The following is a 72089-nucleotide window of genomic DNA, read 5'->3' as shown; positions in this document are numbered from 1 at the left end:
TTCGCGATAATAAATTGGGATTTACTATAGTCAGTAGCTTAATATTGCACCAAACACGAAATACACTTTATGAATAAATAATGCAAGAAGATGTAAAAATTGCAATCCTGGGTAACGGGAGGCGCGGGAAACCTTTAGTGGTCTGAGTATGTCAAGCCGGGTGTTTTTTAATAATTTTCTAATGATTTGTCTCGGACACTGGTTCTCAACCAGTGGGCCATGGCCCACTGCTGGGCCACAAAAGATTTTGAGGTGGGCCACAGAAGTATTGAAAATTGCTTGTTTTATTTATGTCAAAATAGTCAATTTTGATTGTAGCAGCAATCAATGACAATGCTGTTTCTGCTACTGAGTGCTACGTAATTTCCATTCTAATTATAAACGTTGAAGCCTGAAGGGTCCATTTTTGCAGAAAGATCTTGATTTTTTTGTAGTTTTCCCCTTGCAATAAAAAGTTAATGGGGCACGAGAATTTTTGGGCAACAAAAGTGGGCCACGAAAGAAAAAAGGTTGAGAACCACTGGTCTAGGACGTGGGTGAGCAAAAAGCGCCCCGCGGGCCTCAACAGCTATTGGTATCCAGAAGACAAGGATACCGAATTTCTCGGAGTGACTGAGTGTTATTTAAATTCCACATTTCAACTCTGTTCTTCTAGTCTGACCCATGCGTGTAGCTAGGAAATTTTTAAGGGAAGGGACTGAAATTTGTAATTGCCATTGTCTTGAGAATCAAAAAATCATTTCAAAGTACGAATAATCGTATGTATAATACTTTTTTTTTTTTGCGTTTGAAAGGTGGGGGGGGGGGGGGGATTTGGCCCACAATCCCTTCTGGGTGCGCCCCTTGATACTCACACTCGCAAAAATGCCGGGAGTAAAGATTTTGGATGACTTCAGAATTAATTGTTGTTGGAGGCGTCGGTGACAATGATTCGAACGTAAAAGCATCTGGTGGTGCCTTCGCTCTCTGGCGAATTTCAAAACTTCACCAGAGACATTGATATCGAATTTTTTCCTTTTTGGGCTTTGAGGTCTGCATTCGTCAAGATCTTTGTAGTCAAGATTTTGCTATTCGAGAGTTGAAGCCCGAGTCGAATTTTCAGTACTCCGGATTTGGAGTCATTGTTTATAATCCGGAGTGATATGAAACTTTTTTCAGACTCCAAGCTTTTGTCGAGGTTAGCAAAATCAATGCCTCATATAGTGCACACTAGATGATGCTAGCGAGCTGTCAAAATTTTATTTACGCGAGGTATTGTAACTGCAACGTCCTAATCGACAGCGGAACCTGTCGGAGTGTTTCTCCTACCCTTTGCTTTGCGGATAGTTACCGTAGTAAACGGAGTCGCGCTAAAATTTTGAAAAATATCTAACGAACTCCGAGGTAATTTAGATAAACCCTGAGTAATCGGGCGTACTCATTATTATTTTAATCATTTTTCCGGCGCCTGGAGTTTGCTTGTCCATGTTTGCTTTTTGTGAACTTGAAAATTAGCAATACCGTTAATAATACCGATGCGCTAGAATATTCTGGCACGGTCCCATGGCATTTGAACCCATGACAATTGCACATATGGAATTTTTTTTGTTTTACGGATATTTTAACCCATACTAATCCTAACCCATGGGGTTTAGCACCCGCATATAGATTGAACCCGCGAATATACACATGGGTTAAATGTACGGTCACCTTCTGGTACAAAAGAACGAATCTTGGCTCGGTATTGATGGGTATCAGAACTGGTTCAAAATCTTTCAAATTTGATTGAGCCCTTCCGTGACCCATCGGGCTTCGAGGTGCCCAGTTTGTAGAGTCCCGCACTATGCCATTCTCCTAACTTAACCTAACGAGAGAAATTAGTAGGCATGCGACGATTTTAATGATTTTCCCGGCGCCTTGAGTTTGCTAACTTATGTTTGCTTCTGTGATCTTTGACTTGGGATATTTTAACAACAAATTCCAGTGGCTTTTACTGACTAGGTAAATATTTGCTTTGGCATTAGAACGGAAATAATTCCGGCGCCGGAATATGGCGATTTAATAATTTGTGTTTAATGTTAGTGTGTAGTTGTCGTTTTCCTATAGCCTTGTTTGGAATAATGTGGTATTTTCATAATATATGGCATGCTTAAGCCATGTATAAAGTAATGGCGTATTTTCATGATATTACATCCGCTAGCCTATTGGTCTAGGTCAGCGTTTCCCAAACTTTTTCGGCGAAGGAACACTTTTTATCTCGCCTCGCGGAACACTAAAAAATGAAAGGGTAAAATTGATAAAGAAAAACGGTGTAATGAAGCGGTTCCCAGTGGGTTCATCGTGGCGAGTTGCCAAATGCGTCGCAAAAACTAACAGAATTGTGTTAAACATACCTAAAATATGATTGAATATTTTACATATTTCATTTCCTATAAATGTTTTATTGCTTTTTAATTTGAATGCTGTTTATATGAATAAACAAATTCATGTTACCTTTCTATATCGTTTACTTTCCATTACGTAGTGTTTGCCTCTAATGTTACGTCTAATGGAGATAGAAGTACTTGCTGCAACTTCGCGAGCTGCAGTTTATTTATCTGCTGAATCGAGTTTAGCGAACATGAGTAATTTTTTCAGCATTTCAAAGTAAAACCAGGCATAGATGGCGGAAGAAGATTTTACCATTTGCCTTAGGTATGCCGAAGTATGCGAACCAAGATGGCGGACATCGGAATGTATTATGTGTACTAGGTTAGGGTTAGGCCATAATTTTAGGTATAAATACTACGGGAGGCTCTTGGCTAGTCTTCGAACTGATAATAGGACTAAAATAAGGAAAATTGGAAAAAAATTATCGCCTAACCCTAACCTGTTACCCATGTTACGTTCCGATGTCCGCCATCTTGGTTCGCATACTTCGGGAGCACCTGCCTTAGATCTACTTGTTTGCCTATAACAAAACCAAAAGTGGGCCGACGGTTAACGAAAATGCCACTACCCTACCTTAGTTAGCCCGCTTCAGGCCGACTGTGACGCGATATTGAACGGTCAGTTGGGCGACAAGTGCACGATTCCTAGATCGCCATGGCGACCCATTTAGACGTATTTTTGATTAATTTTCAACGGAACACTCGTAAGACACTCGCGGAACACAGTTTGGGAAACGCAGGTCTAGGCCAGCGGTTCCCAAACTTTTTGTTTGTGCGGCGCCAAAATATTTACTCTTACACTTACTCGAAACAAAATTGCTTCCTTTAGTTGAAACTGAATTTTGTGATCGTTAATGTGTACTTTGTGCCGTTCAAAGTTTGTAAACATGTGGAATATGAAGCAAAAAATAAAGACAAAGGGTCGACTCTTTTTTCTCATCTCTGCCTGATTTTCTTTTGAAATATTAAAAAATCACACATGTTTGCTCAACTCGGTTCATCAGATAAAGAAGCTGCAACTCGCGAAATTGCAGCAAGTAGTGTTACGTAACAATAGAGGCAGATGCTACGCAACAGAAAGTAAACGACATATAAAGCTGAAATGAATTTATTGTTTCATATACACGGCATTTAAAATAAAATAAAAATAATTACAATATGTAAAATATTCAATCATATATTAGCTACGTTCAATACAATTCTGTTAATTTTCCCGACGTACCCTTTGGGAACCGCTGGACTAGGTCATGCAACTCGAGTTCTTAAATAGATATTCATTTATGATCCATACCAGCCCATGTCGGGTATATTATTACAATGGTTTCCAACCTTTTCCGTTAAATTTCTACTGCATTATGCAAAAAAACGGTACACCGGTAGTATGCCAACCAAAATGGCGGACACCGGAACGTAGTATGTGTACCAGGTTAGAGTTTGGCCATAATTTCAAGTATAAATACTACGAAAGTCACTTGGCTAGTCCACGACTTCGTAATAGAACTAAAAAAGGTAAATTAGAATAAAATTATGGTCAAACCCTAACCTGGTACACATACTACGTTCCGGTGTCCGCCATCTTAGTTCGCATACTACAGGAGTCCCAAAAAAAACTAATTTATTTTTTTAAATTTTCAATGGTGTCTTAGGCATTCTTACGCGCAAGTCACTCTCCAGCTTTCGTACAGTTCAAGTAGTTTATAAGGTGCTCCCGAAGTATTCGTACCAAGATGGCGCACAACCTGAACATACTATGTGTACCAGGACAGGGATGTTCAGGTTGTGCGTCATCTTGGTACGAATACTTCCAGAGCGCCGTTTATAATGCTGGATGTTTAGTATTATAGTGATGATAAATAACTAAAGAATATTATTAATACTACAGCATATACCGTGTTTCCCCGAAGATAAGTGTCTTATTTCAATTTTCTCTTGAAAAATAACACTAGGGCTTATTTTAGGGTGGTGTTTTTTATTTTAATTTATCAAAAACAAAATGACAGTAGAAAATTACGAGATTTTCGAAAATACAAAATATAAAAACCGATATCCATTTACTTGCTATCCATAAATAACACGTTTTAATTTAAAATAACTGCTAAACATAGATGATTAATTAATCAAAATGAATAGGAACGATTTCTTGCTATCGACTGATTCAAAAAAATTGCGATATTGATTAAGTCTTATTTTAAGGTGAGGGCTTATATTAGAATTATTTTTAAAATTCAGTCTAGGTCTTATTTTGGGGGAAACGCGGGATAACGCTAAATTCCTCATTTGTGAGAAATCCCATCCCGGCTAGGAAATATGTAGTTCGTTTCATACACTTCAGCTTAATGTGATGAAAATCATGACGGACAAGCGTTTGGTTAAACCACAGCTCTGCTATGTAACTATCTGTATGGGATTCGAACTCATGCACCCACGCATAGTAACTAGGACAGGGTTGGACAATTAATTCACTGAATAGGCCAGTTACAGGTAATAGACTTGGTTACTGGGCCGGAGGCTTAAAACTCAATATGGAAACTATGAATAAAAAACAGTTTATTTATAAAGCTAGTCTAACAGCTGGCTAACGTTCATATAATAATAATAATAATAATAATAAGCGCAATGTAACAATCGGGGTCATTATGACGTTATTTTCATTGATATTTTCAACAGAAATTTATATCTATGAAAACTATAGTCGTAATTTCATCAGGCACATGTGAGTCGAATGAAACACTCCGGCGGGTCGGATCGGGCCCGCGGGCCGTGATTTGCCCACCTCCGACTAGCGCGAGCTCATTCTTATTAACAGCTTGTTCATTGCTTAGTTCGGAGCAAAAATACGAATATTTTACCAAGTCGCACTAAATGTTCTTTTCAAGAAACGCTTTAAAGCAAACACACATTACTAATCGGAACTATTAAAGATATTTACACTTTTTTGTTCAATCCTGCCACGTACTTACTAAGGCAAACACCTATAACTTATATGCAAACTTTCGAAAACCATGGAATTCGAAATAACACGGCGCCAGACAGACTGTCTGGACGTTAAAGCAAACATTCCATCTCAATTTTTCATTTTTAAATCTTCGGTGGTAGTAACATCGTGAGGAGAAAGCTATTCCGCGATCGCGGAACGGCCACACAGTGCGCAGTTTAACTTTGAGGACGCCATCACACAAAACTACTTAGAAGAGAAAACGGATTCCGTGCAGTCAACATAATTTTTAAAATAAATAAAAGTAATGGCCTTCCAGCGAAAAATACAATCTCCAACTTCTGAATATCAAAGCAATTGATCCAGTAGTTGAAGAGATAATCAATTTTTTCCACAACATCAAGAAAAAGAATACTAGCAATAATTTAACAACAAAACGATCCTTAGGTCCACGTCATGTCTAAAAACTAATGAACTGTACGCCATACGTGCGTCTGGCTAAGATACAAATGCAAAAACGTTAAAAAACCTTGCAAAAATGTGTAAAAATCGTCAAACACCACCAAAAACGTGGAAAAACACTGAAAAATCGTAACAAAAACGTGCAAAAACCGTGAAAAGATTTATATATGTCAGTTGATGGCGTTTGTCAAAAAACTTGTAATTACTTTTAAATGCCAGTTAATACTTTGCTTTTTTAACAATATTTTTGAATATATGAAAGAGTAAATTGCTCGCCTGATGATGGTTTGCAAATATTTGAATATGACTACCACATTATATTCTTTGAACTTTTGGCGGGAAAAGCTCTTTAAAATGACTTTATATTATCGCAAAATAATGGTTTATTTGTCATGAGTCGCGACGTTTTATTGTTAGGGATTTACAATTATTTGCGAACAATCATTTACTTTGTGAAAACATAATTGATTGTTTCCATTTGACAATGGTGAGATTGTATCGATATGTGTTTTTGCTTGAATACCGAATTTACAATGAATCCCACTTCATTCATTTGCTTACCCTAACCTTTCGCCTAAAGTTTTATATCTATCCTAACCCAGAACATACACACCACGTTCCGTCAACTAGAGCAGTTGAGGTACTAATAAGAGGATTGTAACAAGGATGTCCAAGGCCTAATATTCCACTATTCCGAACATATTCTAAATATAATTTTCTCATATAAAAATCTAATATATTAAAAAATATGTCTACAGAGTGTATTGACTTGGAATACTTTAGGTCAGGGGTGTGCCCGCGGGCCACAACTCGGTCTACCAAGTCATTCAGTGTGGCCCTCGTCAACACTCAGGTTTTTTCTCCATTCAGTAAAAAATTCTATCCGACAGTTTATGCCTAAAAAGGCGCTCGCATGGGTAAAAATACATAATGTTTTTTTGCTCTTGTCGCTGCCTTTCGTCGTGTCCGGTGTTTTTATATCTGTAAGGCTAAGCGATAGCCGCATTCTTTTCAGCGGCGCTCTGGCTATTGCTAATGTCCCAGCTAGGTGTCTGAAGTTGGTGATATGGCCGATAAAAAATGTCACACACCCTTTCTTGAAGTCAATCGTGATTAACTGGTGCGAAATGCTCATAAATGCTATGAAATAACCATAATTCTATCTAGTTTAAGTCGTTATTGGAATATCAGTTGGTATCTTTCTCGTAGGTGATTTTACATCATTTCAGAGTGTGTGAGCGTGATCTTGCGTTTATCCAACATGGGGGAAAGTTCAGCCATTTCAATAGTACACTGGTATGGAACTAGGGTTACCAAGTAAATATATATCTTAGACTTAAAAGACAAAATTCCTGACAAAATTATAATATGCCACGTTGACCAATTTTGCAACCAAAACACTTAAAACAGGGTCGTCCAACTCGTGGCCCGCGGAAGCATTTTGAGTGGCCCGCGCTGTATTTTTCAGAATTGAGTAAAAAAATTGGAGAGAACTATTTTTCGAGTGATGTAGTATATAAAGATGTGATACAAACGAGTTTGCAAAACTAGCCTGTCAAGACAGACCATAACTCGTCGTGTTGAAGAGCTTGGGAAACTTTATAGCGGAAACTTGTCTCTGGCGAAACTTTCGGAAATAACTACTGATGGCGCCCCATCAATGGTTGGAAAAAAAACAGTTTTATTGGTATAATATTTGTGAAAGTTTGGTGTGCGGGTATTGTTTGTTTTTTTAATAACCTGTTGTCAGTGTAGCAAAACTAGAACATAATGCCATGTTAGGTGGCCCGCGCAATTATTAGTAAGCTACATGTGGCCCTTCGGCCAAGAGGGTTGGACGACCCTGACTTAGATTATAGTATTAATTCGCAATAAATCCAAAAACACGAGCTGACGCCGCTTTTTTGTGAGAATAGAATGAATACAGAACAAAACGAAAGGAGCAAACTTGTTGCATGTTACTAAACTAAGTGGTTCTGTGAACAATACGTTTATGAAAATTGCTCGCACAAAGTAACGGAGTAAAGCGACCGACAATACCGATTACAAAATGCTGACAATTTAGATCATATGTGACATCACAATCATCTGAATGCGACACAATCCGTGTTGCACAACAAAGCCTTTATATACGACATATCTCTGAAAAAATCGATTTTGCGGAATCGCAATATATGAAAACATATGTATTTGCAGCAGGGATGCACTGTATTCAAAAATCCCTGACATTTAAGCACTTTTTAATATATCTCCGTGACACAAATTTGACCACTAAAATTCAGGACATATCCGGGAAAAACCTGACGAATGGTCACCCTATATATAACCTCAAACTCATATGATTCTACCGCAAACTTGTCAAGTGTGTGACCTTTGACTCTTAAGGGATCACGTGAACACAAAAGGCAACATAATACCAGGAAACTGTAACCGCCAATGGGTATGTTCCTTCATCCAAAGCCCTTTGTGACTTCCATTTATTTTTAAAACTGTAAATTGCGAACTTTTTAAATTATTCAATGTTAGGTGCCAACATTTCAAGTATGGCTGAAGGAACCGAAACTCGCGACAGGTTGGGGAATCGCAGGCCCGTAATCTGTCTGATAGAGTGGTATTATTCAATGGAAGGAAATGTCACCGCTTGCCTTGGACAATGCAAAGCAATCGGACCTCCTGAAGTATGCGCACCAAGATGGCGCACAACCTGAACTCAGGTTGTGTACCAGGTTAGCGTTCAGGATGTGCGACATCTTGGTGCGCATACTTCAGGAGCACCAAACAATTTCCCTATAAGTTTGCTGAGAAGTTCATTATCCGACAAGTCCTAGGTCACGTGGTATTGAGCAACAACAACAGATGATGAATGCGGCGGCGTATCGGGGGTGTGGCAGCCATGACTCGTGCCAGGGGCGCGAAAACGGCGAAAAGTTTTAATCGCAATATGTTTCAATAGAATAATTTCAAATTTGAGACAACTGAAACTCGCATTTTTACTTAAATAATATCGTACAGGTATAGCATTTCGATAACAGTCATTATAAATCGTAAACCAACTATCACGGGGTGCATTTTTTAACTTTGCCATGGGCGCCATGTAACGTAGATACGCCACTGGATGAATGTCTCCTTTTGCGTTTCATTGTGCACCTGTGCTCTTCAAGATTTTTGGCGGGGAATCGAGGATCTTTTATAGAAAGCCCTCGCCATAAAAAAAACCTCGCCAGCGCTCAAAATGAAAAAAAATTGTAATTATACAGTTAGTGTTATGAATGCAGATTGAGGTGGAAAGTTAAATTTGTCAATTATTCCTAACCATAACCCCAAACCAACTAAATAATTTTCTAAGTTTTAGTTATTTCAAAACGATGAGGGGGGGGGGGGGGGTAACGATGGGGTGTTTTGCTCAAATCCCACATTTTTGCATTAGTGGTGAGGCTTTGTACAAAAGATCCGGATTCGAAACATTGCTTTGAGTAAACTTGTATAAAAACAGTCTACGAATGAATGGTGGCAACCAGGTAGGTTTAGATCTCAGAAAACAATGAAAAATCATGTTCTCAAAGTCTTGTATTGGGTGGATATATTACATGCAATACTAAATTCCCGACTGCAACACCACCAGCAAATAGGTCGGACAATGCGACTGTGTAGCCGCGATTGGCATCTTAAATATTCTGTAGGCGCATGACTCGTAATGCTACTTTGATTGTGATTTCATAATGGGTTAGCAGGGGTGTGCAACCTTTATCACGGACGGTCCAGATATCAATACCTGGGTAAAACTGCTGGCCGCACCTTCATTTAACATACCGTAGGCTTTCTAATAGTTGCAGGCACAAAATAGTGTCTTTTTTATTTATTTTATGGCATTATTAGGAGTCATTGCATAAATGATGAGTTTTAAAACGCATAAATTTCTAAAAACTGTTATTCAAATTTTTTGTCACGCCAAATTTAAACGAATTCAGTGAGAAAAAGTTTTTCCGACTACTTTTATCCAAATTTGCTTGGAAGTGCTAGCAATTCACTAACCATTTTCCAAGGTTCGTCTGATTTTATGACGCCCAATTTAGAAAAAAATTGTGCGTGTGAAGTTGTTGAGCCAAAAAGTGCCATATTTGAAGCCATGACTTTTTTCAAATGTGGAAAGTTATCTTGGCTGAGATGTTTTCGGTAAAAATCGCCAGGATTCATTTCCAAATAATTTGCTGTCAAATCTTATTCTAGACTAGATTTAGACAAAGTCAACTGATAGGCTGGAACCAAAACTCATTCATCTTCTGTATCTCTTACTATTAATTTTTTTAAACTGCTTTCCAATTGCCTAAACTCCTATTGCCCGTAATTACTAATTTATTAGCGTCTGCTCCGCACTTTCTTAAATTGCTCGCTACTCAGCAAGTATCAGCATTGTGAATCACGTTGTTCGCTTCGCGGACAATGTAACGTCATAGGTTTTATAATAAATTAGACTCGGATATAAGCTTTGCAACGCAAATGGGTTGGAATTGCTCAAAGGTAGCAGATAAAAACTAAATTAAAAACTCCTTCCGCGGGCAGTACAATTTTCTCTTGCGGAATGTATTTGGCCCGCGGGCCGCACTTTCCACACCCCTGATGATTTGATTTCCTATTAAAAACCTTAATTTTCAGTGAATCTTCCATACAAATACCCCGTCGCTAAATGCAAAATGTGAGATTTGTGAAGAAAAAAAAACGTCACGTTCTAAAATAACAAATTAGTAATTATCCAGTTGGTTTGGTTAGGGTTCAGAATGATTTGAATTTACATCGCAATCTGCAAACCTAACCCTAACTGGGTAATTACTAATTTTCTTATTTTTCATTTATTTTCTTTGGCGGGGCTTTGTACAAAAGATCTTTTCAGATAACCTTATTCATACTGTGACTGGGCCCCACGCAATTTGTCTCGTATAGGCCAGCCCTGACAGCAAAAGTACCTACAGACTTCCCATTCTCGGTGAAATAGTGTCTTGTCGATTGGACCTTCACGTTCCCTTGGAAAGTTTCGGTTCCCGGATTCGATAAATTTTGAATAATTTTACTGACAAGTGGAAATTGACGCCCTCAGTCGTTGGGATTTTACAATATGATTTGCCTAAATATTCCTATAGCCTAATTTTGTTTAGGAATAGGTCCTTGCAAGCGAGAAGTGGATTGTTGTGAACTGCTGTCTACTAAGGTGTGTTATACATTTGCGCTAGTGTGTGGCAGGTCTCTTGAATTGCATAGTAATCACATGCAATATGCAAAAATAGAGCTGTAATTCGTACAGGGTGAATTCAGTGTTTTACTATTCTATTTCGGTTACTTTTATACTTTCACACGTTCGTCTCCATTCATAAATTAAACTGCTCATTCACAAAATCAGCGCGAAAGTTTCTGAATGGTCATGAGTTAGCGAATGGCCTAAATTTAGAAATAGGAAGCAATCCTGCATGTTTCCGACGCCATTGGGGTCATACTGCTCATGGTTAATACTATTCGAGTTAAATTTCATCCGGTATGTGTAAAAGCCATTCAATTTAAATGTTTCATATGTGGAATGGTTGACAATTTTGACTGGAAAAGCTTAATTTAGTACTAGCCTAGCGAAAATCGTCATTACCAGACCTATTTTGATGTCACTTTTATCATTATGACACCACAACGTTAAACTGCGAGAAACGAAAATAAAGGTTTATGTTGCCATATTTATTTACTTTTTCAAATCAAAAGTTCGATGAAATTACCCCTAATTTTGATTTCCATAATACTATTTTACAGAAATAAAAAAATATTAAAGCTGTATGATACAATTTTATAATTAAATAACTATAAACAAACTATTTAAAAACGAAATTTTAATTTATATTTCATAGCATTTAGAAATGTGGCAAGTGTAATTTCAATAAAAAGCTGTTGCTCCCAAGACAGACAGTCGTCAATTTATTGCGTTATTCAAATTATTTTGAGCTTGACCTAGTATTGATCTTTCCAGTACAAGTTGATAGGAACTACCAATTTCAGTTTTGAGTCATACTTCTATTTGTGGATTGGTATGAGGTAGGTACCGACAAAATTTATTAATTTTATTGAACTTTGGACGGCGGATTCAGTCTGCTTTGGTGCTATTCAAAGTTGGTGTCATTGCGCTAATAATGAGATCTGTTTTCTATAATTCTGTTAGTTAATTGTCTCCCCTTTTAACCAAGAATAAACAGGTCAGGATAATGAGGTCTCGAGTGAGGGAATGATCAAACCCCAATAAGCTCATGTCAATACTGTTTTTTTTTTCACTCTATCGGTTCTCCCGTTAGGTTTCTTTCTACTGTAGTAAAAGCAGGGTGGACCAACTCTAGGGGACAAAATGGTAAGCAAGGTATTAATTTGCTACTATATTGTTATTGCTCCACTGCCATTTTTCTGATCATTTAGGTCATATTCACGAAAGCACTGGCGAGAAATGTTCAAACCATACTTTCCAATGCAGCGGTGGTCAATCACTTTTCTGAGTGTGCCAGTTACAGATGATAGACTTGGTATTTTGGCCGCAAAATGAACCAATCGGGGTCGTTTTGACACGATTGGACAAATGCTAACCGCTCATTTTGCCTCAAGGTACGGTACCAAGAGAGTAAATCATGCGTCTTTTCTGTAGCTAAAACAATAGGTATTTGCTGCAGATTGTACAGTAAATAACATTGAAAAATTAGCAACAATATCGTCGACCCGACCGTATTTCCTAGGGTGTGAAAGCCAGATGTTCTGATGCCCTCTGGTTGCGGTTGAGGAGTGGGATAAGTTATATCATTGCCTCATCTTCGAACTCATACCATCCTGAGTTAAGATGAACGTAGTTTAATAGAGCGGGAAATTATTGATGAGACGATAACAGGGTTGTACCGGCACTTGGGTACCAAAGAAATACATTTGGAGTATAAGTAGTACTGTCTTACCGAAATTGTATGGACTTGAAGGCTATGGTTAGTTATCAATGTACCTGTATGAAAAGTTGATTTCAGTACCTACATAAGAAAGTAAACAAGGAGAAAGGGTGCAGTTCAGTACACAATATACCAGTACAGAGCTACTCAACTGGCGGACCGCGGTCGGAATTCGGACCTTTCGACCATTTAATTTGGACCGCGTCTGCTTGGTTATTTTGGCAGCATAAGCATCGTTTTAGTTTTAGATTATTTTGATACAATTTATATACACAGCTATACAGTTTGTCGTACTGGTACCGATGTGCGACATTTGTGTCCATATTTGCGAGCCATTCATTGCTCTTGTATTTGATTTATTATTGCATTTGAAGTTTCGTTTATTTGATGAAATAAATTTTCTGTAATGTCCGGACCCCAGTAATTTTGAAGTTTCGTAAACGGACCTTTGGTGAGAATAGTTGAGTAGCCCTGCCCTAGTGCACGACATAAGTTTAGCTAGTTTTTCCCTGAAGAAGGGCCTGCAGGGATTTAAATGGCGAAACGCGGTATCTTGCCCGGTTTCCAGTCCAGATCTTGTATAGGAACAGTTTACCATTCAATTTTTTCATACGTGTCGGTATGGACCTCCATAAGTATGCGCACCAAGATGGCGCACAACCTGAACATAGTATGTGTGTACCGGTTAGGATTCAGGTTGTGCGACATCTTGGTGCGCATACTTCTGGAGCACCTAAATATATGAATTCAGGATTAGCTAATTTTGTGCTGTACTGTTTGTAAACGCAATACCGGTGCGCAAAACCAACTATATCACCGATATGATGTATGATTGATCTCAAGGTAGGGCAAAGACGACAAGACTGCTTGCATTATCATTAGTTGCCTTGCGCAAAACGAACAATACAGGGTGGCCCAAAAGTAGGTATACAGTTATTTTATTTACTTTTTTTTACCCTCCAAGCAGCTAGAAAACTAATGTAAAATTCACACTAGATTTATTATCTAAAAAAATAAGCAATTTTTGTGGTACTTAACAAGTAACATAAAGTGAACTGCAAGCATATAAAATAGTTTAATAACTGTATACCTAATTTTGGGCCACCCTGTATGGTTCTCTCGGAGTTTAGGCGAAGAAGTAAGACTGCCTGTACTATCTTGCTGTTGTGCAGCCAATAATAGCCGGTACCAGTATGAGGTAGAAGCAATTGCATGAATTTTATTTTGATATCATTGTAGCATTTGAAATGTTAGGTAAATACTTTCAACAGTTCACTCGTGGTGATTAGAACAGTCAGGCTGAGTCGGAGTTCGGCACGTTTTCGCTGGAGTCTTATTTTTGAACTATCGACAATTTTAGTTTTTCCCTAGTGCAGTGGCTCTCAAACAGTGTAGAGCAGTGATTCTCAAACTAGGGTTTGAGAGCCGCATGCGGCTCTCAACAACCTTTCCTGCGGCTCCCGTTAATGTTTTAAAAATTAATTATTTTCAAAGAAATTTTTTCATTGAAAACTAATCATTGACTCGAAATTAAAATGCTGAAGTCTATTAGTTAGTCGAATGGATTCCCCCGTGTTTATTTGCGTAGCGTTGACTAACCTATAAGATGCAATAGTGACGCGACAGTGAGCGTTTTCGCGGCCAATCGGACACTTTTCACTTGGAAAGATTTTAGACATGGCGGTTATCATTGGCTTGCTTTCGTGGATTTTCAGTTTTTGTCGCATTTTCAGATCTTATGTATAAATCAAATAACTCGATGATTATTTTAATTTCTATAGCATTTTAATTTTGTTCCAGTAATCGAAAATAGTCCCGAAAAATCTGGCGATCATCTCAAGCAGCTACTGCAGCTTGCATCCTCAACGATTACGACCCGCTTTGACAAACTTATTAGAAATCAAAGCCTGTTAGGGTAGGGTGGGCAAAATTGAATCTTTTCTCGAATCGGATAATTTGAATGTTTTTTTTTATACATAACAGGGATCCAGAACGTCGGAGGTCGATACTCCATTTGGAAATCAATAGAAACATTAGAAAGTCGGCAATAAAGCGTTTTTTAATGGTTAATTTTATCATAATTTCTGATTATCTTTGTCACCGCGATCGTTTTGGCGGCGATATCCTGAAGTTGGTATTCTATATTTCCGCCCTTTCTCGTTTTTGCAAGAATAAGCGGTCGCCGAATATCGAAATTTCATATTTCTAGTATACCCTTGCGTTCACATCAGCGACAGCTGTTGAATACATTTAAGGACTGAATTTAACAATTGTAATCATTTTCGATGATAATAGACGCAACAATTCGTGAACGAGTCAGTGTGCATTGTTACAACGAAATTCACGATTGATTTTATGTTCTACTCTTGGCTCAACGGCCATGCGGGGTCGAGTAAAATGTTTACATATTCGAAACATTACTTGGCAAAGGATGGAAGGGATCACTAAAGAGCTAATACAAAGTGCTTTAAAGGGAGTAGGACATGACATTTCTCATCTGGTTACAACTTAATGAGTGTTTTCCATACAAGTAACTTATACCAGTTTTTGGGAAAACTTTTGGTCATTTTTAAATTCATGCTATTTACATAACTAGAGTGTTTTAACGACCTAAAATCGCCTTTTTCACAATGAAACGCCGAGAAGTCATTTTAACATTTAATTTTAAGCAACTTTATGTTCGGTAATGCAAGAAATGGCTAATGACATGTCACCAAGCATGCCGAGTTTAAATCTGGGAAATTTATTTTAAATACCTAATCTGGTTTGACGTTTCTAAATTTACGGAACGGTCGGTACGTTTTTTTTTTGCAAAATGATGAATTGAAAGGATACGTTAAGTGCAAAAATAAGCATATAACACCATAACGCAAAGACAACTTTTCAAATTTTCCTTTTTTTTCTGATAGCGAGCGCCGTTGGGAAATCTCGCACAATTCACGATTGAGTTGGAGACGCTCGAGTTCGGTGTCCAAACAGAGCGGCGCAGGTCAGCCCTAGTTGTTACGTGTGTTGTTGTTACGATGACTTAGTATTTTAATTACGCGGTAAAGGTTTTTTGCTATTTTACCTTGCGTTGTTTGTGTGCGGCTCTTCATACCTTTGAGGTTTGAAATGCGGCTCTGGGACTAAAAAAGTTTGAGAACCACTAGTGTAGAGTGTAGACACTATTTTGAGGGGGCGTGAAACCAATAAAATTTTTTTTTTTTTCGATTCATTGTTGCCCGCCTTATTTTGGATATTTACTATTCTTTATCGTTTAGTTAGAGTTAGACTCTAAAGTTTAGAGTCCAAACAACAGATTTTTGTTTGTTTTTGAAACTTTGCATTTGTTTCATTATTTACGCTCTATTCACGTATTTTCAACGTGTTTTTCGAACAAAACATACTTTCGCCTTACTATCTGTTATTTGTAGCTTATTGTTAACAAGTTATTTTGGATTTGGGGCGCGAGACAAATTCTAAAAAGTGGGTGCGGGTAAAAAGTTTGAGAACCACTGCGCCAGTAAAAAGCATTATTCATGACACCCTTTTGAAATGTAATAAAAATCTAATTCACACGTAGCAATTTTTCGTAACTCGAACCATTTTTTAGACCCGTAAGACTCCTAACAGCCCACGTTTTCGGACTCCGGTTACTTCTCGCTACGCCCCTGCCAACACCTAACGATAATAAAAAGAAATCGAATTTTTTTAAAGAAGTAAGCATTTGGTTTACCAACCATTCGTAGCAGTCAACTAACGAAGACTTGCATACACCAAATATTTGGTTTTCTAAATTTGCTTCTCTGGGAGTTTAAGTTGGATGTGGGGTTGAAGTTAAAGTTTTCTTCAACCCTGAGTCAATGTCGATTGTAAATTTCCTCGACTCCATCGACTCTGGTTTTCAGTGGACTTATGTAATTTCGTGCCCGCTAGATGTCGACAAAGAAGCATAAATTCAATTTTTTAAAACGAGAGAAATCATTGGGAAACACCGTCCGTCTCGTCTGGAACATATGAAAAAGAGAGTAAAAGTGTCGATTTGACCGAGCGGCAGGAACACATCTATATCATGAAGTTAGAAACTATAGTAAAAGCCCGAAAACATACTATTTCCAAGCGTTTTTTAGTCATATAATATAAAAACTACTGCTATGTCTCGAAATCAGCTGATACGCATTGTTTTTAGCTTTACAGAGTGTCGAAAAACTTTTACGAAAGCCTGCGGCAACAGAAAACGTTCGATTAAATTTCTCGAAAGAGGTTGCGCAATTTTGTAATCGCTTGCTGACGAGGTAGTAGCAGAACAGTGCAAACAGCTGCCGATAAGTTCTCTCTCGCATCGCTGTTTTACTAGTTGTAACTTATAGTTGGTAAAGCGCTGTGTTGCGCAACTACGATTTATGTAGCAATCTGATGTTCGCAAGTTATGCAATATCTGGAATCTGGAAATAGCGCTGCAGAGGTTTAAAGTTTTATCGGGAGTATGCAAACATCAGTATCTGTGTAAAAGTTTTTTTTATATTTCATGTGGGGGAGATGAAAGCCGATAAGACGGAATTTTAATACGACTTAATCTTTTAGCAAACGTATAAAAATTGAAGCTTATAGTGAGAAAACTATGAAAAATTGTGGAAATGTATTTTTCTGTATTTAATTATTGTCTATCCATCTAAATATGATATCCAAAATTAGCATTGAATGAAGGCAGATACTAACGTAAATACCTTTGCCCATAACGGACTTTTATTCTTTCAGATATTCTTTCCAATGCAATCCTTAAGCAATATGTTTACTGTTTGAATATGATTAGCCCGGCAACTTTAAAACTTCCATGCTCGCGATGTGTTACGTTTAGTTTTCAGTTGCAGTGAATAATTTATCTCTTACATATCAATGATCGTCAACTATATGGAGACTCGTTCGTAGCGAATACACACTATACAATGTCAATTCGCAATGCCCAATGTTTTGTGAATATCAATTTTCATGCTATAAGTCATTTACATCATTTTTTTCTAAATATAATAAATATTTATTGCATTTTTAATTTAGTAGACACTCACAGCACAACTCCGAACCTTTTAGATTTTGATTTATTTCTTGAATATATTTTGAGGAACATTAAAAATAATGATTACCTTTTTTAGTGTAAATTTGTATTTTAAAGACGTCGGCCTGCATAGCAATACTGTTTGTCTTAAATATTTACTTATATAGTATGACGTCATCGAGTATATGACGTCATATCGGCAACAAATATGATATAAACTTGAATTTTATTATTATCAGGTTAGGTATTAGGTGAGACCGGTGAAATTATTTCTCGTAGCGGTCTTAATAAACCTCCATTTCCCGCAAAGTTACTTCAATTTGTCTACGTCAAAAATTTGGAATTTACTTCGTAACGAACCTTCAACGATTCGAATTTGACCGAATTTATCACGATATGATTTTAACTCGTAAGACCGGAGTCGAAATGTTGGTAAGTCTAATATTATCTTAAAATTGTTGTTTTTCGGTTGCATATTACTATTACTCGATTTTGTTTTTAGTTGATTGCGGCCTTTCAGCATATAAATAAAGGTTTTAAATTGGGTTGCGCGATTTTTAGATAACATAACGACGGTCTCTCCCCAAAATTCAGAAAATTGGTTAAATTTCTGAAGGGAAATAGCCGTATCGCAGTGGATAAACTTCCCGTTTTGCACGATTTACGGGTGCTACAGTACTGTACTACATTCCTAGCGAGATTCTCGACTATTTTTTAGCTATGACACTCGTTGTTTTGCCATAAAGAGCAATATGTGATTTAAAGACTGCCAAAGATTCCAAGAATTCGAATTTTGGATTCGATTAGAACAAGCACCAAATCACCTTGGACGATCATAAGTTCATATCATAATCATAAGTTCACATAAACGGGGCGTTGGATAAAAGATCCTAAGGCTGGCAACCATATGCTATTCATTCCCCTGATAAAATTTGCCTCTATAGATAAACATTCAATATCTATATTTGAGCGTTTCGAAGAGTAATGCCGGAAAGGTCGCGCTGGTCTGGGGGATTTAAACGCTTCGATATCCCCCGATTTCCGTTTTTATAGGATTATGTCAGTTAAATTTGATAGGTGTGAAAAACCTTGACGAAAAATACTCTAAATTTATTTTTAATCCTCTATGCGGGCGGTTTCGGTGTGATTTTGTTGGGTTATAAATTGGGTCGTATTCGAAATGAGTTTTGTGTTACAGTAAGTATGATTACAATGATTAAAACGGCTCGACAGTTCATAGCGAGAGGTTACTGATGCCAGATTTATTTATAGTGATGTATCCACCATATGAGAATATCGCGAACTATTTAGTTTAAACAACCTTTCAAATGTCTAAACAAGCGAACATTGTCGTCTATTTATTTGATGAAGTTTGGTTTCGTAGTTTCGTACAGTCCATAGCGTTACGTATCGCATATAGTATCAGTGATGTCGCCAGACGGCGACTAGACGAATGGACTGCGATCCGCTCCTCCGTTCTGCGTTTGCTTCAGACCACTCTACCACAGTGCTTTTTTCTGCATTTTCCGCCATAGAGAGACTCTAGTAACTGGAAAAAGGCTCATCTAGTTTTTATATTCAGTAAATATATCGAGCTCAGAGGCGCCAGTTAATTTTTTCTCACTGATAATAAAATATAAGCACTATGCGTATTTGAAGACCTGATTTAAACTAGTTAGCATTGCCGAGTCTTGTTTCTCTCCCCGCTACTCTACGAATAGCTTTTATGCCGAACTTATTTGTAACATAGTGTATTGAGACGCTAAAGATCGAGATACGTACGGTGTTCTGGGTTAAGATGGTTATAAAACTATATGGATTGGGATGAGTGATATAGTCGGTTTTAGTGTAGATATATAACCTTAGGCAAGTAAGCATATGAAGTGAGATTTGTGATATGTTCTGGGTTAGGATAGATATAAAACTTTGGCTAATTGTTAAAGTGAAATACACTAATCCTCTTGTATGCTGCAGACCCGAGTAGCTATTTTGTTAAATTGGCGTACGAGCACGGAATCTGCACATAGTGTAATTGTTAAATCACAATCTTATTTCAGCGTTTGTTTGTTATGTCAAAATGCTCGGAGAATCAGCTGGGAATCTCGCGGTGCCGTAACGAGACCGAATTAGTGTTTATGCAGGGATGGCGCTGGGGCCTGTGTTTTCGGATAATATATCTATATATAAGCGGTATAGGGCAGAAGCATACGCAAAGTCGCCAGATTGAGCATTGTATGAATTGACGTTTCAGCTTACCGGCGACGGTACTGCAGTTTACCGGTAATTGTAACGGTGCCATATCCTTTGTACGTACTTACTGCACACAGGATCGATATTTTTGCCAATTTTCACGGTATCGTATTTGTGTTTGAACTTTGCTAAATCAGAAATATGAGGCCGGGAAATTTTTTCTCAACGCGGCCAAAAAAGGTCTTGATTCAGGCCAAAGGTTTTTGTTAGCTCCGATCATTTTGCATAAGATTCGGGGATTTGTGGCCGGTCACAGGAATGTAGTGTAATAATCAAGATTTTTTTACAAATGCTAAACTGTCTTATAGTGAAGTATAGCATTATGACAGTGTGTGTGTGATTGTTGGACTGTGCAGCTTCTGATATGCATTAACAATGAATACAATAAACTTCATTTGGAAATATCGAAATCCGTAGACTTCAGCATATGAGTTATCTTGAAAACTTTTTTGCAATCACGCTGGACAATTAATTAAAATCAGGCTGCTTCAAATTTCACAAAAATTAGAGGAAAAACGGTTATATAATTCTGTTAGTAATGATAACTTTTAGCTAATCCTCAAGCTTTGTGTTATCGTACCCATGTACAGTGACCTCAACGAACTCGATTTGTAATCTATTTCGAATCCCAATATTCTAGCTTAACCTAATACCAAGAAAATCATTACAGTAGTTGAGTATGTGCAATTCAACCTATGTGTTATACAACTTTTACACAATTTGACTGGATGCAGGCTACTTTAATAGGGTGTCCATGAAGCCTTAAGACGTTTAAAATTGCAAACGGAATTTATCGATACCATATATTGTTTTGGCCCTCACAGACTTATTAAATGAAGTAAAAATACTTAAAAAATTACTGATTAAAAAAATGGTTAAGATTATTGAGAACTCCTTCTTTCATAACAAAATTGAAATTGTAAACGGACTTTATGAACACCCTGTAGATTAGACAAGTTATTTTATTTCAAATTTCACCGTGGTACAATTAATTACAATACACAAGACAAACAGGGCATGAAATTCAAAAAAGTTGCCAGAACTTTAAATGAGGTTTAAAACATGAGCCATAAATGGACTACATGGACACTTTTACTTCCAACATTTTTAATTCGATGAAAACTGGTTTACTGGATTGTGAGAAACTATAACTCATGTTAGTAATACGTCTATATTCTCCCCCGGGGATTCTCTTTCCCATTGGCCGCCTGGGAGCATCTCTGAGCCCGGTACAAGTTCTGTTGAAATGTTTGGCAAATTGCCTGCAGGAATAAGGATGAATGTCCGATGTCGCTTTGCGAGGTTAAGCCAACGTATCAGATAACGTAACGGTTATAGCTTTGCTAGGTCTCTGTGCAAGCAAATTCGCTACGAATAAGGCTCTGACCAAGGGGCTTATGGAATGTAAAGACACATTCTCGAATTGTAATGACAGCTCAAGAAATGTGTGTACTAAAATGAAGGTAACTAATTTTGTTCGCCTACTTTACATCAAGTCACTTGGCTAACACCGACAGTCCCCGAACTCGTAATAGAACTAAAATAAGGAAAATCGGAATAAAATTATGGCCCAACCCTAACCTGGTACACACAATACGGGAGTACCTAATAATGGATACATTTCATCTGAAAAGTGATTTTCTAATATTTTGTTGCTATCAGATAACGTAACTGTTATGCTGCTTCGCTATAAATAAGTCTGTGTAAAAGCAGTTTATAAAATTTAAAATGCGCCTTTTGGGATTTTAACAACTAATCTATCGTCGATTTTCGAATATAACGAAATTTGTTTTAACCGATTTCGGGGTATTATTCGAGAAAAACTCATGGGTTCGTTTCGATGAATCTTTTTTTGATGGAGGGAGGAAATCTTATAAAACGGCGTAATTATAGCATAGTGTATTCATATTTATCCCGGGGAAAAAATACCGATACCGATCCGGGGAGAGAAATTCCAATAAGGACGGTGTATAATCATTGAGGGCATATCTTCCAATTACCATTCGAGCACTGTAAATGAAACTCGAACTTCGACTTTAAAAGACCCGATCGTAGCGTTTATCGGTAGCCTAATTTAGAGATCTCAATGACCGCATTCGAAACCTCAAATCACCGAGTTGTAAACAAATCATTACACCCCCGTTTCGTGTGTTGTCATCTAATTTCTCCTCGACCTAATTTCATGTCATAATTGGTTGGTGTAGTTTTCCTTGAATCTCTTTCCGAAAAAATCGTGAGTTATGCAAAATTCAGAACATCGAAGCTGTTCTCCTGATCGTGTTAAATAGGGATTTAAGTGTCGCATCATCGGTACAGCAGTTCTTGATTTTTCAGCGGACGCCTTTGCTTCTCTCAGACATGAATTTAGTTTATTGGAGACCTTGCGTTGAGCAAAATCTTTGCAAAAATTCAGGTATATTTGTTTGCTGGTTTTCCTGAAGTTGAATAAATTAACCATTGGTAGAAAACTTGTGTGCCATAGATGAGTAACTCTTCCTTATTTGAGCATATATTAATTAGCTTGATATTTTCTGGCTTTTGTCTTGGAGATTTATGAATCATCGTCTTGTTAGCATTATTGTTTCTTAGTCATACATAGTTACAGGAAATTAGAAAACTTTTTATTGCTTTGATGGGAAATCCTTAGGGATGCATATATCCGTGTAAGACAGAATGGCCAAGCCTTTTTAGGCGAAGTCAGGGTTCGAATCCTGATTGTGTCACAAATCTATCCTTAGGGACATACATCAGAAAAAATTGGATTCTATTCTCTCGGCATACATTATCCGAGTATTTTGGATTCAGAAAGACTGTAGACAAGTATCGACCTATATGCGATCGATAACATGTTTCAGAAAGTGTATAGCCCGCCTGTGGGGTGAATGCCCGAAATCGTTATCCTGCCACTCCAGTTAGGTAAACACCCCCGAATTTGACAATCGCGACTATGTACAATACATTTTTCTAATTATTCGACCCAAAATTTTCCTCTTCTCTGTACCCGCCTATGAGTGATTCATTCACTCGCATTTACGATATTGGCAATTTCGTAGTTGCTTTTAGTCATAACAGTTTAGTCATATCCTACTCTGATGTGTTTTCGGAACTTTTATTGCATTTTAATTTGGCCCGTCTGTTTATAAATATTTTCGACAAAATTTCATTTTTTATGATATTTTGAATAATGTATTTTGCAGTTTTTGAAATTTACAATTTATTCTATGAATCTTTTCTTGTTAAAGATGGTGTGCACGAACCTCCACTTCACCCAGGGTTTATAATTTAGGCAAACTGCATGTCAGTGTCTGCTAATACAATGTCGTGTTAGGAGCAAAATGTAAAACAATACGAAAATGGTATAGATTAGTGTAGTCTTTACGTATTTTTAAATAGTAGCTCGCTAATACTTGTCCAGGTTCTTTTTCAGAGCGAGGCTAATCCGAATATTGAATTATTTGTTTTCGCATCGCTACGCCATTGCTCAGACGTCAGACTCGGTGAGCGTCTTGTCAAGTGTTTTGATGTGTCATAGTAGGTTAAGTCCCCTGTTTGTTTTGATTAGCCTTGTTTTTGTTCACGATAGACGGAATTAGTCGCTACTCGTTGAGAACTGACCGTTAACTTGGGTTGGTCGATTCAGTTATGGTTACAGTTAGACTGCTAGTCAATCCATGGAGCGCTTGGTATTGTCTGTGATAGCTGCCCTTTGTCGATGCTTGTCAAGAATTAGCTGCCGACTTGAGCAAGGAAAGTTGATGTTTGAGATAAACTTTCAGTCGATTTATGTTGTTATTTAGGTCTTAAACATTGCCGTGTTAGGGCAAGTCAAGACAATGTTTGAGATCAACTATTATTCGATTTATGCTGACATTTACGGCTGAAATAAACGGACAAATTATCGTTTCGGTGCTTTTTTGTTCCCATTTCTTTGATTCCGTTTATCTTATGTTAAAATAATTTAAAATTGAGCTAACCTTTAGGAAAACGACCCAGAAAAATTATTGTAATGATTAATCGCGATTACTTCGGTAACTGTTTTACAGCTTTTTCGAATATTGTTCATTCAAAAATTTATTCTAAACCCGTCCCCAGACACGAGCATCAGTCTAAATACTGCAATAATTTTCTTTATAATTTTTCTAATCAGAGTTTTCTTTATTTCATATCAATTTTCCTGAAATTCAAATAATTCTACTGAAATTTGAAACCAAAACTACTGGAAATACTGAATTTCATCGAAACTACAGGAAACTCCAATGACTCGACGGTTCTGTGAATCCCGCATCATGACGGAATATCACCTACGGAAGCCGTACTTCATTAACGCCAACGACGACTTGGTACCTGTCTGTTCCCAGGGCTCCGTCCCAAACGACGAAATGTGGAAAAAATTTGAACTTTATTTGACCCCTCCAAGCTCACCCCCGAGAGAAAACGATGGCCCCCAAGTTCCGGAAATAGAATCGGATAGCACCTTCGCAACCTTAACTTCCGGGTTTGACTTTACGAATTTGGATTTGGACTTTGACCCCAAAGAATTTGAAGACATGCTTAACTGTCAAGGCGAATTGTCTTGCAAAGACAAAATTGTCTGCGATTGTCGCAGCGAACAGCTTATCAAAGATTGCATGTGGAATGGCGTTGGACATAAAGCCTCAGCTGGCTTTAGAAACATAAGAAATAATCGCCGTTCATCTCCCGCTACATCCCACTCCCCATGTCACGCACACGGATGCGTCGACCCAAGGAACATATTCCCGTACCCAGTTGGACAACCAAATTGCTGCGAAAACCAACGAATGAAGATTCCGTCGCCGGCCCCCGTCTCCATCAGGCACCGACCCCCAATGGATGGAGCAGAGACACCTAGCGACTCAGGTACCCTTTTTCACATTTTTAATTAGGAATTAATTTATGTTAATCATAAACTGATTAAACTTGTATATATTATCACAAGCTTGAAGCCCTGTTGTAGAGTATTTCATCGTTTTTCTTGGCAGTTCATTGGTTACCGGTAACTTAACTTTGCTCAGAAATGATTCTTTTTCACTTCTGAGTGAGTATGTGTAATGCACTGTCTATAGTTTTAATAGCTCTCGGCGTTCCTGTGGTTGTCCGTAACTTGGCTCGGAGATGAGTCTTCTTGAGTTAGTACGTTTAATGCACCACCGTTTATGGTTTCAGTGCTTCTCGTGACTTAGCTCGGAGATGAGTCCCCTTTTTTTGAGTGAATGCCCATAATAAAATGTCAAGTCTTATCTTAAAGACCAACCATCAAAGATTCGTGAGAGCTTCGAATATTATTTCACAAGGCGCTTGAGAAGTGTTCCGCCATTATAACATCAGAGTTACGAATTCTAGATGTAGTAAACAGGACATGTCCTTAATTGTTTATTTCCTGATTTAATATTCAATTAATTTATACACGGCCAAGGAGAAACCGCACATAATAAAACAAGTACTGTATTGATATTCGTCCGACACATACGCCGAAAATCTGGGATGTATGGGCCTTATTCGGACGTACAATATAAAAGATATTGAACACGTATCCATGCTTGGGAGGTGTATATAGTGATCTCGACATGTAAATAAACATTAAATAATGTGGCACAGTTGTTAATATTAGGTCACAAAATAACGTAAAATAATTGGTTCCCGCTCATTGCAAATTAGTCCAAGATACTTGTTTCTATTATTATTGTAATGACTATTAGCCATTGTGTAAAATATGTTCGAATTTGGCTGTAAAGTAAAAAGGGGGGGATTTTTTCTTTGAACGATCGGAGAATGGGGAATGGAAGCAAATAGTACATTTTTTTCGAGGGGAGATGGGGGGGGGGGGGGGTAAAAACTTTAGAATGCTTTAGAATTTTGAGCATTCTAAATTACTAATAATTAAAATAGTGATTGTATTTGATTCGTGCTGCAATGTCTTTGCAGCCAGTACATACAGTTCCACTGATGCAAGGACAAAAATAACGAACGAGCTGCTTGAATCAGCTATATACCAAAATGTTGCGATTTCGACACAAAACGTTTTGTCGTATAGTTCACGTAATGCGCCATCCTCTCTCATCTTAACACAAAGGTTTAAATATGGCCTCGGTCGTCATTAGTAAATCACCGCTAATTCATTGTGATTCGTTGTGCAGTGTGGGAGTCTAGCCTAGTGGAAGCGCTATATCCGTTCTTTATTCTATATTGATAAGGAAAACGTATTTCTGGTTCAAAAATATCACATTTGGACCACGCGCGGGTTGTTTGCGGTAGCGCTTCTAGCCGTGGCCCATATGTGGTAAATTAGGATGTTTTGACTGCCTGGATTATAAATAGGATTATGGTAAACGCGCGGTGGCGTAGTAAATAATATACTGCACAAAATTTAGTTGCTGCTATGTTAATTGCGAATGCTACTCCCAACATGGCTCTCGTAAATCGGCAATTGGTGCAACTTCTTTTGCAAGAATCGGGATGTTTTATTCGCAATTTATTATACCATGTGTAAGGTGCTGGACGCGTGTGTTGTACCCGAGGTTCATGACCTGCGAAGCCAATTTAGTTACCAAAGCGTAATAAGTATTGGCGGGAATGTAATGCAATACCTCTGTATACTGGTAAATATCGCATTGGTTCATAACCTTTTTCATTACATACCATTTTTCCTAGTTTGCAACTTTCTATGCATAAAAAATGTCCCGTTACTCTCAATACAGCTTCTCATGGATGTCGCAATTCGTACCATTCAAGATATATTGGTATTGACTACAATGTGATGTATTGATATTCCGTCATTCCTTAAAATATCTCCCGACGCAAAAAATCGATGCTTATTCACTTAGCAATGGGTACACACCGTCTAATCTACACTTTCCAAATCCAAGCATAGGCTTCCTTTACGGTAGAGTCATACATGGCTTTCGAATAATTTTTCACCCAAGTACGAATTAAACAAGGCTACTGCTAAAAAAGGAAACTCGATTTTATATTTTCTATGATTTTTTAAATTTTATCTGGCATGTAATTAAATATTTCAAATATTCAAAAGCATTCTGGGAGGTTAGTGAGCGGTTTCCGGGATCACGACTGTGTTGGAATGTCTGGGGTCGGAGTCTAAATTTTCCTTTCCGGATTCGGAGCTGGATCCGGTTTTTCAGTTCCCCCTATACCCGAATAAATGACATCAAACCTATCTCTTTACCAGGAACCCTTATATAAAAATAATTAAATGGACGTTTCTTATCGCCTCGACATACATTAAAGTTTGTTAATATGTTACCAAAGTAGCCGTTTTATCACTGTCTGTCTCATAGCAGGATGTTTGTGTTTGATAACTTTTTGACATGTTTATTTATGATACTACGCGCACTTTTAAAACTCGCTCCTTACTATAAAAATATTTGTAAATTTTACCAAAATGTACGAGTTATTGCACTATCTAATATTAAGCCACACTGGTCTCCAGTCTATATCGGAATTGTATGGGAATCGCAATTTGTAATCCCTAATACTCTAAAAACTGATCCGTTCTATAAAATTAAGCCACATTGGCAGCGTTTTGAAAACAATCATATTCTTATGGTGAAACTGACGAATTTTCATTCATGAAAGCAGCAATTTTGATCATTTTTACAGAATTTTTCCAATGCCTGTAAAACATTTAATTTCCCAATTATTATAATAGACCATTTTTCGATTAACAGCAAGTAGTTTCAATTCTTTATTTCAACGTTCGATATCACTCTGATCCAATACTACACTAATAAATCATCTAAAGCACGGGTCGGCATCCTGCGACTCGCGGGCCAAATGCGGCCCACAAGAAAAAATTGTGTTGCCCACTAAACGAGTATTTAATTCAATTTAATCTGGTACTTTCGAGTAATTCCCAGCCTATACCCGAGTTCCATTTTTTTTTATCTACGTTATGCACATGGCTTTACAAGGCTCTAACCGCTATATTGTGCTTTCTACTACTAGAGAGCCTATTTTAAATAGAGGTGCGGCCCGCGGTTTGGCCTAGTTATTTGTATTTGGCCCTCCTGTATCAACGTCATCAATTAACGCTTATTTGATTAGATTGAAGTAGCAATTGTTTCGGCTTCACGACTCTGGTGCAAATATACACACCTTGGTAAAACTTCCGTTTCATTTGCGTATTTGTCTTTGATAATTGGAAAGAAAATATCCTTCGTAGTTACATAGAAATTTGATCTCTTATACTTGGTTGAAATTCTCTGATTGGAAATCAATAAAAAAAAATATGGACGAGATGGGCTACTACCACGTTCCCCAAACTCCAGGGAGAAATTTTGTCATTCTTTGGGAGGAATTTTGCTTGGTATTTGCTGTAGTACAAAATATTAGAACTCTTGTATCAGCGTCTGCATGCTCGCAACTTTGTTCTGTATGAAAGCACTCCATTAATTAAAAACCGTGCTCTTTAAAACACAGTAACCTAATAAGATCCGTATTTATGCCGAGCGAATATCTGATGAAAAATATGAAATTTCAAGCAATTAATGTATTATTCAATCTTCCTATTGTAATGTAAACCATGATAAATCATCGTTTGCCCAGCGGGGCGAGAAAATTCCTAAATATTATTTCAATGACATGATCGTGTCCACCGCTTTTTTTTTTAATTTTTCAATCATTGTCTGATTTATAGTGTTTTAGACGCCCACGACTAAGTACATTCCATTAAATTGCAAGTATTTGTAAATCTTGTATTGTACATAGATGGCCTTTGTATAACCCAAGCAAGGTCGGCATTTTCACAAGTCAAAATGCGCGCCTACGGTTTATCCGTCTTGAAAATTTGGGCGTCGGCTGGCCTCTCTGGTCGGAGTTAAAATGAATATAATGTACGCAATTAAAGAGCACAATGTCTGTCAATCTTTGGTAATTAGATGGTCCTTTGTACCAGTACAGATACATGTTTCAAGTTATACAATACGGGCATATGGTGTGTCCGTTTCAAAGATAACACCAATAATGGCAGCGACATGACGTTATTTTGTCCCACAAGCCGTGCGAATAAGTAGGTTTAGGTTATTGTCCTAACTTTCTAATGTATCCAAACATATCTTCTTTCAATGATTCTGCAATAACGAAATAATACCTCAAGTGCTACTTGGATATACACCATAATACTTAAAATTTGGGTTTTTTTCTCCTAACATCTTGTTTTCGCCGGCTGGTTACGGTTACGTCACCTTTCAGAAATCCTACCACAGGCATTTGCGTATTTGGAAATGCACCTCGGGTGATTCACGTTTCGAAGGTTTATGGTTTTTATCAAACCATCGCTTCTACTTTTATGATAGCCTGGGTAATAGGCGTGAATGAATAATTTCATAGATCAAACAACTAAAGGTATGAATATCAAGATTTTGTGCGTATTAGCCTGATGGTTTTAACGTTGGTCTTTACTATGTTGGCATCACTGGTTAAAATCCCTCATCCAAACGCTACACCCACCCCCTCACATTGCGATAAATTGGGCAATCAACGTCAAACTGGAACTATAACGACCAGTAGCCGTATTAAAATCCGATGTATTAGATACCGGTACCGGTACCTATGCGGGGCAATGCAGTATGAATAAATTGGGCAAGCGGTGCAGAATTTAAACGATTCCAGACCGTCACAAAATTATTGCCCTTACATATCGTTAAATATCAGTGCCCGCATGGCCCTATTCGGGGCTAATTGTACAAATGCCTAATAAAAATGAAACTTATTACACTATGGATAGAGGGACGTCGTACATTTTGTAACCAAGCCAAGGATCAAACCCAAAACCTACAACTTAAGACATTCATAACTGAACGATAAAAAACATGCCATAGCGTTAGGAATGCGCGGTATGCCACAATCTATGCGGAAAGTCCCGATTTCAATATTTTTCTCTCTCGTTTTTATTTGTGAACATCAAAGACGCGGGAAAAAGTCGATGTAACTAGAATGGAATCTTATGTTGCAATCGTTTGGTTAATATAAGTTATTTTCGAGCTCGTATGGCTGCCGGAAGCAGGATTTATCATTCAAGAATTATCTGTTTTATAACGAAAATAATATGATAAATTCTGGGAGGCATGGGTTGATTGACAAATCGGATATATACATTTATCTATATCCGAAGTCCCGAAGTCTCGTTTACTTATTTACAAAATTCTTTTCTCTCCAAATAAGAATCTACGCCGACAAAATCTTTTTTTTTAACTTTGTATTAGAGTTACTATATTACTCGTAATTTCAGGAGTCCAAAAACTTCAAATAATACTCTGCGCGAGCATATTTGATTTTACGTTTTTTTACCTTTGAATGAAACTTATCATATCTCCCTTTCAAACTAAGAAATTTAGGTTCTCTCATTTAAAAATTGCACACAAAATTTGAATTTAAGAAACAAATTAGAAGAAATTTCCCCTAAATATGACCTTGCACAAGAAAAATGAAGTTTACATACGTTATTTTGAACTTTTACGAAGTTTTGTTGAAACTGAAAAAACGTGACTCGCGAAATTTCAGTCTCAAATTTAAGAAACCAAACTTTGACTTTATAAGAATATTTTCTCCATATTTTTGTTTATAAAGCGCCCAAGACTGAATATGCAGCTACCGGAGAAAAGATGTTCACAAGGACCCTTCGTACCTACTTCAAATCGTGTTCTAGTTATGTCTTGTTGGTGCTTAAACACATATTTGAAATTTTATTACGTCCGCCTACACAAGTGTTCAATAAGTGGTGTAACCGGGGTTGGCCGAAATTGTATGATTTGAATTCTGAATGCAATTTGAAGTGAAGAATAAAACGTATACAGCGATTGTGTGACTTCTTTATCCTTTTATGGCTAACATAGGCAAATTACCGACCGCGGGCCAAATCCGGCCCGTTGGGTAATTCAATCTGGCCCGCCTGATGCTGTCACAACCAAACTAAAGCCAAATTTTGATGTTTTAGCTAAAAAATAGCTCAAGGAATTTGTTGCTCATTGTTTTGTAACACTTCATAATAATAAAATGTAAATTTTTGCTTAGAACACTTACATGGCCCGCCAGTCTATGTGAACCAAAAACCTTGCCAACCTCTGTTCTAGGGCAATACTTGTATAATTACCGACTAATCGTGACTAAATGTCTATAATTTATTATTTTTATCCTGCAAATGACCACATTAAAAGGCATGCCGCGTTTTCGGAAATTTTTGAAAGGACAGGATATGACTCTATATAGGCGGTATAATCGACTATGAATAGCCGTATTGCGGTAACAGAAGCATATGCATACAAACGGACGTTTAGTTTTTAATTTTGAAAAGGAAAAATCCGAACGCTGGGGTTCAAAAGGCCGTGGTTTGGGTCAAATTTATAATACGTATTGTGACTTAAATAATGAAATATTACTGCTGACAATAGCGGTTTTTCAATGTTGTTTATACTATTTGGCAAGATTGGGCCTAGTCAAAGAATATTTCCGGATTCAGAGTTAAAACGACATACGAATCCGGATAACGCTCCGGATAGTACTTCACATCAGCTCTGGAATATAAAAAATATTGTCTTAAAATTTTTTGGAAGCTTTTTCAATCTGAAATAAAGTTTCTAGGTGGGAACACAAATTACCCCTTTTAAAAGTTCGAAAGTTCTCAAACTGCGGCGCCATATGACGTTCTAGTCGCCCCACTTCATAAATGCGCGTAAAATAAACAACGACATATCGTCAGATTTTGATATTGTGTCGAGAACCCATTGAAATTAATGTCAATTGTGTTGAAACAGTAGTTCCTCTTGTGTATTATAGACATTATGATGACTTTCTGAGCACCGTAAATGGGCTGCCAACAGATGTCCGCAAGACACACACAGATGTCCCATATGGTTTTTGTTGGTTCTGCTTTTAGAACGGTCATGTGCGAGACCATTGCCGCGATTATTATTTGTCGCGAATAGGAGAGCCGTTGTAGCGAATATTGTTTATAACAATTTATATGCTTGTATACCTTCAGTTTAACCAACTATTAGGCCCGATCGGTCGGCGGACGTGGGGTTTTCAAGAGTATGAGGGTCTGAAAAGCGTTTAAAACTACGAAAAATTGCCATGTATTACAAAAAGGGGGGTTCCGAACCTCAATCATTGTCGCAGCTTGTATAGAGTGTTGTTCGGAGTGGAAACTGTGAAAATGAATCACAATATAATCATATAAGGCTATCATCTTTGATAATATAATAACATACTCTAATGACGTCTCTGGAATCTGACACCAAGCTGTGGAAAATGAATATATCATTACGGTTATGGAGACACCACAATTTTTATTGACTAATCTCCCTTGAGGGCGTATCTGTTGTGAATTAGGGCGAAAGAATTTATATCAGCTTGTGGATGTAACACTGTTGTATTACAAATTAGGCCGTGTTAAAATATTGAAACTACAAATGGGGGATTATCTTTTGAGAAAGTTATATGGTCAAAATCGAATAAAAAACCTAATAATCGTACGTTCAAAAATAATTTTTATTTTTTAAGAATTAAATATATTTTAATATCCAACAAAGAACGCATAGAAGTCCATTAATATTCAATGATTCCAAGTTTGAAAAGTGCGGAAAAGTTGAGATGTATCAAGATTTATTCGGTCTTTTTCTTTTTTTTATAGTTTTCAGGAATTAAATAAAAGCCTGTTTTGGTCATATTGTAAAGCTCATACCGTAATTGTTGAAAATGATCATTTTTGAAGCGAAAATATTCTAATAATCACAAAATCGAGAAATTAAAAAATCATTTGTAATATAAGTAGGAGATCGGTTGCGCAATTCAAAGATCATCTTCTTAGTGTCGGCATAAAGGCGTTTTAAGAAATCGTTATTGTGATGGAATAGATTAAGAAGAATTTTGTCGAAATAGTTTATTTTGGAAATAAATACAACACATTTGATCGTTTCTTTTTCGGAAATGCACCCCGAGCTATAACACAAAGTAGATTTCTTTATGCATACCTGGCATACTTGAGAGTAAATGCTTATTAAGTATTATCAATACTGCAATGAATGGTTAGAAATAGGAAGAAATACATTTGAATATTAGCAGTTTGGCATCTGTATTTGCGTTGCTTGTGAAAGATGTCTGGTTGAAACCATATCTCCAGCATCTCGGCCAGGGTGTTTTTCTGAATTTGCCGAAACGTTAAGATTCCATTAAAGAATTTTTCTTCTTCTATGTCATACCTAGTAATTTTTCGTAGATCGGAACGCATTTTAGACCTAGGTGTTACGCTCTAATTTGACAATTAGAAATTCCCCCCCCCCCCCCCCCCAAGATATCCACGGTTTCCGAATCCCAACGAAAATACTCGCAAAACCAGCCCGGATTTGATAAACTTGCTTTTCGTTACGAATATAAGCCTAAATCCTTGTCGCGGTAATTTGACCCAATGAATCAGTCGATTTAGCCGCGGGTTACTCCACTTTAAATTTTTTAAATCATTCCGCGCGCTGGGGGGCAAAAGGGTTTATGCGTGAGCAATCTACTCAAACATTGCAAGTTCCATATGTACGGCCCAGGCTAATATCGAGTTTAAATGTACATATAATCCCATATTTACGCATGGCCTGTCCCTACAAAAACTTCTGTTCGAGTGGAGTGCCTTGAGTCATTCATAAAATGAGCGTGAGAATCGTAAATGTGACGTCATAAACAGTTTTGCTCATCGACTGTGATTACATAAAAGTTTGTATTGCACTGGGACGAGTGGTTTGTTTTCGAATTTATATCGATCGCCAGACTTCGGATTTTCCGTATTTCCTTTTTGGAATGTTTTTCAGTGCGAAAAAGCGATGCACAAGCGTATATATTGAAGCTACTTGGTACATTTCGATAGCCTGGGTTTTGGGCTTAGGATAGTGGAAATTACTTTATGTCAAATTTGGTATTTTCGTTCGAATTTCTTTAGTAAATATCACGGATTTAGTGCAAAACTCGATTTATATAGGATATTCGAATCTAAATTAATGTGAATTCAGAATTTTAGAATATCGAACCATTCGACAATCCCCAACATATAGAATATTCGAATTGCAATAATCTGCTAACCGCTATCGAACACCGAACTTTTTCAGAATTTAGAATATAATATTCGAATCGAATAGAAGAACAACAATCATAGATTACGATTTATTCGACAATCACCACTCTTTATGATCTAATAATACTCCCATCGGTATGTTATCAGTTAGTCTCGACTTTCAATATCTCCATGTCGACATTGAACTCTCAACAAGGTCAAAAATATCAAATTACATCATAAGAAATTGCGAAACCAAAATTTTTATGGAGATTTCTTCGTGTGATACTGTCATAAATAGTCTTGTAATTACCAAACAGGGCCCTGATATAATTAGCTCATTTGATATGTGATTTATATACGGCCGTGTCTGAATTAATTACAACGCATATTTTACGTTATACTGGAGTTTAGGAAAACTAGTTCTCTGAAAATGTATATTAAATGTGGGTGTGTTCCGTAACTAACATGCGACATTAAAATTTGATTCAACATGATAAGCTTCGTTATCGTGATAACGGAGTGAAAACGAGATTTTCTGCATTTTTTACGACTGGTTTATTTTTTATACGTCATTTTCGCGCCGTCTATTCTAGCAAACTGATTCGTAGGAAATTGAGATTATTCAAATTTTTACAACTTGGTTGAAGTTGCTACTATCAGGCGCCGAACATTTCAGCTGCCCAGGGCGAATTTCTGATAACGATGCCTCTTATACCTAACTCCATAACTAATTCGGTGATAAACAAATTATATATGTTGTTATACATGAGAATGAATAAATTAAAGATCAAGTAAGAGTAAAATATTTGGGATAAATCATCAAACTAAGCAACAAACTCGTGTGTATGGCATCTAACTCTTTTATCTGCTGCCGCATGTCCCACCGTACTTGACATCTAACGCTTTGTGATATGTTAAAGATTCATCTATTCCAACTATTCTGCATTGCAACGCTGGTGGCACTATTAGAGGAAATTTGGGGTCAAATATTATAAAACTTTCCTGTCAAAGTTATTCCTATCTCGGCTTGATCTGGTTTTTATTTCCTTTCCGAACTATCTCATCAACATGCTGTACCAAGCATAAATCTTAAATAAAATGAACATAAAAGGCACCTTTTTCTTCGGCTTATCTTCGGCCGAGTGCGCTTTGAAAGGATTTTATCTTCCACTTTGATGGAGTGAATTTGAACGCGGATTTAGTTCACATGACAACCATTGTGTTGCAACAATAGTAAGTAAGTAGCGCGAACTCGAACTTGGTATAAAAAGTTATGTTAGAATTGAATATCGTTTATTAGTTTTTTTTATATTTCAACAAGAAATCTTTGCTTTATTATTTGCTTATTTCCTTAGCAAATAGGCTATTTGTTCCGGGTATAGAAATAAAACTAAAGTAAACGGTTAGAGAAGGCATATAAAATTATTTGTATGAAGATCGGCTATACGGCTTTCACATAATATATTTTGGGTTTTGTCTATTGCGTAATGATTTTGACCCATTTTTGTGATTTCGTATTTAGAGTACTACTATCCGTAATAATTCGAACAATACGAAAATAAAAAATAATAATAATAATAGGCTACTACGGACCTCTTGACACACTATGAATCGAAAACTTTTAGGAGCGACGTTCTACGTGTTAAATAGGCTACATGAGGAGATTACAATGGAATAAGTAGTGGGGGGAGGTATTTAGGGTAATCCCCGATCACGCCAGGCCTATGATGTTGTGAATTAAATCTCTATTTTTAGTAGTGATTCTACTACGCCCGATTATAACTTTGTCAGATATTCGGGAGTCGTTCATAGTAAGTGTTGAGTGTAAAATCCCGGTCAAGTAGGGAAAGGGATGCGTTTGACATGCTTATGTAAACACAAGATAAGCTCCTATTTAAGGGGGAAATGGATGTTAAAAGCAGGGATATTTGAAGCCTGGGATTGTGTTTGGCCATGGATGTTCTTATATGGACGGGAAGAGATAATTTATACTGAATGTATCAAAGTTTTTCCCAAAGTTGTTATGAGACCTTTTTTAGGGATGAAAATTGAAAGAAAAGTTTTATTATGGATTAATATTGGACAAACCTTAACTCTCTTTTTCCTAATGATATATATATTCGTACTACCATCCTTGGTCATAATATGACAATATTAGTTATTTTCGGACTATTTTACGTTTATGTTCATGTTTTGTGAAGTATTCCCGCACTAACTAAAATCATTTTTGGCTTCCAACTATGATCCGTGCTTGATCCGTCAACATTTTTTTTTTGTAAATTTTTTATTCTACTACTAGGTGAATTTTATTTGTGTAGGTATTTCAAATTTCAGCTTAGAGATACACGAAAGTATTTGTCATTACTTCAAAGAAAAGTCATTTGAACGAGCGGGAAACAATTTCGCGCACATAATAAACAAACAAACATTCCAGACAACTATCGTGAACATGCTCTTACATATCATTGAATATTTCGCGTTTCGCTTCGCTTGCGAAGCTGAGTCTGGTTTATCTGCAAAGGTGACGTAACGCTCTTTGAGCAGAGCGTCTAAATCTTGTTTCTTTGTAACACGTGTTCATCAGAGCGATGAGAGTGTGAAACGTTCTCTCAAAATTTTTTGAAATTTCTCTCTTCTTACCGGCGTAAGGTCGAATGGTTTGCGGCTACGTCATATGGGCGCGTTTTAGTAGGAAGACGCGAAAATAAGCTTTTCAAAGAGATATTGGGGGTGTTCCTGGCACGTTTGGTTTATTAGTCATTACATATTATAAAATGGTACAAAAAGTCGATTGTAACCAGCGGAAAAAGAGGGTTAATCAAATATCTGAATTATTCGATATTATGAAGTTGTACGATTAGGATATATTTGGGCAATTCCATATTCAATTAACTATATTATAATCCTATGTTAGATTCGGTTCCATTTAGCTTCAATTCAGACTTGGAGCTGGGTTGAAAATTAATAAAAACCATCAATGGCTACTTGTCAGATCTTGTTCTGAACGGAGGTGGGAGATAAAACCCATAAAAATATTTCTAACAAGTCACGTTTGTGTTCATTTATCTTTTTCAAAGATTTTACTTCTTGATAATTTGTACTGTCATCTCAGGGGTTGAAAGTTAAATGGGCGGTCGCGCTTTCACATTGTTTAACAAGTCATGGGTCGATGAAATGTCTCTTACCACTAACCTAAGCCTTACCCTACAAGTGTATGGGAGAAACGGTAAAGGAAAGGGAGGGCCGGTATGCAACGAAGATAAGATTGATTGCCCCAAATCTTAACTCACATATAAAATGATTTTGATGATTTCGCAATAGTATTGGTGGGGTGGGGTGGGGTTACTGTCTTTGGCGAGAAATCGTTATGTAAGTTGAAAAAAACGTTTTTCATGCTAAATTCCAACAATCAGTCTTAACATTTTATATCTTTTGGGGGGAAGGCGAATGGATTATAGCAAGAAAAAGATAAATTGCAGCTAATTTTATTCACAAATACGTATTTTTTTACAATTTCGCAATGGTATTTGGTGGAGGCCAGTGTTTTAGCGAGGAGGCCTTATGCGAGACCAATTTCTTTTCTTGACCCGACTTTCTATGCTTATTTAAAACGTTCATAAATATGCTAATCCAAAATATACAATGAATCCCACTTCATATGCTTGCCATTTGCCACAACCATTTTAAAACCAACCTAAAGTTTTATATCTATCCAACCCAGAACAGTCCATGATTCCTACTTCATATGCTTACTTTTATACTTAACCTAACCCAGAACATACCCTGTTTAGATGAGATTAGTCCTCGGCGACACTTAGCCGTTGACCTATTACTTGTGTATAAATAGTCCAATAAGTTTGATTTTACTCAATGCCCTATTGCGAAATACTTTGATCTTGGCAAGGGCAGAGCAAGAGGCGGATGTCGTTTATCATATTAGAGTCTGGGAACCTGTCTCCAGGGAAAATGCTCTTGGTCTGGTTTAATGACCACAATCATTTTGTGTCCAATTAGATCAATCGACACGAGTCCATCTTTAGTCTAATATTGACTGTTTTTCACTCGGAACAAGGCTCTGTATAAGTGAAATGGTGCTTGTGGTAATATTGAAATTTTTCCGAATATTACATTTTTTGATTTTTATTTAAAAATAAGCATTTCAAGCAAATGAGGTCCGACAGTTTGCCCGTCTTTGGCTAGCAACGAGGATATTTCTCGTTCCGTAATTCTATTGGAATGTCTATTAAGCATACTTATGCAAATTGGGCAAACTATTTGGTATGATAATAACTGTAATACGTGAGAGAAAGACTCCCCATAGACTGGCGTAACGATGGGAAAGTATTATTGTGTGTAACATAGGAAGACATCGTTTTAAATTGTATATTTATAGTTGGTACGGGAACTTAGGGAAGGGCCAAACTGAATAAATTTTGGAATTGAAAATATCGAAAATATTCAAATTGGGTCGTGCTCAATAAAGAAGTAGTTGTATACTCAAATAATTTGAATTTTGAAAAGAAGTTAAAATAAACGGTGATATTATTTATTGCAGGTCCAACGCGCTATCCAGGCCGTAGCCAAGGGTGAGGGTCATAACAATGTTATGAAAAAAAAATTTAAGCAATTTTCTGTATCACGCTTAGCAATTTTTCGAGATTTGAAACGTTTTGACAACCCACGACTCACTAGCTGATACGGCCTAGCTTGGTAAATTTCAGGACCCCCTCCCCCCCCCCCCCCCCCTCTTGAAAATTCTTGCCTACGCCCCTAGTTCTGACCACTGCGACATTGCGCCGATACAAATGTATTTAGAATAGTATATTGATCGGCGTTGGCCGATCTTGATGCTTAACATAAATTACACTTACTATGGTCACATGCTTGAACAATCGTAAATTTTAAAATTCCGCCCGGAAAATGCGGTATTTAAAGGCCACACACATTTGTGTGACGTATTTAATTCGCGTAGAAAATCTCCCGGTATTAAAGTAATAAATATTTCGAATTTTCACAAGATATCTATTACGGAATAAAAGTTTAAATTCTTTTGTATTATTATCAAACAATTTTTTATAGTGTCGTCATATGAAATTTTATGAACCGCGGGAAAATAAATAAGCATGACAATGCATTATCATTGCACGCATTGTTACGTTCACTTTGCAGATCGTGACTTCATAGTACTACATTGCGAAAGCGCGCGAAGGCTTACTATTTCGCAAACCACTCGAGATATTGCGACATCGATTATTTTATAATTAGCACCGCTTAGTAAAAGCGTATGTTTGCATACCGTATGTTATATCTATAGCTACAGCACCGCGGTATGCCGTATAGTGGTTAAACAGTGTTTACAATGGTACTATCAATATATTTATGGTTACGTTATATGTGTAAGCACTTGAACCGAATATTGAACCCTTGACATTGTGAAATAACTAAAAACAAGGTCTATTTGAGACGATCCAAGAGTCTTGCTGCATATCGCACTGCACTGAAGGTATGAAACGCCGTATGTAAAAAGCGAACACAGTTTCTATGGAATTAAATTTTGCTGACTTAGCGTTTTTACAAACATGTATGGCATAAAGAAGGAACGTGTAAGGCCCATTCGTAACTGTGTTCCGCCAAACTATTTCAAACTCTAGAATTGAGAACTCTGGTTCAAACACCACACATCATTGCCTGCTGAGAGAAAATGTGTAATCACAATAGCCATTCCAAGACCATTAAAGTGCCCTGACCGCCCAATGCACTGCTACTAACAATGATTAATATTTGAATTTGCGCTTTTTTTAAATACTTCAGCTAAACTACTCCAGGCTAAATTGCGAAATAGCCTAACACAAACTAAAACCTACGTCACCGTTTGTAGGCTTAAGAAACGATTTGGAATTTCGCGTTTGCCAAGCGTTTTCCACGCTTAACTTATAGACGTTATACTAAGATATGTAACTAGAGGGTGGATACGCTTGAATAAACATCACGTCATGCTTGATTGCTCATCGGTATATTGACGTATGCGTATTAAAAATGTTGACTTGATAATATTAAGATTCGTATAGGGCTTGTTTCGCTAACAGAGAAGCGATCAGACCACTGCAAATTAATGTGGCCGCAGTGGTCCCTGTATTTTCTAAGGCAGGTCTACTCAACTGGCGACCGCGGTCCGAATCCGGACCTTTCAAGTATTTGATTCGGACCGCATGTAATTCTTTATATCGGATCAATATCCCAACTTTTGAAGTTTCATTTTATGACTCTTATATTTTGAATATATATGAAAAGAACTATAACACCATAATAAACAATCTTGATTAGCTAATTACTAAGTGCGCGTCTGATGATGCCGAAATATAATTTCTTGAAATACCGAATCCAAATAATTTTGAAGTTTTGTATGCGGATCTTCGGTCAAAATAGTTGAGTAACCCTGTCCTAAGGTACTAATTCTACGTGTAAGTTATGTGCAAATATAAGCATTATGAATTGTAACGAAATATGTAAGTCTGTGTGTTCATTCTGTACTTGTAGGGCTCTTGAATTGGAGTTACTCTAATCGTGAATTTGTATTTAGTTGAAAGGTAATGAAATGCGTAGACGAATTCATTTTCTATTACAAAATTTTAATTCCAGCTCAGTTATCTTTACCAAGCATCAACCCGCGGAATCCGTTTCGCATAGGAGCTCCGTTGTATTGCATGTCGGAACCAACAGTATACTTCAGTTGAAACACAAAATTACTGAATTTTTTTTACATTAAGGGCTAGAGCGCGTAACGTCTCGTTTTTCGATCAATAAGTTTAAATTATTCATGTATTGTTATTTCACCACTATTACGTCACACTACTCAATTTCTTTTAGCGCCAAAGTAGGATGCATTTGCAAATAATTTTTGTTCAGCGCTTGTTTTGGTAGCTCATGTATTTCAATGGTCCACGCATGTAACTCAGCTCCGATATGAGTCTCCTATGATTCGAAGTGAGTGCACGTAACCTTCGTTTTCCCAAATTCCTACATTTCGAAGTTGCTGTTCCGAATCCCAAACTTTTCTATTCATTCGTGGATCCTTCGCAAATACCCCGACGTTGAACTCTTATCCTTCTGAAGTCCCATTCTATTGTTGCCAGTTTTCGCATCATTTCTCCTATATATCACTGTTGATGGATTAATATTACAAATGACCCGTTGAATGAATGATCTAAATTGTCGTTCAAAATTAGAAATTTCTGGCAACGGCTTTGAAAATAATAAAAACTCATTGTTGACTTAGTAAGGCTATTTAGTTAGAATTTTAACCCCTTTATGACCAGCAGACTCGATTAACCCTGGACGACCGCAGAATCGAGTTTTATGAAATTGAAGTAAAAAATATCTGATTTCACTTATGTATCGGTGACCGAGATGACGGCAAGTCATAATCTGAGCACAAAGTTTACTGAAAAGATCTGATGACAAGCGTGTGGTAATGAAGTGTTCTAATTATGTCATAAAAGCAGTTCCCGTGATTTAAAATAACACGCAAAAAATTGGGGTAAACAAGCGGGTCTCAAATTTGAATTTGAAAAAACTTTTCAAAAGAATTTATTTAAAAAAAGAGTTTGAAAAATAATAGTCTTCTTGCGACTTTTCTATATTGAGTACTGGGATTTTTTAACCAAGAACAATTTGACAAAACGATCCATATTATGTACATTTCGTGCCCTACAAAACGAGTTCGAATATTATTAATTTTCAATTCATAAATTTATGCCACAAAGTTTGCCATCCTAATGGGGTTATGGTATACCGCAGACTTGGGGGTACCGTATTTATATGCACGGTTAGCGCTCAATGAATTTGGGGGCGATCTAACCCTTTCGCTTATAATATTTGGGGGAGAAGGGGCCATTATTGTGGTAACATAGGGTGGGTTTTTTCCAAACAGCGAAAACAATTTTTTTGTGTCAATATTCTAATAGAATATTTCCGCCGCTTGCTATTGGGTTCCAACGGGCGTGAAACCAAGCCGTTTGCCGAGGATAAATGTATGTGTTTATTTTGGCATCGCGTTTATTTAATAAAGCCACCACAATAGCGTAAAGAGTGCATGTGATTTTTCATAACAATGGTGAAAAAGTGATTTTTGTTTAAATTTGAAAATGATAAGAATTTTTATGATCTCGGCAACGCCTATGTTTATGCTTGATGATGCTTCTGTTAGATTATATACAGATTACTATTACTCTTCTTATACTTCGTTTTCAAACCTTGACTCTGTTCATGATGCCACTGATATGTATGGAGCTAATATTTTTGGAAAGGCCGTAATTTTTCTAGCCAATATATTTGATTTAAAGATGCTTATGGGAGATTCAATTTTACACACGTCCTCATGTTTTCGGTCTGAACAATGCTCTCTGTAAGGAGTCGCCAGATGCGTAGCAAAACATTTCCAAAGGGGGTTCTGATATTTTTAATTGCCAAGTTAGGCTCTAACAGCTGGCGTGTCCGGTCGGTAAACGTGGGGTACAAAGAGTCTTTAGGTCTGAGGACCTAGAATGCGTTGCAAGCTGAGAAAAATTGTCATGTATGATACAGAGTCTGGCTCCGTTCAGTATAGACTCTCGACTTTTTAAGAAGAATCCGATTAGAAAAATATTCACAGTCCTTTTTTTCATACGTTTGCACTCTGAACAATGCTCTGTGTAAGCAATAATTGAACTCATAAGAGGGCGCTCCCGTAATATGTGCAACAAGATGGCGGATACCGGAACATAGTATGTGTACCAGGTTAGGGTTAGGTCATAATTTTATTCCAATTTTCCTTGTTCTAGTACGAGTTCGGGGACTAGCCAAGTGACTCCTGTAGTATTTGTACCTGAAATTATGTCCTAACCCTAACCTGATACACATACTACGTTCCGGTGTCCGCCATCTTGTTGCACATACTACGGGAATACCCGGAAGAGCGTATGACTATATGCTAGCGGACGCTTAGAATCCACTATTATTTGGACAATTTACTTCACCCTGGGTAAAATGTCGGGCGAACCTTTGCAAAACCGTACAACCATTAAGCATGTTTTACTATTTAAAATACCAGTAGCATCCACTTGCGTTTTAGTGTAATTACAATATATAATCCATTTGGTGAGGACGCGCGATTTTCAAGAAAAATATGATTTAAGAAAAAATTGTGAATTCTTATTCTAACAAATTTCTTTTTGAAACATGCAATTAAGCGATAATATGAACGACTTTGGATTAACGGATTACCGACTTTAGAAAGATTTAAGAGTGGACAACGCAGACACTTAAAAGCCGTGACCTTCATAGAAATATAAATAGCCAACCTTTGTTGATCCGTGCGTGACGCATCCTTTTAATTAATTATAGAATAATAAAGAAATTGATTAACAGTTTTCTGTTTTTTCGATGTTAGTTGTTGTCGGAGTCGATTTTTATAAGATTCCGGGTTGGACGCCCAATCCTGTTTTTAGTGGTCTAGAATTAATCGAAAATTGTCCAATTCCGCACCCGAACTATACAGTCGAGTCGCTAAGTCGGTGGCGTCAATAGGAGTTTAAACGCGTTTTATAAGTGCAAAAAGAAATCCAAGATGCCAATTCATCAAGATGAATCGACATCAAAACAAACGTAACAGGTACCGACGAACCTGTTCATTTGACATGAAGTCATAAACTATAAATCTAACCTACTCCTTGTGGTGATTCGCACTTCAAGTTCAAAGTTGGATTTGTAAAATCTCGAGTGGATATTTAACAGCTTTCATCGCTGCGTGATTAATATTACTAAGGAATGGCGCCCCGGTCACGTAAAAGCCATAAATGACAGTGCCTAATGGCCCCTACTTTATATTATCGGAAAATATCTTATTTTGTTTGTATTGCAATTCTTTTTATTGAATCTTTTTCTTAAATCTTGAGTATGCCATAATCTGGGCCGGATTTAAAAATGGATTTACATAGACGTCCATACACGGTAAATATACGATAAAAATTGTATTTCGTCTTCTTAGGCGTCTTTAACTAGAATGCAAATATGCTCAAAGCATACAATCGTGTTATACAAGCGTTTTTTTAACCGGAACTAACTTATGTACTTTGATATTTTGCTTCTGATATCACAGTATTCGTATATTATGAAATCACTATTCAAACATCCGATAAAAATTTTCCCGCCATTTCTGATAATCAAAAAAAACTAATGTGACCTCACAATGGATAAGAGAGATTCTATTTGTCACCGCACAAGCAACCCCGCCCGTAATGTCAAGAAAAGTCGTCTGCATCTATTAAATACCAGTCTGAACTGGTTTTCACTCGGCCAAACATCTTTCATACTTGAACCAAACATAACATCCATGGCCCATGCAAGATTATGTATGATTGAAATCTTTTATCCACCTCTGTATTCCCTTGGAATGCTAATAAAGTATATTGTAAAACATTATGAGGAATTAGGTTTCCCTATTATTCTGCTCTTTCTATGGAACTAATGAACTTTGAGTCCATAAATCGATGACATCTTTTATAGGTTATTTTTCATCATTTTTTGAGAAAGGCCCCAGACAATTATCCATTTGTTACACGTTTTCGTGCTCCAATACTGAGAACAAGGCTCTACACAAGCAGCTTCTGGGGCTATCGTATGTATCCACTATTTAAAAAAAAACGGAATCTTTCCGGTACCCAATTTCCGATGGTCATGAGTTAGTTCCAGCGCTTTAATCATGAGGCAGTAAAGGAGACAATATTACGTGCACTCTCTCAAAAGGAAATGAGACTCATCTCTGAGCAAAGTTACGGGCACTCACTCAGAAGTAAAAGAGACTCATCTCTGAGCAAAGTTACGGGCACTCACTCAGAAGTAAAAGAGACTCATCTCTGAGCAAAGTTACGAGCACTCACTCAGAAGTAAAAGAGACTCATCTCTGAGCAAAGTTACGGGCACTCACTCATAAGCAACGGAGACTCATCTCTGAGCAAAGTTGCGGTCTATCTCAGCAATACCTAGAGCTACTCAAATTTGAGCTCTGTACCCACTATTAGAAAACTTGAAACTAGAAATTAATTGAAATCAGAATTTCGAAAGATTAGCAATATGAGTACTAATGATCCCAGTATCGTTTTCAAACATCCAACCAGTCTGTAGCTTTGTTGCATCATTGACTAATTTAACTATGACGCGACAGTAGGCTCATGCATATTTTATTGTCTGAGACTCACATGGCGGGAATGTCTATGATGTCATACTGTAATGCTCCCCAGAAGAAATCTATTTCAAAATTTCAGTTATTCTGGAATATTTTGTGTACTTTTCGTCACATTCCATTTTTTTTTGAACTTTTTTCCCCCTGCATTATGATGTCACAGCTTTCACAATTGTTAAGACATAATGTTTCATAGTGATGTAACTATGGGATCACAGAAAATATAACATGAGATAGGAATGTGTATTCCCCATGAGGGTAGCAGACCAAATTGCTGTGAAATCTGATTTACCACAAATGGGAGTATATATATATTTGGTTTAAATTCGCATAATTTGTGGTTGGAAGATCTCACTTCCTGATATTGCCGCGCCCAGAGGATTCGATTTGCGAACCAGATGCTCCTCAACTTCATCATTCACTGCGCGATCGAATGATAATATGACATTTTCATTACGATAGGGATAAATTTACAGATACTCTCTTAAGAAGGTCCTGTGAATGTTATAAACGAACCTTCCTCTCCCTTTCGGCATTGACGACTCGATTTATTACAATAATCTCTGACATCGGTGTATATCGCCTAATGATCCACTGTTTCTTAGAAAACCACTGCTTTCCCGCTTTGAAAAGGACGATTCGAAATTTTGAGCGCTATAAGTCTCATGGCATACCTGTGAATTTGTAACTTTCGACATCTTTCCAGTTTTTGGCCCGGCCAACCCAATTTATCGCGGTAATGTCAGGCATCACTAAGCTGAATTATACACGCCTCTCTCGCGTAGTATTTGCGACTTAAAAAACCAGGTCAAATAAATACTAGAGAATAAAAAATTACTCTAATCGACTGAAATTGCGCAAAACAAAATCCTTCGTCTCGTCTTTGAGCAAATAGAAAACTACTTGATGAGTTTTGTAATTATTAACAGGATGATAAATGTGAGATGTTCTAAATAAATCCAATACATTTGAATTTAAAGTTTATTCGTTTGTGGTTTCTTGGTTTTGGAAATGTTGTGAAGGAACAGGAGCGCAGCCAGTTAGGGTACAAATACCCCCCTTTTTTGAAAAATTAAAGCATTTTTCTGTATAATACATACATAGCCAATTTTCGTAGCTTGAAATGCTTTGTTGACCCTGGCCTCGTATATTCCAATGTTCTTGTTTTTAATAATATTTTATTAATATTAATATTTTATTGTCGGTCTGAAAAAGTCTGACTTTAGCCAAAATAAAATTTGTGACTTTTCAAGAACTCAAATTAATAAGTTTGAAAAATTACATTGATTCCTGTAATATTTAATCCAGTAGTCCAATTTGGTCTGAAGTTAATTAAGAGGTCTCGGGTTATATTGTTGAATAAGGTATAACTAAGTGTTTTGGTGTTTGAATTTCACTCCATCTGTATAGCGTACGTGACTAAACTACTTGGTTAATTTGCTTCCGAATTTTTATCGTATTTACTGAAATATTCATATAGGATACATTCAAGGACGTACCCAATGAATGCGCGGGTCGGGACTTTCCCCCACCGTTTGAAAATCTGAAAAACTTTTTGTAGCTTGAAAAGTTATTCAGGATCTCGAGGCCCTGAAAACTCACGTTGTCTGTAAACTAACTTGGCAACCCTCTTCAGAAACTTCATTTACTAGTGGACAGCATTATTATAAAGTTCTACTATAATCAAAAATTTTGTGATGAACTCTTGTTCTCAATATATCTTAATTGAATTCTTTACATTATTTGATACACTTTCATATGTCATCATTAGTTGCACGAAGCACATCAAAGTTCCTCTGACTAATTTAATACAAGACCTCGTTAAAACACTGTATTAACTTCGAAAAAAATACATCGAAATTAAATTTAATTAGGGATAGTTAGCCCAGGTGCCGATTTTTAATATGTGTGGGTAAGATTAAAAGAACGGGGTGTGGGGTAACCATGGGGCTTCCTAGCACCCAGACTAGGATAAATAAGTGTGGCACACTTCATATTCTTTGATGCGAGTAATTAATTTCAAAGGCTTGTCATCCGGCACGCTTCTTTGTGTGTATGTCGTTAAAACTAGGTCATTAGATCTAAATGAGGGTTTCTCCACCCATGGTGAAGTACTTTTGCTCTTTATCCTTTCTGGGAACTATAAGTCTGATATTATTTTCTTTTTTGCTTATTTTTTGTATGGCGCTCCAGAAGAATGTGTACCAATATGTAGGTAACTAATTTTGTTCGCCTATTTTACACCAAGTCGCGTAAAGGGATTGAAACCTATGGGCAGGGGATATATTCACTTCGCCAACACAGACGTCCCCGACTCGTAATAGAACTAAAATAAGGAAAATCGAAATAAAGTTATGGCCCAACCCTAACCTGATACACACACTACGGGGATACCTTTTGTATAGTATAGCAATTTGTTCGTATGGTGTAACTTAGTATCGGCGGGGTTTCGTTCGGAGCCTATTTCTCAGCGAATGGATTATAATTAAACTTTAATGATTTTAATAATATCTCAATAGAATTGGGGGGTGTCTTTGCTGTGTGTCGCCTTTTCATTCTTTCTCTATAGTGCTATGGTCGCCTTTGACTTTTACATGGTTTTTGCTACAAAGAATGTATTTTTCTATTTAACTAAATAAATACTAATAGTTTGTTAGTTAGTGTGGTGTTTCGAGCGCATAAACTATTATTGTAAAATCTCATATTTTAGTAATGGAACTGTTGTTATTCGTCACAATTTTATTTAAGTTCATCTAATTTTAAAAATGCAACATTAATTGCGCAATAGAATTTTATAGTACGAAACTATTCGTTACATGCGGGTGAACAGAATTGACAGTCGAAAATTAATTCAGAATTCTCCAAAATCAATTTTAAGTTCACAAATAAATCACCAACCGCAGAATTCCAACTAATTTAAAATAAACTCACAATTTTACAATTATAAAACCCCGCAGGCGAAAATACATTTAATTCATATATACAGAAAAGCTAATACAATTTTCATGTTTATTTGAAACAGTATTATTACTCGCCAGTATTTATTAGCAACCATATTTATAAAAAACATGTTTCTAGTATGGCCGATAATAAAACGCGCTTAAATAACGCTGTTATGTCCCGCCCATGTATGATTTTATTTAAAAATTGTATTTAATTCGGGATTTGTTAATTTATTAAGTTTTTTGAGGTCTGCGGTTAATCAGAAAATACTAGTAATAAATATGCTACAACTCGAATTAGACAATTTAATTTAGTATTAGAGTAAGTATGGCCGTACATGGCGAAGTTTACCGCCTTTCTATGGCCAAGTTTGAAAAATACTCGATTTCAATCCGCTTAATAACCCAAAATTAAGCCAAAAATTTCACGTTTTCAATCAATCAGAATTTAGGCGGGAAAGAACAATCAACTTTCATTGATGTTCATTGTTACGTTATAATTAAGTTGGCGCCAATAATAAGAGCCTCTCAAGTTTAAATTCTAAATAAGCGTGCCTTATGCATTTTGCATGGTGTAATTACCGATAAAGAGTTTCAACATGTGGGCGAGGTGGTCCGCTCTGGGTTTGTGACGTCATCATGATGATGTCATGGAAGGAATTTTTATAATGTAATTGCATGAGTAATATGGAGTGACGTCACCAAAAGATATGTTTATGACATCACTATCTGTTTTTATTTCTATTATATGATTTTTTACAATGTTCAATTGTAATTTGTAATAAGTAATAAGTTTAGAAAGTTTCCAATATTTTTGTTTTCGACAGAAAAATATTGAAATAATTATTTTTCAATTTGTCTTATTACCTTGGCCTTTTCCGAGTGTTCTCAAACTAGCTTTTTATCGGCCGTATATAATACGGCAATATTATGTATCTATCATACTTGATCTACTGTAAATATTTTACCGAACCTTAGTCGCCAGTGTAGGCGAACTAATTACCTAATAACAGCCTTGCTTGCTAAAAACCTACGATAAGACCTAAGCCGTCTAGCCGGATAGTCTGTAGTAAATTTAGTTAAATGTGTGTAATGTGATAATAACGTTAAGTATACAAATAAGTTTTGTTTAGAATTAGTAAACAGGATTGATCCGGATGCATCGGATACCCTCCTGATTTCGAATTTTATTTTTCTGCAATATTTTGTCACTTTTGTGTCTCTGTTTGACGAAAGCGAGGTCTCACTCTTTCAGCTAAAATGAAATGATAGAAGAGTTGCAACTGACGGCGGCGTCCCCCCCCCCCCCCCCCATATATAGCAAATGCTTATATATGACTTTAGAACATCGATGGTTTGCAAACACACTTATTTAGTTGAGGGCCTGAGAACCTTACTTTGAGTATATTGATATAAAACAGCTCTTTTTTTGAATGCTCATACGATTTTGTTTTTTTATCCGCCAAAAACTCCTCACCGGCGCAATAATATTTACGATAGACCACATTTTTACTATTGAATCAGTTTAACCGCTCCCAACGGACGTTTGAAATTATTATCATTCGCTATAAATTGGCTCCTTTGTTAACCCAGCCCAGAATAACGATAGATTCCGACGCTGCATGAAAAAGCTAGTAAAAAATTCGCCCGATTTTATATTTCTAATGACAATTATTCGTTTATTAATAGTTCATATTGTGCTTCTACTTCTCATTTATCATACACAATAAAATTTATTCAAACTCACAATTGTTATTACTATCCCTGTCGGGAAAGTAATTTTGTCTTTCCCGGGGAGAAATTTCGCTTAGTATTTGCTGTAGTAAAGAACTTGGGTCTCAATCGATTTTAGCATAAGAGCACTGAGACTTTGCCAGTGTAATTACGCAAATCAACTTGTCCGTCCGTTTAACGAATCCGAGGTAAGCCTATTCCGGCTTTGTATAATGAAATATAGACCCGCCTTCAATATTTGATCTCGTCAATAGCTTTCAAGAGGCGCCTTTGCTAACGGTCACGGATAGTATTAATATTGCTCGAGTGGTCCGTTGGTGCAAAAATACACAATGGAGATATGGAGATTTTTTTTTCGTTTTTTGAGGGTCATTTATATTAGAATTAGGATGGATTTGTGAATGGTAATCAATATAATGAAAATTATGGTGAAATTACGTGTTTTTCTATGTAATTGGTTTGTGGGGTTCTGCAAATTGAAATGAAATTCTAATTGCCAAGTTTGACCGGAACATCTAGCGGATCCCGCCTGCGGCTAGGTTTTCAAAAGTCCCGATGGTTTTCAGCTACGAAAAATTACTATGTATGATGTAGAAAAATGCCTTATTCACATTTTCAAAAAGGGGGTCCCGACTCATATCCCCCGGGTATACCCCTGTTCAGGTACCCAAAAATTAAATCGATTGTTTTATTAGTTACAGGGGAAAGCGATTTTTACCAAAAACAACAATTTGGCGAAGCCGTCCATATGTACACTTCGTGTTCCACAAGCTGTGTCGCCCACGCATAAAAACTTGACTTTTCAAGAGTTATTTGTCTCTGTGCTCGAACCAACCGTCGGCATATTTGTTTTGTCTGTTGGCTCTAACTGCCGATTTGTTATTACTTGTAAATCAAAATTGTAGTTAAATTTAGTTGATTTCGCTGGTAAAGCAATGCTTTGTGCGTGTTCCATAACTACACAATTTTTAAAATTTGTTTACAAAGTTTTTTTTATATATTAATCAGTAATTACGCTACCCCCTCACAAACAGTCCCCCAAACGCGTAATAGAACTAAAATAAGGAAAATAGGAATAAAATTATGGCCTAACCCTAACCTGATACGCATACCACGGGAGTACCGTCTTTGGTTATTTGATTAGGAATACTGATAAATATCCATCTGGTGTCATGTGACGTGAGCATCAAACAAAATCTATATATATCTTAGTTATGGAGGCCTTTATATATATATATATACGAACGACTTTAGCCAGACTACAAGGTACCTTTTATATATAGCCATCTATTCTTGTTCCCGTCAAGTGACTCACTCATACGCGTAAAGAGACTTTGGAACTTTTTACGCGTTATTATATTTAGACCCTCTTTTATCTGAAACGTTTTTTTTTTCTGGGGGGGGGGGGGGTCGATTTTCCTTCAGTATTGTTTCAACATTTAATTGAAACTTTTCATTGAGAAAATTAAAATACAAAAAATGCTGTTTTCTCAGTACCATATACGCGTTTACGATTTTTTACCGATTTCAATACGATATACGGCGGTTTGATAATATTCACGATTGACCACATTCCCAACATTTCAATCGTTATACAACGGTCGTCCGGTAGATTAGTAGTGGTTATGGTTAGTCCAACGGTTTATTACGGTTGTTCTGTAATTTATTGTGTGTATTAAAAATTACGTCTTCGTTCTTCTGTGTGTTTGTCAATAACAGTATTCTCAGACCTAATTTGCATATTGTTTTCAATTTATATGGAGCATTGTTCCAGTCATAATAAAACTACTATGGCGTCACAGAATGTTTGCCGAACGTCTGTTTGTTAGTTATAACACGTATATGGTTTTGTGTAATGATATTGTGCAGTTCAATCCGTCGACTACTTTTGGGACAAAAATTCTGAAATTTGTTTTTATGAGATATTTGCTTCTCATATGAGACTCTACCTTATTGAGAAAACATGGATGTCCAAAATTTCGAATCGATTTGAAATTAAATTAATCGAAATTAATTCTTTTAGACAAACTTATAGAACTTACACATTGAACACCAACTATACGAAGTTGTTATCATATTGAAGTCTGGCACTCCTCTTATTGAATATTATTCAAACTTATACAGCTTAAGAATCCACTCTTTTGCGAATAAATTCATATTTAAATCGTTTTGTGAATCCGAACGGATTGGCGTCAATCGGGCTTATATAACCACACCAGGGGGGCTTTATATTCGGCTGAAGACAGTCTGAAGAGCCAAGAATTTACCCACTTAATGAGGATAATGTATTTATGTAGTTCCGGGTTGAGGCCGGTAATATTTGGTAGATTGTTAATATACGGAATGACCTCAGAAAATGGAGAATTTGACACTTGAATTTTTCTGTGTATACTTGTACTCAAAAGTTTCATTGCTCTAGGACGCTTCACGCAAAAGTTATGTTCTAGTTGTGCCACAGGACAATACATAATATTTGTGATGGCGAAATCGAATCAGCGAATTTTGAATAAGATGAATAAAGGTCCTATTTAGTTCTTGAAGAGTTAAAATATCATCAATTTAGGCCACACCCAGTGTTGAAATTGGCGGTGCAAATTGTTGCAGCATAACATACATTTAAAATGCTCAATACACGCAAAATAAACTATGATGTCATAAATCCTCCCATATTTTCGCGCGAATATTTCAAATACGCAACAATTGAGATAATTTAAATTCCGAGAATGTAAAATTCTCAAATTATAGGATTCTGCGGTCGTATTACTGTCTGTGTGGCCGGAAAATAACTATTTCAATATTTAACTGTTTTATATATATATAATTGGCCATACGTGAGTATAGTATTTGGAAATTTTAAAATTGTTTAGTTTACATTTCTATGTTTATTCATTTTTTATCTTGTTTTTCCACGCGAATCGAAACCTCAAAAATTTATAAAATAGTGAAAGCTATAATTCTAATATTAACTGCTTAATATATATATATAATGGCATTACATGGGTGTAAATTCGTAATTTTTATATTTATATTACTGCTTTACGTCTTTCCATATTTGATCTGGTATATTCCCACGCTAAACGTAGCCTAAAAATTGTACTTATATTTTTGACAAAATTGCCATATTTGATAGGATATAAAGCTTACCTGCGGGCCATCCCTGGAGCGGAATGACTTAGCAAAATAATTCAAGTCTAAATCTCCTTTTGTCAAAGAATGCTTATTAGGCTAATGCGCATACCAGACGTACTTTCGGCTTTACTTGTTCAATCTCTTTGATATTAAAAGTATTTGTGAATGTTCCTTCAAGCGTGTGTTCTTGAACGCAAACGGCTTTATTGTGTTATTTCTTTAATGTTTTTGAGGTATTTTGGTCGCTCCTAATTAGGCATTGAGCAAGCTATGTTGTATGTAAATGGGATTTTAACTTGGAACAAGACTTGCGCAGCCGCTAATGATAAATAAGGCCAATGTTATGAAATATATTTGAATCGGGTTGCGCGAGACTAACTCCCTGTCTTTCCTCTATGCCTTTATGCTAGTAAATGCGTATACTGCAAGGATACTGTAGCTGGAATAAACATGACTATTCTATCCAATTAAAGAGTCCAGCTGCACACTAACACAAATCTATTTCTGTGACGTTTCGACTGACCAAAGCAGTTTAAACTGCTTGTCTGAGGAAGTCTGACTCTGGTCGGACGAAACGTTACAGAATTACATTTGCGTTAGTGTGCAGCAAGACTCTTGAATTGAAGAATAGTTATGAAGTATGTTGCTTGTTGTGCAGTGAACATAGCGATTTTTCGTAGCATGGGACGCTTTATAGACCCATAAAGACCCCTGAAAACCCGCTGGCTCTTACGGTCAAGCTTGGTAATTAGAGATTTCATAACCCACTTGAAAAAGCATCTGTCGTAAACGAAATTTACGCATTACGCATGATTTTTTGGCGAAAATTTCCGATTAAAAGTTGTGTGTTTACAGAATTTTAAATTTTGTAGTTGTATGATGAATAATATTTGCCAGAGGCTGGATTTTGAAAAATACGGATTTTGAAAATTGATGAATAATACACATTATAGATTTAAAGTAGTTTCATTGTGGTGATGACCTTGAAAGTATTGAGTTATTTATGGTATAGTATTGAAATTGGTTGCGGTAAAACCAAACGGCGAAAAAGCATTCAATAAAAATTGCTCTTCACGTTAATGCTTGAAGGATTCAGTTTTTTCGAAGTAGCAGTAAGCAAGTTCGGATTCGTCAGTACCCGAATAATCAAACTCTAATAAAACTTTAAGAGCCAGCCAAAGCATAGAAACTACATTAACCTCGTTGAATTTGATCATTTCGTGTCAAATCCGGCCACCACAAGCGCTAGTATAAACACCGGAGGCGAATTTCCGTAGATATATTTCACCATTCATAACTGAGAAGATTTGCGTATTGTCACGGTGTGTACGTCACAATAGATCTAAATTTTTGTGAATTATTTGATGAATGAAATTTTAACATTCCCTTTTGAAGTTTATTTAGTTTTATCTGTATACGATAACCTTATTTGATCGTGTGTGACGTCATAAACATAAATTTCCGTTTTCGCGCGCTTTTTGTGTATTTCAATAGAAAGTCGGTACATTACTGGTGTTTTGCTAAAGGAGTCATTCCCGCGAATTCACTTACAGTTATAACAAAAAGCCAATCGGCTCTTCTGTACAAAGCCTCCGCTCCGAATCCAGCGTTTTTGCATTAGTGGCGGGGCTTTATACAAAGATCCTGTGATTCTACTTAACTATGTAATTCCCGTTTTATGTGGGCTAATTATTCTTCAATTTCTCAGGCCTATTTCGTGTTGACCTATTGGGCTAATACTCTAAATATTTTACACCAATTGTAAACATTTATATAGGTTCTGTTTGTTTACGTTTTCCTCTTCCGTACACTGTTAGAAACATCGGTGAATTGACATGATTTTTATAGTAATTCATAGTATGTTACAGGCGTTAAATATGATTGACTATTAAATTTTCTCTGTGGTGTACTGTGCAAAACGTCGTTAAATAACTTAATTTTATAGTAATTAATGGAAATTTTCAGATGGTATATCCTTGCTTAACTGTGATGAAATGTTGACCTGTATTTTATAGTAATTTCCATCGAATTTCAGGTGTTCGAGTAAAACTATTACAAAGGTAAAGATAGTCCTTTATTTAAATAAAGTTATTCAAAGCATACTGCCTATTTACAAATAAGATTTATTGTATGTTATGGTTCCAAATTGCGCATCGCTTTTTAGGTAAGGATGCGATCGGCCTATTGTGTATTTATATTCTGATTAGGGAATTTCTATGGAACATCCTCGGCCTGGGATATATTATATTTACATCGTTTCACGCATCGTCTCGATTTGTTAAAATTTGATCAAGTGTTATATATGGCCAAGTTTGGTGAAAGTCTGACCCTTCCGCTGTCGGATTATTTAAATGTCCAGTGCGAACCCGTATGACCCGCTCTTTAAATCTTAAAGCGATTAACCCGGTGACCTGCCGAATGGATCGAGTGCTTTTAAGTGACAATATAGGTCACGATAAGGGTTAAAAAGTCTCGGCTTTTAAACAGTTCGCTTCTTTACTCATCGTAACGGGTTCCTTTTCGTTTTTGTCGCTGTTTTCTAGATTATCCGTGATTTTATGTGATTGGAGCTTTACAAATTGAAGGATGCACGTTTTGGGACGAAATGGGCCAATTTTCAAATTGAAGGATGGTCGTTTTGGGACGAAATGGGCCAATTTACAAATTGAAGGATGGCCATTTTGGACGAGATGGGCCACATGGTCTTTAATTTGCAATTTTCCCTGACAGCGCTGAGGTGGACTACTTACGTCAGCGTTGTGTAGGCTCGGTCATCACATCAAATATTGTTTTAGAATATAATTGTTGATTAATCAGTTCTAGTGATTCTCAAGCCACCGCAGCACTAGGAATTTTGACACTTTTTTTTTCTATTATTCTAAGAAACATCTGTACAAATTGATTGATAGATTCCTTGAGTTGATTATTGCAAAATTCCATTTAATACGCTAATTTTTTTTTAGAAGCAATAATCCTATTTTCCATGTATCGATTTAGGCTTGCTTTATGTTCGGACCTAATGTCAGCGATATATAAATGGACGCATATGTTTTGATGAGGTAACATAGAAATGATTAATGCTGCATACGCTACCTAGAGGCATCAAATTCGCCCATTACAAGAAAATTGGTGTTTTGTTGATTGGCATTTACCACATATTTAGGCCGAGTGCCGGATAGAACCGTCCAGAACCGGAAATTACCAGTTGTAGCTGCATTGTGTGTGTATTGGCAAAAAAATCAACGCGTTGACAAGTTTAGGAAATACCCTATCAAGGTAATCAATCGAAACAAGGAAACGCTTACCGGACGGCTATTAGTAACCTTTTTAGTATTAAGTTAATGGAAATCGCCAATCTCTTGAACGTTTATATTGGTTATGTTTAAGGTGACAAATTAACAATAACTCCCTTATTTTCTCATGTCAAATTCGTTTCCATCGAGAAATGATTGATATGGCGTTTCACCACTTATTCAAACAAGGTTCTCTTAGGTGAGCAGACCCTGTTATTATGTGAGGACGTCCTATTTGGGGGGGGGGGGGGGGTTGGATGTCGTAACTTTCCCACTCCAGTCGTCGCGGGCGTAAGTTTTTTGAAACGAAAATAAACTCAAAATATTTGGATATATGAACCGTATTAAAAAACACCATAAGACAAAATTTGTACAACGCAAATGGAAAGATATATCTAATTTTAGATTTCCATTTTCGCGATTGGAACCCAAATATCTCGACACCCAACACCTTTCATGCGTAGACAAGTTAAATATTCATAAATTGTTTTGTTTTCATTCAAAAACGCGAAATTGAACTTTAATGAGCGTGGAGAGTCTGGAAACTATGGTGATCGGCAGCTGGTAAACGCGCACTTCGCTTATAGCGTGTTTGTTTACTATGGGTTTCCGCGACTAAGTTATTTTCCATTTGCGATCCTGTGGCCTCCTATGGCTAATATAAATCGCGCATCGGTGTATCTTTAGCCGAACCCGATGCCATGATTTTGTATTAACAAATACAGGGTGTCCATAAAGTCATTTTACAGTTTCAATCTTGTTATGAAGTCAGTTCTCAATATATCTCAACCAGGTTTGTTGTTTATTAATCAGTAATAGTTTAAGTATTTTTACTTCATTTAATACAACTGTTAGGGCTATCGATAAATTTACTTATTAATTGAAAAAATTTTTTTTATCTCGTAGCCTTTCGTCCGATCAACGTCAAGACCTTTTTAGACAAACAGTTTACAACTCTCAATAAGTTTTTGAATTGTAAAATGATTGACATTAACACACTGTATAAAAAGATATCATCAAAAAAACTTTTTTCTTGCCAACGTCTGAATTACTTGGAATACACATTTTTCGGATTGTAAAAATTCTTTCAACCACACTTTATATAAAGATATCGCCAACTATCCATTATTTCCACCCAAAAGTCAACTTCAAAAGCGTCTGAATTACTCAGAGTAGCAGATGGAAAGCGAATCGACTCAAAAATTATTTACGAAAACTGACGCGTATATTTTCAAAGTAGGAACGTAATCTAAGACTTTATCTGAAACTAGCGGTTACATGCACCTGCCTACGTGGCCTTGACTCCTAAGATTAAGATGTTATGGTTGTATTATGTATGGCCGTGTATGTTGTATCGTAAAAAGGGCGGTTTAGGTGTGTGGCTGTAATATTGGATTTTTTACTGTGATTAGTTAGATTGGAGTATTCGAATTAATCGAAATTTTAGGATTTAAAAATTTTAAAATATAATCATTTAATTCGATAGTTTACGTTAAAATGTTGAAGTTATTTTGGGTTTTGAAATAACTCCATTCAGATTTTAGATTATTCGAATTCGAATTAATAACAGATACAATTCTAGAATATAGAAAATATTCGCATATAATGGCATCCCTAGACGTCCATTGTCTCTCTGATTGCAATATTCCCATCTCAGATGTCCCCTCTGGTCTACGTACGGTATCATACTTCACAGCGGGTAAGGCTAATCAGTCGAAATATGATATTATAAGCCTTTTGCGTCGCATCGTCGCCACTGATTTACGATTACCTTGTTTTAATTTTGATTTGCGAACATGTGATTTTAGAGCTGACATAGTACGGCCGCGGGCCAAATCCGGCCCGTTGTGTAATTCATGCTGGCCCGCCTGATGCTGCCACAACCAAACTAAATCCAAAATGTTATGTTTTAGCTAAAAAAATAGCTCAAGGAATTTATTGAAATTGCGAATAAATTTAGTTTTGTCGCGAGGCTTATTGTTTTCCACATTTGCTTTTGTAACACTGTAATTTTGTTCATAAAACGTAACTCGCCAGTCGAAATGGTGGAAACCATTGGTTTAGCGTGAACATAGAAAATGGGGTTCATTGCGAAATCCATGGTTCGCCAGTAACGTTTTCTTCTCGGCGGCTCTTTCTAACAAGCACATTCGCTAGGCTACGTTTACTACGAATCTCATTCTTAAATTTTCAATGCATTGACTCATTTCCATGAGCTATTGTACTTAAAGGGGCCGAGTAGACTAAAATATATTCAATTTAAATGGAAAATTTTCGCCGCTTCTTAGCGGAAGCCGTCATCCTAAAATAGACTTGAAGCTTTGTTCCTCGTATTATGACATAAGAATGTAGATGTCCGAACTGTTTGATATTCTAAAATTTCCGAAAAATGATTCGTTTGGGAATTTATTAGATTTTTGAGTAGGAACTCGGGATTCGCCCGGCTAATTTTGGATATATCAAATTTCGGGCTCAGTCATAACTATTGCATAATATTTAAAATACCATAGTACGGTTGTAAACTTTATATATCATCATATCTTGAAAAAAAAAATTTTCCAGTTGGCAAAACAAAATTATTCCTGTACACAAATTTCAATGAATTTAAACATGTTTTCATTTATGTAGGTAGCGATACAAGGCATTTCTCGCAAAATGTCTTTCGCGCTCAAGATTCGTGATGAATTATAACACGTTTCAACTGTCGAGTGGAGCAAAAAATAAAATTTCCACAAATGGTTTTTTCGCTAACGGCCCTATCCCGCAAACGTTTTTGTTCAACAAACATTGTTTCCCACGATATAGCGGGAGTCAACACTATGACGGCATAAACAAGCGGGTATCGATGAAAATAATTAATACGCTCGTAGACGATTTGTAGTAAACAAGGATTACGATTATTCAAAATAATACACATCTTGTCGTACACACGAACGACGCCCATGAAACGCCTCTCCGGAAATCCACAATTGATCAAATTTATTGTATCTGCGTTGTATTCGTACGTTTGCGGGCTTGTTTTTATGTGTCTGATTTACTATAACTATATTGTAAATAGAGTAATTGTGTCTTTTTCGATTATGGCTACCAGATTTAAATTTGAGAGGGCCTCCTCCTCGCATCATAATCCTGGCACCAAAACGTTGTTATATAAAAAAAAATATTACTGAGAGCCGCATATAAATAACATAATTTTTCAACCTCTGCTATATCAACTTGAACAATTTACTTATTAAAGAAACTTATTATTACTGGCTCGGGACATCCGCTTTTTCTTGCGCATAAACTAAAATTGTGCTTTAATTTTTGTTTTATTCACTCGTTTTCCTTAGCCTTTACTTGTCAAGTATCTTGTTTTCAAAGATCCAATCAATCGTTTTTTTCGTGGCGAAACACATATCATGTTTTTTATTGGACGTAGAGTAACGAACAATGGCTTCTCTACGTTTTAAACATTTAAATACGGTTTAACGAGAAAATTGAGACGATCCGGAATTATTCCATATTGTAACATATTTTCCGCGTAGCATAGTTTTATATTTTATTTTAGGGATAAGTAGGCTGCATTAGCGAGAAAGCTGAGCCTAAACAGCAAGTAGCTAAAAATATAGTAAATATCACAGAAATTTCGAGTAATTGTATAATATAGCTAAAATTTGTGTATTTGAACGAAATAGTTTAAATATAAAAACGCGATTTTTTTTAAACTACACCTATTCGAGTAATACTTATATGAGAGACCAATAATTTCAGCCGAAGATATACAATAACTGCGAATTTCTTGTGTTAACTTGCATTTTTTTCAATTCCTCAGCCTTATGTAAGGATATAAGGGATCGGGTTCGCGGTCTTCCTGCGTTATTTAATTCATCCTAGATCGTGCATGGCACTATTGTAATGCGGGTATTTATAGTATGGCCGTCTGTAACCGATAAAAGTAGGGTCAGATTACATGGATTCAATAGAGTAACGGCTGGTGATAATATGGCGCGATATCGCAGCAGATTTTTAAATTTCAAATTTCTAATCTCATTCAGTTTTGAAGCGATTACTACTTTGACTTGAAAGTCTGTAAATAGTTTAATATTTTTGACTGCTATTCATTCATTCTTTATCTGCGTTTGTTGGCATTTTCCGTATTTCCAAACTCCCTCTTGGAGCAAGGCTCTAGACCAGTGGTTCCCAACCTTTGATGGTTTGTGGCCCGCTTTTAGCACTCACGGCCCTGTGACTGTAACAAATTTTAAGTATTAATATAGGTACAAACATTTAATTGAAGTGTCGTCTGCTGCAACATTATTGGTCTGTGACGTCATAGACAATGTTTTATTATCTCACAATGTACTTGACAATGGTTCTGAGAAAATGTAATTTAATCACTTAGCGTTGGTCGAATATAACAGGTGTCTTGTCTCGGTGGGATTGTGGGTATTCTCTGTGGAATTGTGGGTACGATATTGTGTCAAGCAACTGATATAATTCTGTTTTTGTAGTGGTTGGAATGCCAGAGCTATTACCGATTGACTAGAAGTTATCGGTTGTCTTTTATCGGTCTACCGTTGACTAACCGTTTTTATCTTTTTTGCAGAAGAGGAAATCGACGTGGTTACAGTTGAAAAGAACAGTACCGTGTTAAAAGCAAAGAACAATGTGACAATCGGACAAAAACCCGGGAAAAAGATTCTGGCTACGTTAGTTCCAAAAGAAAATGGAGAATTAACCCTCGTAACGAACACTAGCGGCGCTACAAACTTTATCAGAAAGGGAGTAAAAACAATCACCCAAAATGCTGAGATGGTCGAACGCGGTAGGGCAAGGAGTAAATATCAACTTGTCAATGGAAATGGGCAGAATATCCCCCCTCGCACTGTCATGGTGGTCGAGAAAAAGGCGCAAAATTTGAAAGAGAAATTCACTACAGCGACTGTTGGATCAAAAAGGCGCCACACAGTTGAAGAAACAGCATGCTGTGTCACGAAAGCTCAGCAGCCGGTAATGCAAATGGCCAACCCAAAGTTAGTAATGCAGAGGAATAACTCAGTGTCCCCCGTTCCCAGAACAGATGGAAAAAGACGAATTTTGTCTTTAGATGGAGTCTCATTCTGCGCAACCAACGGCGTGCGTCAATACAACACGGATTACATGCGTTCCAAAGACGGATCGAAAATTGGGGGAACCCCAGAAAAAGACTCCGTAAAAATCAAGCAAGTCGTGTTACCAGAAGTGACGTCATCATTTAGTGACGTAGTGAGCAAATTCAAGATCACGAAACAAAAAATACCTATCGGAGCAGCTGTTAAAGTCAAAGAGGAACCGAACGAGTTTCGAACTCGAATTGTTGGATCACCACAAAACAAAAGAAAACGTAAAGCTGAGGCATTGGCCAACGTGCTGTCTTCTGGAAGTGGATCCGACAGCGAGCAAATACGTGCCGCGCATAACGTACTGGAGCGTCAACGTAGAGAAGGTTTGCGCGCGTCATTCCTGACGTTGCGTGATAACGTACCAGAACTCAGAGCAATGGAGAAGACTCCCAAAGTCAACATTTTAAACAAAGCGAGGGATTACTGCTTGGAACTCCAGCGAGACGAAAAATCACTGACGGTCGAGAAAGATCGTCTCATTCGTCGTCAGCAACGGCTGCAATCTCGTCTCGAACGAGCAAGACGAGCTGTCCAATCCATTTCCTCGCCACCAGAAAGCGATTTAGAATCCGAAGTGGAATTATCCGGAAATAACAACAGCTCCCCAATTGTATCACTTCCGCCTTCTCCACCAACTGGATACATCCCAAGCACGAATTATTACGTCACAAACAAAAGGTCACCAACAGAACAACAACAACACGAAGTCGTCTTCAGGTTGGAATCGGCAAAAAACTCTCGCCAAAGAGTCAAAAATACTGATTTTTCTCCTACGGTAAAGCAAGTCAAATGTCAGGCAGATCTTCGAGCGATTCTGGCAACGCTACAGAAGGGGACAGACACGAACTTACGACTCTCGTTTCAAACTAGTGATGTTCTTTCCGACGGCTTTGACTGCGGTGATAGCGAAGAAGAGCATTTAAGAACTTTATTTTAAATTTCCCGCGCTTTTTAGTGCGGCCGCCGCGTACCCCGTGAATTAGCACAACCCCGACTGAGCTCGATGCTCAAAAAGATCGGTGTGGGCTACTCACGGACGGGCGCTCAGATACATTAAAATGGCCCTCTGTGGCCCGCGCTCTGGATGGCCCTCGTGGCCCAAAAAGACAAGACGACAATTGTAGGCAATACGCTTTATGTATAGTTTCGCCATTATACGCTTATGCTTGTAGTATTTATAGTTAAAGACTATTATATGCTTAGGACTGCTTTTTGTGTTTTTGATTACGTCATAGTGATGACGTCACTAACGATAATGATGTACGGTACTATGTCACATTCACGTGACAGGGCCAAACAGGGAGGACTCAAAATAATCGCAATGCGATGAAAACAGAATTTTGGGCGAAAATTTAATTTTGGTCCAAAAATGGATGATTTCGACCCAAAATGGACTTATTTTTTGTAAATTAATATTTCTTTTGTTTTGTTCAGTGTTTTAAACCAATTATGTTGTTTGTTGAGTTTGATTGTTCGTTTGTTTTCGTATTATTACGTCATAATTATGTTCCACTGTGTGTTTGTGCGATAATAATGTTCGTTAATTAGACATGCATTGTTACGTAATAAGAAATCAAGATAGACGACGAATTTACTTATCTTTCGTTAGAATTGAACGAAAAAAGCTAAACTTATCAAGAAAATTTGAATTTTTTAACGCTTAAATGTCCCAGACATCTGATTTATTTTACTGAAGCCCTTAGTGTTTCCGCCCCAATAACATTCGCAAATTTAATTGGAAAAGTTGTTATTTTTTACTCCCCAACCCCTATTTGTTAGTTGTCCATCTAGTACTTACTAGAAATTTCCGCCGCATATACAATAAACATTCGCAAATATAAATTGTATATATTTTTCTTTTTTAAATGCCCCCTCCCCATATTTGTTAATATTTCTTTACCATTTTTTTGTTTTTCTTCTATTTTGAATATTCAACATAACCGTAACCCTGACTACGATAAAAATAAAAATTTTGGGTTAAAATCTCAATTAATAGAATATTAATATTAGGTTTTATGATTTGGGGTCAATAAATTTCATTTATTTCTCAAAATAATGTCCATGTTCGTTTTTTTTTCTATCTTGTTTATTCGAATAATGTTTTCCTTTTCTTTCCACTGCCAAATATGTATTTTTTTGTCGAAAAGTAGAGTTTTTGTGGTTTTTCGCCTTAAAAATCATAGTGAGACGCCATTAAAATTTGAAAAAAATTGATCATAAAGCTATAAACTGCCTAAAAATCAGTAAATTTCGAAATTATTGCTGAATTTAGGTCTTAAAATATAAAAAAAAATGTAATTTTTAGCATCAAAATTTCTTTTTTCTTTAATTAAACTACTAAAATTTACTTTTATTTTGGTAAAATTTTGGGCCCATCTCCATATTTTTTTGTTGTGCCATTATCATCAGTATTTTTGTTCTTTTAAGTTACAGTCATGAAATTTGGGTTAAAATACCAGTTTTTGTTAAACCTAATTTTATTTTTTGTTTATTGAAAAGTTAAATCTTTGGAATTGTTTATTATGTCGTCACTCAATTATGACGTTTATCCAACTATTATTACGTCATCACCTTTTAATAGTTTATTTTATAATCACCCTCGAGCTCTTATGATGTTTCCCAACCCGTCACTATTATTTTATTGTTACGTCAGTTTATTATACTATGACGTCATCAAGTTTTATGACGTCATCACCACCAGTAGCCTTGACTGCCCTATTATGCATTCCTATCATTTTTATTATGCTTATCTCCCCCACTTTCGGGCCCAAAATTTTATTTTTTCTGTTTTGTGTTTGTAGTTTGGCTTCTAAGTCGTCCAATACGCGATGCTGCTATTAATGTAGAAAATTTTTTTTTGTTTCCATTTTTCTGCTTTTTTTTTCTTTTAGGGGGTAGTTTTGGGCGCAGTTCAGTTGGTGCTAAACTCCATAGCGAAAGTAGGTCAAATCAAGTATGGTCCTTGTATAATTCATTATTATCGTTCGATTTATCCATGTTTCAAGCATGAAACTGTATCTCGTTTTTAGTCCCAAAACGGAGTTTTTCTGAACTGTGCCCTAACTCCTCCCCAATTTCGTTCAAATTTTTGTATTATATATATTAATCTAGTTATTATTAATTTAGGCTTGCTGTGATATATTAACCATATTTTTTTCTGTGACGTGATAACATAGGGTATTCCCCTTGGCATTGTTTGGCTAATTAATTTGATTGTAATCGTCATAATTTAATTCATCTTAAATTTAGTACATCGAGAGAGGGGGTTCCCCAGTTTTTGGAATTGTGCTGACCGGACATTTTTGATAAGAATGAATACGTCATTAGGGTTCTTAAACTTGGCCCGTGCCCTTTTTTTTCAAACATTGCTACCCCTACCACCCCCCAAAAAAAACTTTTCACCTGTAAGAAGTGAGATGGATCTGGCGACCTACTCCTCCCCCTCTCCTTTCTGAAAAATTTAAAAAATAATGTCGATAAAGAAAAATTCACCTTTTCCATAAAAAAAAAGAAGTTAACCCCAGTCCTGAAAATGAAAAGTTTTCTTACCCCCACTCACATTCCAAAAAAATACAACAGCATCCCCCCCCCCCCTTCCGATTCTGAAAAAAAAATTATTCAAATCTATATAGTTTTAGAACCCATAATTCAAACTTTTTGATTCAATGTTTGAAACTCGCTTCTGAGTTCGGATTCGTTCATTTTCGAATAATTCGTTTGTTAAATAATTCTTTCCTTGTTTTATTTCGTTTTTCTTTGGTGGTATTTCTGCTTTGAATAAATTCAAGAAAATGAAGAAAAATTGGGGTTTCAATAAACTAGGGAATGTAGGGAAGAGATTGTAAGGGATAGAAATAGATGTCTAGCCAAAAGTCTGAAGAAATATGGAAAAACAAGAAAAAATGGGGTTTTGCGTTCAATTAGGAAAATTTCAGGGAAGCTATAAGGTCGCGGCTCCCTTCCGGTAGGCTTTTAGGACTTATGACTCGCACCTGTTTATCATTCCGGTGGTATTCTCAGTGTTATTTATTAAAGCAATGAAACTAGGAAGAACGAGTTTTATTGTTAAATGAAGAGTGAAATCATTTTTTCGCTTATTATTGTGTCCCCTCCAACTGCTCTGAGGTTCTTTTGGGGAAAACGGGCCCTTGATAATTTCGTTGCGCGTTTAGTCGATGTCGCTTGAAGATATCGGGTCCATCCGTAATTTATGTATGCGTATATGATATATTCTAGGCCAGGGTTAGGTTATCCCATGTAAGTGTCTAAGTTTACTAAAGTTTGGATGATCTAAAGAAAACCGTGTTTTCTTGTAAATATGAAAATTTGGGGAAAGCGGGGAGTCAGAGGGGATTGGGCACACGCTTTTGGTGTGTTTCGCTGATTAGATCGGGTCCAAGTCTATGCTCTGTCTCAACCAGTGGAAAAGTGTAGTGCAAAATCTGTAGTGCACGTCGATTGTGATTGCGTAAGACAGGGTCGACCAACCTTTTTGGTCGAAGGGCCACATGTAGTTCACTAATAATTTTCACGGGCCACTTAAAATGGTAGTTATGTTCTAGGTTTGCTACACTGACTACAGGTTATACCAATACCCTCACACCAAACTTTCACAATTATTATACCAATAAAGCTGTTATGTCCCAACCATTGATGGGACGCCATCAGTGGTTATTCCCCAAAGTTTCGCCAAAGACAAGCCAAGACGTTTGATTCATTTTTATTACAGCTCTCAACAAATCAATGCCTCCAGTCGATCCTTAATAGGGACAATGGCTGTCGGCTATTCGGTAATTTTAAATCATTATTAACTTCCTGCAAGAAGATCGCCAACTGAGCAGTAAATTTGATGTCAGTGCTTTCGCCAAGCGGAATACGGAATACGATATAACGGAATAAATTTTCCCGCTTTTTCAATTATAGTTTCCGCTGTAGATTTCGCAGGCTCTTCAACACGACGAGTTATGGTCTGTCTTGACAAGCTATTTTTGCAAAATCCTCTTTTATTTCCGGACGTAAAACAATGGCAACCCGAACAATACATAATATACATTCCTCAACGAATTCTCAATCTGAGAATGGCTTCGATTGTTTTGCGATAACGTCATATAGAGTAGTAAAAGACCAAGTGTGTAAGCGACTATGGCATCTTTATGTATCGACATCTCACCTCAGTTGGTTTCGATTCAAAATGACACTCATGGCTCGTTTGAAAGGACTGGCAGAGCGCATTTTAAAAAAATGCACAGATTGTTTGTATCACATCTTTCTAAATTTTTTTATTCAATTCTGAAAAATACAGAGGGGGCACTCGAATTGCTTATGGCCCGCGGGCCACGGGTTGGACGACCCTGGCGTAGGATATACCAGGTCGAGCCATCTCACCCCGGATTATCAGTCCCAAACGGAATTATATCATAAGCCCCCATGTAAAAATAGATGCTTGTCTATGACTTGTTTCGAGCAGACATGAAAAATTCCTATATAAAGAAAAAGTTTATTTTAACACTGTTGCGTTGAGTCTCAGCCGTTTAGGCTTAGCTGGCGATATTAACTATATCTAATTCCAGGATTGATGTCTCAATTTGCTAAGGGCGTAGTATCGCTATGTAAAAAATTTGTGAACTAACAAGACTGATGTCTACGTGACCTGACAAAAATTCTCTCGCTCTCACGTGACTAGAGATTGTTCGATCACAATGAGAACGTAAATGTTACTTTCCCGCGTAAAACGAGAGAACTTACTAATGGCGGGAAATTATGTAATGCATATATATAAAACCTATGTAAATAGTTCTTCCCTAAACGTAGGCCCTGCATAATAGCCAGCAAATGAGTACTTTTTACGTTTGTCACTCGGAACAACAAACAAGGCTCTTTACAAAAAAGAATGCCTTAGGTCTGACAAAACCTCAGAGTTCCATGTTCATTGTCACCCATTGCGCTAAATTTGAAATGAAGCCAACTACTTACAACCAGTTTATGTAAAAAGCAAATGACATCATTGAACATGGCGTCAGTGTTGTTTTTTTGCCAGAGCCAAACGCATTTTTGGGGGGTGGGGAGTACTTAATCTTTTCAAAATACCGTACATAGTTACTTTGGTACTCCCGAAATATGTGAACCAAGATGGGGGACAACGGAACGTAGTATGTGTACCAGGTTAGGGTTGGGCCATAATTTTATTCCAATTTCCCTTATTTTAGTTCTATTACGAGTTCGGGGACTAGCCATGTGACTCCTGTAGTATTTGTACCTCAAAACTGGAGTACCGTTATTTTTAGTTAAAACCTAATATGTGAAATATACCAAATTAAGGATTTTTTGAAGAAATATATCAGATGAAAGGGTAAGAACATCATCAATCGACACATATTTATTGACAAATGAAATTAACTTAATACCAGTCAACAATGTTCATTAATTAAAATAATTTTAACAACTTTTTTTAGTAGCAGGAGCCGCACAAAAGGCTTTGTCGGGCTGCACAAGGCCCTCGAGTCGTAGTTTGTATTCCTGGATATTCTTGGCAATCTTGAGTTGTCCCCTCGTAAAGCGATCACAAATGGTATTTTTATTTATAGAGATTCCGGGTCCGCCCCCGCGATTGCGTAACGTTTTGGGCATTTAATTTGAATTCTAAGAGATCAGGCGAAGCGAAGCAATTTATGAAATGAGGGTGACAAAGAAAACAATTTTGATTGTCCTACTTTAAAATATTTTGATTTGCGAGCCATCATATCGCCTAACTTGACTATAAAAATAGCCCAAAGTTTTGAAACTATTCTATGATTGAACATATCACCAAAACAATATGATTATTGAGCTCTGAATCAATTTTTCCCGAAAAGGGTACCGCTCTTTCTATATATTCTTATATTTATATTTATAGGATCCCCCAAATTTTTTTAGGAAATCAATGCTAGTGTACAGTGTACAAAACTGCTATGCGTAAAAAAAGCCATATGGCCATTCTTTGTGTAGCAAATTTCTGTTCCTTTGAGAAGATCGTAGGAAGGAAACTTTGACAGATCAGAATTTAAATTCAATTTATTTTTTTTTGTTTTTTTTTGAAGATTTGCGTATTCGAGTCGCCACCGATCCTAATAACCAGTATAATTAATCAAAGCTTTCTACATCTTTTCACGATACACTAAGATTCCTTTTGCGACCCACCATTAGGTCGCGACCCATAGTTTGGGAACTGCTGCTCTAGATTCATTTATTTATTCTATACTAAAATTCAAATGCAATCGCGCAAAAGTGTATTTTGTATAACAATTTATTGGACACGAGGTGTACGTATGCATCGTTTTGTTATTATGTTGTTGTTCTTGGTGGAGTTTTTCTTCTTGTTGTTATGAAAATATCACTTTTCTCTTCGATTAAAGAACCAATTTCACAGAAATGTTCAGTGGTTAAAGATTGTTGTTGTTGCTAGCAGACTATCACTTTTATTTATTCCTGTTATATTCCCAAATTTAGATTCAATTATCATTTATATTCACTCTGACTTGAATCACTTCAACTTTAGAGATCGCGCAAATGGTTTTCGCACAAATGTCTTTTTCTCGACTCTAGAATATCCGTCGTCGTGGCTATATCGGCCTTTTAATCCTTTAATCAAAAATAGTGTACGCACCCACAATTATGAATTAATAGAGCATATCATGGTAGATATACGATTTATCCTGGTCTACTAACATTGAATGAATAAAAATGCGAAAATATTTTCGTACAAGTATCGTGACTTTGTAATTGAACTTAAATAGGTTTTGGCTGGGTTATTTCTCCTGCAAATCATTTGAACATTTTTTTAAGGAGATTTACACACTTTAATTACTCCGAACACGGCTCTAAATCACTGGTTTTCAGCCTTCATGGTGGAACGCAAAACATTCCAAAGCAGTACCAGTAGTTCTCGAACTTTGCAAACCGCGTCCCCTGTTTAGAATTTGTCTTAGCCTCGCGCCCCGTCTCAAAAATAACTAGTTAGCAATAAGCCACAAATAACAGGTAGTCAGGCAAAAGTACGTTTTATTCAAAAACACATTTAAAATATGGGGATGGAACGTGAATAAAGAAATGTAATTATCTAAAATAAGGCAGGAAAAATCAATGCCAACAAATATTTTTATATTAATCAGCTTCCCGCCCACTCACATGTTTCTAGGGGCAACCCTTGTGCGTCACGCCTACAGATTGAGAACCACTCTTCCAGAGGCTCAAGAAATCCCAGTGCGACCTTTTATTGAGTAAATTGAATGGGCTATATATACATGGGTATATATATATATAAGCAAACCTAATACTGGCAAAAAATAATTATCTGTGTAGCAAGTTTACAATATAGAGATTTGGTAGACTATATTTAAACAATATACATGTATTAATATAGACTCACTGACTTGAATGTAAACTACAGAGCCTTTGAACTTTATTGGCGGAACCTAAGGGATCGCGTAAACCTGATTGAAAACCACTGCTCTGAAGGAGTAATCTCCATGCTTGTCGGTTTGAATTTCCCATGGGAAACGTTGGACACGAAAACCGTATGATTTTCAGGGAAATGATGGTGAAACATTTTGTTATGGACTTCGTTTCCATATATTTGAGCATAGCTCCCGTGTTAGTTATAATAAGCAAAATATATGCAGCATTAACAATATACTTCGTGAAGGGGCTGATGGACACATGCATAATAAGTATGAATATAAAGTTAACAAAGTTGTGTAATGGGACTGAAGCCTATGGGCAGGGGGTATATTCACTTAGCTAACACAGACAGTCCCCGAACTTGTAATAGAACTAAAATAAGGAAAATTGGAATAAAAGTATGGCCTAAACCTAATCTAGTACACATACTACGGAAGTACCCAAATAAAAATTTTACTTTGCACATGGATAAATTCGAGAATGCAGGTTTGGAAACCCCTGCGCAAAAGTACTTCGTCGTCTGAATTCGTTTTTGTCGTTGAGCGTATATTATTATCTTAACGTGATCCGCGAATTCTCAAAATAACTGAGCCGTTGAAAGCAACCGTCATTCGGCTTAACCGTAAACTCGTGGTTAAACGGTAAGTCTGACATAATATTGCATATTCAAATTCATTATTATGACTCAATAAATGGTATTGTTGTGAAATAATAAATAAACTTTGAAATATTTATTTCTTTTGGCAGTAAATACAAACAATATATAACAAATTTAAAAAAAATCGTTAAATTCACTAAAAATTACCGGTTGTACAAAAAATACAAAATTGAGTCGTAAAGTTGATTCGAGTAGCGTGCGCCGAACCACCAATGCTCCACTTCTCGTCCCATATTTCCGTCTTTTCACCCTTCGGAATGCCAATTGCGTAATAAGTGTAAAATTCAAATCCCGCACCATGTTTTAACATGTAGAGACAAATTTCCTTTCACCTGTGATAAATAAAGATTTCTAAATAACCCGAAATATGGGCCAGTTCAATCTGTATGGAAAATTTTGCCCGTTTTCGTCATTTTCCATACTTCCGTCTTTTACTCTTCGGAATGTCAATTGCGTAATAAGTGCAAATAGCCAAAGTCCTTCGCCATGTTTGACACGTTCAGGAAACGTCTTACAACCTTACACATCGATTACAAATTCATGGAAGCTATTTCAACGATTACATGATGGGGGCTCCCGAAGTATGCGAACCAAGATGGCGGACATCGGAATGTAATATGTGTACTAGGTTAGGGTTAGGCCATAATTTTAGGTATAAATACTACGGGAGTCTCTTGGCTAGTCTTCGAAATGATAATAGGACTGATAATTTCCATAATATGGAAAATTGGAAAAAAATTATCGCCTAACCCTAACCTGTTACCCATGTTACGTTCCGATGTCCGCCATCTTGGTTCGCATACTTCTGGAGCCCGACATGATGAAATGTCAAGTTGTAGACATAAGCTATTACTCAAATAGTATATTTAACCTTTTCAATTTGAAAGAAAATTAGAAAAGTAATGTTATTTTATGCGTAATCATGATCTAGGATTTAATTTTGGAGTCGTTTTCCAAATTTTGCTTCATCCGGAGTTGAGAGTAAGATTCAGAATTTTGAAGAGAATGAAAAACTTGAAAACGCTGATATCGTTGTGTGCTGTGGTTTGAGTGTTTTATACGCAAATTTCTAAGCTATGATGCAATGAATTGATTGGGTGGGTCACGTGCTGCCCGTGCATATGACCCTGGTAATTCTGAACCTGAATGGTCCGATCCCTTTAAACTTAGAAAGAAGGCTGTACAGAAACGCAACCAACAATTTCCCCCCTCCCCCTTTTTAAATGTAAAAAAAATAAAATCATTTTTCTGTACCATAGATAGCAATTTTCCGAGGCCTAAAATGCTTTTTAGGCCCCCAAGACTAAAAAAAACATGCGTATGCCAGCTAGCTGATTCGATCTAACTTGACATATAAATAATTCCAGATCCCCCCCCTTCCCCCCTTTGAAATTTTTTGGCTACGCCCCTGGTAACAGCTACCGGTT

At 36.7% G+C, this 72089-nt stretch overlaps 1 protein-coding gene across 2 annotated transcripts; it reads left to right on the top strand.

The window, feature by feature from the left end:
• The first annotated feature begins 18030 nt into the window (after positions 1-18030).
• Positions 18031-62659, top strand: LOC120345408 (uncharacterized). Of its 2 annotated transcripts, none has more exons than XM_039414841.2 (3): positions 18031-18219; positions 24285-24915; positions 61013-62659. In XM_039414841.2, the coding sequence occupies exons 1-3, from the start codon at positions 18184-18186 to the stop codon at positions 62503-62505; spliced, it is 2160 nt and encodes a 719-aa protein (XP_039270775.2). In that variant the 5' UTR covers positions 18031-18183; the 3' UTR covers positions 62506-62659. The 2 variants fall into 2 exon arrangements, with proteins under 2 accessions (XP_039270775.2, XP_039270776.2); XM_039414842.2 differs by lacking the exon at positions 18031-18219 and adding an exon at positions 22340-22450.
• Positions 62660-72089: the final 9430 nt, after the last annotated feature.

The sequence above is a fragment of the Styela clava genome, chromosome 8 (assembly GCF_964204865.1).
Source record: "Styela clava chromosome 8, kaStyClav1.hap1.2, whole genome shotgun sequence".
NCBI classification, from domain to species: domain Eukaryota; kingdom Metazoa; phylum Chordata; class Ascidiacea; order Stolidobranchia; family Styelidae; genus Styela; species Styela clava.
This window is presented reverse-complemented; position numbering and strand designations above follow the sequence as displayed.

What these genes read in the sequence shown, in the direction of transcription:
- LOC120345408 (XM_039414841.2), top strand. Translation starts at nt 18,184, where the DNA reads ATGATTTTAACTCGTAAGACCGGAGTCGAAATGTTG. An exon ending in AGACCGGAGTCGAAATGTTG is followed by an intron (nt 18,220 to 24,284) that starts GTAAGTCTAATA and finishes TCGAAACTACAG; the next exon opens with GAAACTCCAATGACTCGACG. An exon ending in AGAGACACCTAGCGACTCAG is followed by an intron (nt 24,916 to 61,012) that starts GTACCCTTTTTC and finishes TCTTTTTTGCAG; the next exon opens with AAGAGGAAATCGACGTGGTT.